At 60.4% G+C, this 60,948-nt stretch overlaps 1 protein-coding gene across 1 annotated transcript; it reads right to left on the reverse strand.

The window, feature by feature from the left end:
* Nucleotides 1-31,740: 31,740 nt before the first annotated feature.
* Nucleotides 31,741-60,713, reverse strand: WNT6 (Wnt family member 6). Its single transcript, XM_045031628.1, has 4 exons — nt 60,545-60,713; nt 39,596-39,816; nt 34,400-34,701; nt 31,741-32,492 (listed from the first exon to the last, which is right to left on the reverse strand). The coding sequence occupies exons 1-4, from the start codon at nt 60,619-60,621 to the stop codon at nt 32,031-32,033; spliced, it is 1,062 nt and encodes a 353-aa protein (XP_044887563.1). The 5' UTR covers nt 60,622-60,713; the 3' UTR covers nt 31,741-32,030.
* Between the last annotated feature and the right edge of the window lie 235 nt (nt 60,714-60,948).

The raw sequence follows: 60,948 nt of genomic DNA on the forward strand, positions 1-60,948 counted from the left end.
ATTGCAGTGGGGAGCTGGCTGGGACCACACGGCTCTGTTCCTGCCCAAGCGAGCTGGCCGGCCCCGAATGCCAGGGACGCGGCATTCAGGCCAAGTCGCTCTGGGCCTGGCAGGACCTTTCCCCGGCTCCTTTCCCCAGCAGCACTGGCCCGTGTCGTCCCCCGACAATGGCTCCATGCCTGGGGGGGGGGGTAGCCCCAGAGATCGCTGGGGGTCCCTCACTTGGCGGGGAGGGGCCGGGCAGATCCGCTCCCTGGGGATGGGTCGGTGAGGAGGGGCCCAAGGAACTGAATCCCCCCTCAGCTCCTGGCCCCGCCCGGTCAGGGTTTGCTGTGTAAATGGGGGCTGCCAGCAACCGGCTCCACCTAGGGCTCGGTTCCTGTGTCGGCGGGGAAGGGGCCCCTGGAGACGCTGCAGGAGGGGCCAGGGCGGAATTCACCTGTCACCAGTAGGACCTGGGCAGCTCTTCCGCCCCCAGCTGCTGCTGCTGCAGGCCCGTGTCCGCTCTGGGCACCTGCAGCTCTGCCCAGTTCTCCCGGAGCCAGGCCGCCCCCAGGCCCACCCGCTGAGGGGGATCAGCAGGATTCCCCAGCCTGGAGGGGCCACGGAGGAGTCGGTGCAGCCTAGAGGGGCCTTAGCTCCCTGCAGGCTTTTCGGCCAGCGCAGAGCAAGTCCCATGGCTCCTCCCTGTGCAGCCTTGGGCCCCTCTTCAGTGGGGTGCAGGACAGGGAGGAAGGGGGGCTCCAGACGCAATTGACCCCCCCCAGGCTCCTGCCTCACTCCTGGGTGGGGTAATTGCCCCCCCTGCGGCTGGGGGCCCCTGCCGGGGGATGTGTTTGGGGGGGTCGTGCCGCTTTCACCCTCCTCCGGCCCTGAATGGCACAATCACCTGCAAGTGCTGGAACCGAGCCGGGGGGCAGCTTTAGTCCAGCGCTGGGCGAGTGGGGCATCCTGGTTCCCGGACACACCGCAGGGCCTCCCCTGGCTGGCTGGGACCCGCTCCAGCCAAGCCCTGCAGCACCCGGGGAACTGCCAGGGGTCCCTGTGGGACCAGCCCCATTGCCCCGGAAAGCGGGGGAGCCCAGCAGCCACCCCGTAGCTTGCACACCCGCCCCCGCACATGTTCCTGCAGTCAGAGCCCAGCACAGGCCTGGGTGAGCCCTCAGCCGAGCCGTGTCCACTTACACCCAGGCTGGCTTTACCCTGCCTCGTGGGCCCCTCTGCACCTCCTTTCCCGGCCCGGGTTTGCTGCCTGCTGCAGGCTGAACCCCGCCGCACCCCGGCCCTGGGAGCGGGGCGTTCAGGGGTGAGCCGTGTTCCCCGGGAAACCTCTGACCAGCCCTTGAGAAAATTCTCTCCTGATCCAGGACTGGGGCCCTTGAGCGTTACCCCCACGTGCTAGTTCAATGGCTTTCCAAGCATGGGGCTCCGGCTTTCACCCCAGCGCCCCTACAAAGAGCTGGCCAGGGCTGGGGCTGGGGCTCCTGGCATGGGAATTGGCCCGGGCAGTTTGCTGCATTTGGTGCAGGTGCAGAGGCCGAAGGGCGTTGATGTGGGGCCTGGATCTCCTGCTGCCATTTTTCCCCGGGGGGACTTTTGCCCCATGTGAGGGGCACCCCAAAAACTGCCAGCAGGAAATAAAGAGCAACCGCGCTTTTCTGCAAATGTGATTTTCAAAACCCTTTGCACTCCAAGTTCTCCCAAGCGTCCAAAGATGTTCTGGCTCCGGGAGGATTTATGTAACAGACACGGGGCCCTGTTTACAAACAGATTCATTGAGCAAATGCATGTGTCGTACATGAGCAAGAGTGCATGTTGCACCCCCTTCTGGCGGCTGCTCCACTAGAGGATAACAGCTTACTACTGCTGCTGGCTACGGGAGTTACTCCTTCAGCTCAAGTGGGAGAGGTCTGCGCTGCAGCACTGAAGGCGCAGAGAACCCAGGCTGGGGAGGAGTCTCATCTGGCTGTTCAATCCCCACAGCTGGATTTGCACCCCTGGGGCATTGCTCGTGTGTGCGGTGAGTTCTGGAGGGTTCATTTACTGCTGGCTCCCTCACTGAATGGTGCATGTGCAAATTAGACCTGGGGTGTGAGTGTGCAATGGTGAATCGAGCCAGCTCCTGCCCGGACCCCTTTCGGAGCACACTGTGTCGCCTGGGCTGCCAGGTCAGGGAAGGGAGCGATTCCCAGCATGGGGGGTGCACGGGAAAGGACACAGACCCCTGCCCTGTGGGCGACGTGCTGACTTCAGGTGAGCGCAAGTGATGCCGGGGCCACTCCAAAGGCTCCGCGCCACAGCCCCCTGCTCCCAAGCTGTTCCCTGCCACGAAAGCCACTCCGAAAGCCATGGGTGTAAATTGCAGCAAGGGCGGTTTAGGTTGGACATTAGGAAACACGTCCTGTCGGGGTGGTTAAGCACTGGAATAAATTGCCCAGGGAGGTTGTGGAATCTCCATCACTGGGGATTGTTAAGAGCAGGTTGGACACACACCTGTCAGGGCTGGGCTAGATCACACTTAGTCCTGCCCTGAGTGCAGGGGACTGGACTGGAGACCTCGCAAGGTCCCTTCCAGTCCTGTGATTCTGTGATTACAACAGCATAACTGAGACACCACAAACCAGGGAGGGACACTGAACTCCCCGAGCACCAGGGCGATAACGGGTACCCAATAACCCATGGCTGATCATTGATGGGGGACAGCTGGCAATTAACTTGTGCCAACAGTTAACTGAGAACTACTTTTCTTTCCTTTAACCCCGTCACTCTCCCGCCCCGACCAAATCAAGCCACCCGAGGCTGCGGCTCACGCCGGGTTGTTTATTGAGAGCCGTCAGGTGGTCGGTGAATGAGGCTGGAGAGCAGGCAATGATTCCCGGCAGGGAGGGGTCTCCCATGCTGCAGAACAGCCTCTGCCCCAATGACAGGAACACGTTCTCAAACAGAGCTTGTGGGTACAGAGAACAGGCCCCCTCAGCCAGGTCCATTTTGGGAGGAAGTGAGCCAGACCCCCACGTCTGCCCTCACTCCCCGTCCCCAGCCAGCTCCCAAACTGACTCACTCCAGCCCCTCCTCTCTGGCCTTTGTCTCCTTCCCGGGCCAGGAGGTCACCTGATCTCTTTGTTCTCCAACACCTTCAGTTGGCATCTTTGCAGAGGGGCCCAGGCCATCAGTTGCCAGGAGACAGAGTGTCGGCCCTTCTCTGTGCAGAGAGTATCACAGGGGCCTTCTTGGGCTCTGCAACAATCATACACTCTGATCCCCCCACCTAGATACCTAAGAAATGCATAGGGGAAACTGAGGCACCCACACAGTATTGAGAGAGACCCTCGAGAACTTTCCCACTTCGTCACAGATGCCAAGGCCAGAAGGGACCATTGGGATCCTCTAGTCTGACCTCCTGCCAGAGGCGCTCATGCGAGATGCCTGCACCCAGCCCATATCTTGTGGTTGAGCTAGAGCAGATCTTTCCGAGGGGTGTCCAGTCGTGATTGAAAGACTCCAAAGGATGGGTTGCCAGGAAGGCAATGGGCGGACACTCCATCGCTTCGGACGTGTGCGACTGGACAAGGCAAGCATAGTGTGGAGAGTCTAGCTGGGTGCTGTGGGAGCCACAGGGTGATGAGAAGAAGCTCCCACACGATCTGGGGCCCCTTCCTAACCCCCATGGTCCCCCAGGGAGCAGCATTTCAGATTCTCAGCCTGCTCCGTCCCCTCTGGGGAGGCCAGTGGCTCCCGCGCCCCATAGACCCCTGCTCCCGTGGCTCCAAGGGAAAGAGCTGGCCGACTCATCCCTACTGGGTGGGGCTGCTCCCTCAGGGAGGGCGTGGGGTGGCCTGGCCTTTAACTGGGACATTAGTCACCGCAAAGGGATGTCCTGGCCAGCGGTGCTTGGCCATCTCACTGCGTCACAGCCCCCCGTGACTCAGGCAAACTCATCACCTCCTATGACTCGGCCCACGTTTGCTCCCCATCCCTTCCTGATCGGCCGGAGCCGGGGGCAACCCGCTCCCTTCACCCTCAGCCTGGCTCCCTCCAGGACATCGCCAGCCCGTGCTCATGGCGTCCTGAGGCTGCGGCGCTTTCAGAACCCCCCAAAGGCACCTTTAACCACGAGCACAGACCACAGCGCTCACCCCCCCCAGCCCCGCAACCCCTGCCATAGGCAATGGCTGTTGATCAGCTGTCTGGCAGATACAGCCCATAATGACACAGGGTCCCCCCGGAAAGTTCTGATTGGCTGGGATGATCACCCCATGCAACATTTCATTGGTAATTTAAAGGGAAACTGGCCAGTTTGAGTTCAGGTGTTACTGTTAGAGGCAGGTGAGCACAGGACTCCTGGGTTCTTTTCCGTGCTCTGCCGCTGACTCTACCTGCTGCCAAGGCCATTCTCCTCCTGGCATCCACAAACAACAAGAAGAGGGGGGAACTGATCTACAGCTTGAGCTAAAGGAGTAACTCCTCTAGCTGGCAGCAGTAGTAGACTCTTGTTCTCATAAGGTGACCAACCATTAAAGGGGGACAAAGACCTATGCTCCCCAATGTAGGTGACATGAACAGCCAGAAGGGGGAGGAATGTAGTTAGGGGCACACGCTGGGTTAATCAGGACAGCAGAATTATATCTGGGAGACTTCCACGCAGGAAGCTGTGTTGGACCAGGGAATCATACCCAAGGGGAGGCTGGGGGCCCATTGTTCTCTGACAGCGGGATGGATCCAGCCAGGAACTCATCCCGCAGCGAAAGGCCGGGAGCCACGTCCCTCAGGACATTTCAAACTAGGCCGCACGGAGCCCTAGACGATTATCGGTGGAGCGTAACCCTGCCCTGGTCCCTGGGGATGGACTGCAGGACCTGACAGGTCTGTGTCGTCGTCTCTAGCTTCTGTGCTGCCGATCCCCTGCTGACTCACCCACGCCGGACTTGTCAGCAGCCGGGAGTCTCCCTGAAGGCTGCTCGCCCAGCGTGGCTTGAGAGCTCCGGTGGCCACATGGCGAGCGAGCGTCTCCTCCAGTTCTCCCGCCCCGCCGCTCTCCATCGCACCCACATTCCTCGGGAGGCTTCTCACCGCTTCCCGGCGGCACGCCCTCCTCGGTTCCCCTGCGTGGGGGACTGGCTGCTAATGACGGCCATCGGCCGGCACTTCAAATGCTTCGGCTGGGTTTGGGCAAGCGCCTGGAGCCGCTGCCTCTCCCGGGGGCCCTGCGCCAAACTCAACTGATGCTTTGGAGCCAGCTGGGCCAGAGCGAAGGGCTCAGAGCCGAACAGCATCTGTCAGGAGAAGCATCGCTCCGGAGCAGCTTGGCCCTGCAGAGAGAGCAGGGAGGAGCGGACTCTGGTGGGTTCTCATTCCCCGGCACTGGCTCATCCCCTCGTCACCCACTGGGACCTTCTCCTAGCAGGACCAACGCTGGCCCAGAGTTTCAGAAGTGGCTAGAAAAGCCAAGGCACGCGCCCCAGCCCCCTCCTCCGCAGGGTCATTACAGATATTAGCCAGCAACTGGACCGGTCTCCTTGGGAGTGACACCAGACACTGGGGCCAACAGCTGGGGGGAGATGCTCTCTGCTAGAAGCCCCCATGCTCCGGGACCCATGGCTGGGTCACAGGCTGTGGGGTGGCCTGGGCTGGCTGGGTATAAGGGGGCTGGCCAGGAGAGAAGTTCCCTGCCTTGGCCTTTTTGAGACCCCTTCCTCATCCTGCTCCTTCATCGCTAGGACACATCGGGAGATGCCTCGGTCCCCCGGGCCACCCAGTGACACAACCCTACGTCTCTCTGACAGGGCTGCGGGCCTAGTGTCTGCGGGGAGCATGGACGGGACGTGTCTTGATGCCAGTAAGGCCTTTGGCACAGTCCCATGTGACAGTTTCATAAGCTGGGGAAATGGGGTGTAGATGGGGGTTCTCAATCTTTTCCTCTCCCCCGCCCATGCAATAAAAACTCCACGGCCCATCAGTGCCACAACAAAAGCCAGGGCCGGCGCTAGGGGGCTGCAAGCAGGGCGGTTGCCTGGGGCCCCACACCACAGGGGTCCCCACAGAGCTACATTGCTCAGGGCCCCGGGCTTCAGCCCCAGGCAGGGGGGCTTCGGCTTTCTGCCCTGAGCCCCAGCAAGTCTAATGCCGGCCCTGCTTGGCGGCCCCCCTGGAACCTGCTCGCAGCCCCCTGGCTGAGAGCCACTGGTCTAGATAAACTCACCAGATGGCGGGTGCACACCTGGCTGAAAGGCCAGCGGGGTGGTCAGCCCGCTCCAGCCCTGGAGGGGTTAAAGCAGCCCTGAAGTGGGAGGGCTGCAGCTGGGAACTGCTGGGCTGATGGGGAAGCAGCCACAGCTGTGGCCAGCTCAATCCGGGCCCAGCTGGCCCCTATAAGAGGGCAATGAGCCAGGTGCTAGGGCAGACACAGCCTCTCTCTAGCTTCTGATAGGGAAGGACCTGGGAGCTGAGCAGGGGCCGTGGGGCGGAGCAGGGCTGGGGAAGGGCAGAGGGAGCCGGGGAGCTCCAGCCTAGCAAAGCCCCAGGCTGCAGGCCGAGTTAAAGGCCCACAAAGGGGCAGCCCAGAGATAGGCAGAGGCAGCCGGTCCTAACCCCCTTGGCAGCGATGAGTCGGCCCCAGGGAGCGGGGGCGAGATGGTGACTGGCAGTAGCCACTGGTGCAAGGTGGGGCTAGAGGGTTGGGGGACCCCTGGGAGGGGAGGGGAGGGGAGACCCAGACAGGGGGGTTACTGCTGGGGGCAGAACCCTGCAGTAGGGAGCACTGTGGTCCGGGAGGGATATGGGCCAGTGGCAGGCGAGACACTAGCCAGCAGAGGGTGCTGCAGGCTGGAAGAGCTAATTCCCAGGACAGCCAGCAGGGGGCGTCGCGCCAGTGAGTCGTCGCCCCGCCCCATAGTCGTTATCCATGGTTCATCGTCAAACTGGGAGTGTGTATCCGGTGAGCTCCTGCAGGGGTCAGTCCTGGGTCTGCCACGAGTCAATATTTTCAGTCATGACGTGGATAGTGGAGTGGAGAGGCTGCTTATGAAATGTGCTGGCGACCCCAAACTGGGAGAGGTCACAAGCACTTTGGAGGCAGGATTAGAATCCAAAACCACCTTGACTAATTGGAGAACTGGCCTGAAATCGACAAGATGAAATTGAAGGTAAGTGTGCAGTACAGCCCACGGGGAGGGAAACTCGAATGCCCAGCTACCAAGGGGAACAGCTGCTGGTGGCGGCACTGCTGAAAGGGAGCTGGGGGGACTAGTGGATCGTGGGTTGAATACGAGTCGTCAGTGTGAGGCAGCTGCAAAAAGGCTAATCTCGTTCTGGGTGTATTAACAGGAGTGTTGCATGTAAGACACGGGAGGTCACTGGCCCGCTCTGCTTGGCACTGCTGAGGCCCGTGTCCAGTTCTGGGCGCGGCACTTCAGGGATGATGTGGACAAATCGGAGAGAGTCTGGAGGAGAGCGACAAACCTGATCAAAGGTTTAGAAAACGTGAGCTGTGAGGAAAGGCTAAAAAAGCAGTAATGGGCTTAACCTACACCAGGCCTGCGCAACTCGTACAGCAGCGAGGGCCATATTACTTCAAAGAAAACAGCTGAGGGCCGAACCCCGCTGAACCCCCCCAGCGCCACCTAGCCCCCCTGAAACACAGCCCCCCCCAGCGCCGCCCGGCCCGCGGAAACAAACCCTCCCCCCCAGTGCTGCTGAAACACACACACACCCCCAGCACTGCCCGCTCCACGGAACCAAACCTCCTTCCCCAGCGCTGCCCCCCCGGAAACAGCCGTATTGAACCTCGCTAATATGTTATAGGGGGCCCCTAAGGTAGTAAAATTAAGGTAAAAGAAAAATGTCTTTTTGCTAGAAGTAGAATAAGATCTTCCCCCCACTTGGTAATCAATTGCCCTGTTGAGTGAAGGAGGTGGGACTGAGGAAGGCAGCACCTCCAGACAGCTGCACCCCTTGGAGAGGGGATGGGCGCCAGGCCAGATCAGAACAGGTCAGCCACTGACTCCTCGCTCGCCTCCTCAGCCCCCCACCCACGCCGGCTCACCTGCCCCCCCCCACTGCTCGCCTCCTCAGCCCCCCCCCTCACCCGCTGCTTCTCTACTCCCCCGCCCCCCCCCCGGGGGCCGCACAGTGAGCCCACGGGGGCCGTATGTTGTGCAGGCCTGACCTACGCCAAGGGAGACTTACATTAGATATTTCTAATTCTCAGGGCCGTTCAGCTCTGGGCCTGGCTTCCCAGGGAGGTCGTGGGATCCCCGTCACTGGAGGTTTTTCAGCCCAGGCTGGACAAACCCCAGCCAGGGCTGGTCTGGCTCATGTGGTCTTGTCTCAGTTCAGGGGCTGTGACGACCTCTCCAGGTCCCTTCCAGCCCTACTGCCCAGTCCCTCCAGCCCCACCTGGACCCAGCTAAGCCCTGTGATGCTTCCAAGCACTGGCTAATCCCAGTAGGGGGCATCTATCCTCAGGGCATCAAGCCCATAGGCAGCCCCGGGGGGTCGTGGACTTGCTGGCTGGGGGTGGGTGCAGCCCCGCCGCAGCCATAGGGCTGGCCCTAGCAACGCTCGCATTCGTCGCCCCCAGGGTCAGTGACTGGTGTCACTTTTGCCCAGGAGCCAGCCCGGCAGTGGGCAGCTGCAGGGCACCCGTTAAGCAACGCAGGCCAAGCGGCCCTGAGGCACCTCTCCCTCCCCCCGATCCGAGACCCTAGTCCCCAGCTGAGCCCAGCCTGGGCCCCGTCAAGGACCCGCTCTCTCTGTGGGGATGGTGATGGGTAAGGCTGGATGCGTCCCCCATGTGGGCAAGCTCTGGGAGACGGGGCACAGCCTTCTTGGCAGCAGCAGCTCCGCTGCCACGACATGTAGCCCCACCTGCTGCTGGGCATAACGCAGAGCTAATGGGAGTGGGGCATTGTTATCCTCATTAAACAGAGGGGGGCGGGGAATTAGGCACCAGGACAGGAAGGGACTTGACTAAGGTCACACAGGGAATCAGTAGCAGAGTCAAAAATAGACCCCCCCCCAGCACCCTGACTCCCCAACCCCCCTGCTTTAAACACTAGACCTCACTCCCTTCACAAAGCTGGTATTGACCTGAATTTATGGGCTCGTTGTGACAAAGTGGGACTGTTCTTAATGTTTTCTTTGAATACTGTGTGGGTGCCTCAGTTTCCTCTATGCAGTTCTTAGGTCTCTAGGTGGCGGGAGAAGGGGGCATGATTGTTGCAGAGCCCTAGAGAGCAGATGTGATGCTGTCTGAACAGAAAATAACAGTGTTTAAAAGAGAACTGGATAAATTCATGGAGGTTAAATCCATAAATAATCCATAAATGGCTGTTAGCCAGGCTGGGTAAGGAATGGTATCCCTAGCCTCTGTGTGTCAGAGGGTGGAGATGTATGGCAGGAGAGAGATCACTTGATCATTGCCTGTTAGGTTCACTCCCTCTGGGGCACCTGGCATTGGCCACTGTCGGCAGACAGGATCCTGGGCTAGATGGACCTTTGGTCTGACCCGGTATGGCCGTTCTTATGTTAAATGGCCGACACTCTGTCTCCTGGCAACTAATGGCCTGGGCACCTCCTCTACAGAGGTGCCAGCTGAAGGTGTTGGAGACCAAAGGGATCAGGTGACCTCCTGGCCCGGGAAAGGGACAAAGGCAGAGGAGGGGCTGGAGAGTTTCAGTTTTGAGCTGGCTGGGGACATGGAGGGGAGCCCAGATGGGGCTCTGGCCTCCCTGGGGCCCCCTAAGATGGACCTAACTGAGGGGGTCCTGTTGTCTGTACCTGCAAGACCTGTCTTGGACTGTGTTCCTGTTGTCTAAATAAACCTTCTGTGTTACTGGCTGGCTGAGAGTCATGGTGCATCGCAGGAAGCCGGGGGTGCAGGGCCTTGTTTCCCCCAAACTCCATGACACTCATTTATTATGACTCGCCACGGATCTGATCAGAAGATATTTTAGGTTCTTGTCCCAATTCAGGCTACAGGGATGGAGAACACAGAGCTCGGTATCGTGAGAGGACTGTCAGGGTGCATGGCAAGAACTCTTATACTGAAGACAATACCAGCTTGTTAAGATCTTTATTAAAATAAATGAAAGAAGCATAAATGCTACAAAACAGAGTCACAACGAAGTAATTCAATTCTATAACCACTGGTGGTAACATCTCTATTAAGCTAGAACACTCACACCCTTCCCTGAAGACCTGGTAATAAGAGACCAAGGACCAGCCTCATCTCTGGCATGACTGAGGAACTGATGGTCCAGGCTTCCCAAGTTGGTAGGGATTAGAGCTGGGTGTTGAGGAGCTCGGCTGTATGGAGAAGATAGGAAAACGCAACCATCTTGCATGGGTTTTTTTGCCCTCTTATAGGGTCCCGGTACTACCCACTGCTGGAATCTAGGACCAACCTACCATGCCTGTGACGAAGTGGGGAGAGGGGTTCTTGGCTTTTGGGGGGGGGTCTTGTTTTTTTTTCCAATTGTTTGCATGCAGAGGGGGTGGGACTCAGTTTCCCTGGGTGTTACTGGTTTAACCAGTAATGGTTAAATGGTGATGGGAGAGGGAGTTTGTTGTTACAGAGGACCTGCGTCCCCCAGCCAATGGCCTGGAGGATGGAGACCTCGGCAATTGGTGACCAGGAGGCCCAGCTTGGGAGTCTCAGCTGGTTCTGGCCAGCGGGAGGACAATGGGCTGCGGAGAGAGGACCCCGGTGACCTGACCCGCCGGTTCCAGCCAGAGGGGCCAGAGGGGGGCTGAGAGGAGAGGTGGCCCAGGCGTCCCTGTGAAGGAGTAGGAAGCACAGACTGTCTGTGCGGGGGAGGGGAGAGCCAGAGGTTTAGGTGAAGATGCAGGAATTCAACTGTGAGCTGAGCTTGGCCTGGGGGAGGGGAGGTGACACCTCTGGCCAGGGGAGACAAAGGAAAGGAGCTGAGGAAAGAGGAGGGGCCGGAGGGAATGGGCAGACGAGTGCTGGCTGGAGAACAGAGGGGAGGCAGGGAGACCGAGCTCTGATCCCCAAGGGGGGCTGTGGGGCCCCCCAAGATGGACCTATCCGGGGGATCCGGTTATCTGTGCCTGCAAGACCTGTGTTGGACTGTGTTCCTGTCGTCTAAATAAACCTTCTGCTTTACTGGCTGGCTGAGAGTCCTGATGAATCTGCAGGGAGTCCGGGGGTGCAGGACCTGACTCCCCCACACTCCGTGACAACTGGTGGCAGCGGTGGGATCGGCGGCACCCCGTGGACGGCGCTTCCTGCAGTAAGTGACTGGGGAGCAGTAAAACGAAGGGGCGAGTCACCCCTGGGCGAGTGTGGCCAGAGAGCAGGACTTTGCAGTAACAGGGTCCCCCGGGGGATCACAGCGAGCGATCCCAGGGGCGGAGGAGTCTGCAGCTCGACCCTGGCAGAGAGGTGGTGAGCTCAAGGACTGGCACACTAGGGGTCCCCCTGGAACCCGTGGGGAGCGGCGAGCACCCCAGCCTGCGAGTGGCCAGCAGGAAGATGTATTCCCAGAAGCGCAAGTGTGAGCTGGTGGAGCTGTGCAAGCAGAGGGGGCTGCACTGTGGGAGGCTCACCAAGGCCCAGCTGATTGCCCGGCTGGAAGAGAGAGATCGCAGGAATGAACCGGTCCCTGTCTCTGAGGGAAGCAGCCGGGCAGATGCAGCGCAGGCACCAGTGTCTGTCCCCGCTGGGAGTGGTCAGCCGGCCGCTGAGGGCGTCCCGAGACCCCCCACCCCTAGGCCTAGGGGGAGGGGGAGGAGGAGCCCAGCTACGGAGGGCACCGTGACCCCCCCGGCCAGCAGGGGATCGTCCCGGCGACGCTCGGCCTCCGTGGAGCGCAGGCGGCTGGACTTGGAGAGAGAGATCAAACTGAAGGAGATGGAGATGGAGGACCGGCAGAAGCAACGGGAATACGATGAGAGGGAGAAGGAGAAGCAACGGGAATACGATGAGAGGGAGAAGGAGAAGCAACGGGAATACGATGACAGGGAGAAGCAGCGCAGTCATGAGCTGGCCATGGCCCAGCTGAACAACAGGGAGGCCCCGGCTGCGGTGAGTGAGGGGGGGCCCAAGCCTACAAAGAGCTTCGGTAAGAGCTTCCTGGCCCCGCGTAAGGAGGGGGAGGACATAGACACCTTCCTGACGGCCTTTGAGAATGCCTGCGAGCTGCACCAGGTGGACCCTGCAGACAGGATCCGGTGCCTCACCCCCTTACTGGACTCCACCGCCGTGGAGGTGTACAGCCGAATGAGAGGGGAGGAGGCGCGGGACTACAACCTGTTCAAAGAGGCCCTGCTCCGCGAGTTTGGGCTGACCCCGGAGATGTACCGGAAGAGGTTCCGGGGTCAACGTAAGACCCGGGAGGGCACATACCTGCAACTGGTCAACCGGGCGCAGGGGTACGCCCGCAAGTGGACGGCTGGGGCCCAAACTAGAGAGGACCTGCTTGACCTAGTTGTACTGGAGCACCTGTATGAGCAGTGCCCATCTGACCTGAAGCAGTGGCTGATGGACCGGAAGCCGGAGAACCCGCAGCATGCAGGCCGGCTGGCCGACCAATACATGGACAGTCGGGCGGGGGATGGCAGGGAGGCGTCTCGAAGGAGCAGGTCTGCCTCAACGCAGAGAGAGAGTCACCATGGGACCTCCCAGAAGGAGCCGAGGGAGGGCCCCCACCAAAGGGAAGCATCTGGCGTCAGGTCCAGCCGTCCCACTCGAGGGGACCCACGAGACATGGGCTGCTATCAATGTGGCCAACCGGGCCACGTACGGGGCCAGTGCCCCAAGCTCCGGGACAAACTGAGCAGACCAACCCCACACCGGGTCAACTTGGTAGAGACCCAGCCGGATGAGGGGCAGCGTTCGCACGAAAGGGGGGTGGGCCGCGTACCCCCTGCGAAGGAGGGAGGGGGGCCCCGGGTTGACCCCTCCGAGGGGCTGGATGCTCCCAGCCCTGAGTTTGGGGTTTACAGGGTGGGCACGGGACTACCCCTCCGGAGCGAGTGCCTTGTTCCCCTGGAGGTAGACGGGAAGGAGGTCACTGGGTACTGGGATACGGGCGCAGAGGTGACGCTGGCCCGGCCGCAGGTGGTGGGCCCAGATCGGATGGTGCCCAACACCTACCTGAACCTGAGGGGTGTGATCGGGACCCCATTCAAGGTGCCTGTAGCGAGGGTGCACCTAAAGTGGGGGGACAAGGAGGACCTCAAGGACGTGGGGGTGCACCCACATTTGCCCACGGAGGTGTTAATGGGGGGGGACCTCGAGGACTGGCCAAGTAACACCCAGGGTACCCTGTCCGTGAACCGTAGTCAGGGTCGACGCAGGGCTCTGCACCCTGACCCCGGGGAAAGTACTTTGGCCGAGACACCGGACCCTGACCCGGTAGGGAGGGAACGCCCAGGGACGGGGCTCAGAGAGGCTGTGGCCCCATACCCAGCCGGTGAGAGAGAGCAGACCCCCGCCCCTGCCCCAGCGGCTGAGTACCAGGCCGCGGTGCGGGAAGACCCCTCCTTGCGGAGGATAAGGGACCTGGCCAACCTCGGGGGGGGACAGACCATGGGACGAGGTGGCCGGAAAAGGTTCCTGTGGGAGAAGGGGCTCCTGTACCGAGAATGGGCTCCCCCAGGGAAGATGGAGTCAGGAGGGATCAGGAGGCAGCTGGTGGTACCCCAGGAGTATCGCCACCAGCTGCTGTGCCAGGCCCATGACATGTCCCCCTCAGGGCACCAGGGAGCCTGGCGTACCCAGCAGAGGCTGCTGCAGAACTATTACTGGCCTGGGGTCTTTGCCCACGTCCGGCAGCACTGCCGCTCCTATGACGTCTGCCAGAGGGGGAGGAAGGCCCGGGACAGGGGGGAGATGGCTGTAAGGCCCGGGCCCCACCCCGAGGAGCCTGTCCGGAGGGGGGCCAGGGTCAGGAGGGGGGCTCTGAACCGAGAGAGCCTGAATCACAGCCCCCCAGACTGGAACGTGGGGGGAAGGCCCCAGCCCCGTGTGCACCCCAGGGGTACTGGGGTGGGGAGAGGGCGCGGGCGGCATAAGGTTGTAGGTGGGTCCGAACTTCCCCGGGTCACTGGCTGGAGTGACCCCGCTCAGTTCAGTCTCGGAGGGGGGAGAGGTGTGAAGGAGTAGGAAGCACAGACTGTCTGTGCGGGGGAGGGGAGAGCCAGAGGTTTAGGTGAAGATGCAGGAATTCAACTGTGAGCTGAGCTTGGCCTGGGGGAGGGGAGGTGACACCTCTGGCCAGGGGAGACAAAGGAAAGGAGCTGAGGAAAGAGGAGGGGCCGGAGGGAATGGGCAGACGAGTGCTGGCTGGAGAACAGAGGGGAGGCAGGGAGACCGAGCTCTGATCCCCAAGGGGGGCTGTGGGGCCCCCCAAGATGGACCTATCCGGGGGATCCGGTTATCTGTGCCTGCAAGACCTGTGTTGGACTGTGTTCCTGTCGTCTAAATAAACCTTCTGCTTTACTGGCTGGCTGAGAGTCCTGATGAATCTGCAGGGAGTCCGGGGGTGCAGGACCTGACTCCCCCACACTCCGTGACAGTCCCTGTTTACCTAGATAGAAGACAATGGACAGAGGTGGGACTTTAAACCCTCCTAGTTTACGCTGGCTGAGAGTCGCTCCGGTCTAGAGAACGGGGGGCGAGGGGGCATTATTCCCTCTGGGAGTGGAGGCCCTGGGAGTCTAGAGCGAGGGGACTCCCTGAGGGGACCCACAGCAGAGACAGACGTGCTGAGGCTCAGAGAGGTGCGGCTCCAGGAGCTGGAGGGGCTTAATCCCTGAGAGAGAGTGGACCCCCGAGAAGGGCTGTCGCACTGAAGGGGGTTCCCCCCCCAGGGACTATATGGGCCAAGAGTGGGCACAACCTGTGAGTCTGTGACAATGCTCAATTCTTGTTTCCTCACCCACATAAATCTTTGGGTGCAGTTGTGTGAGGAAGTGGGGACGTTCTGGCTGTGTTATGTGAGTGCTGAGTGGGGAGAATTGACCTGGGAAGGTTGCAGGGGAGTTGGGATGGGCCGGCATTGGGGAAGGGAGGATACCTGAGCATGTAACCTGAGAACCCAGGAGGGGGGTTGGAGCCAGGTAACACCTCTGCCCCGGAAACTGGACAAAGGACTCAAAGGCTGGGGGAGGAGCCGGGGGGAGGCTGAGGGAGACAGGGAGTTTCAGTTTGGAGCTGGCAGGGAAATGGAGAGGAAACCCGACGGGGCCTGGGCTTCCCAATGGGGATGTGGCATCCCTGGGGCCCCCAGATGGACCTAACTAAGGGGGTCCTGTTGTCTGTACCGGCAAGACCTGTCTGGGACTGTGTCCCTGTCGTCTGAATAAACCTTCTGCTTTGCTGGCTGGCTGAGAGTCCTGGTGAATCGCAGGAAGCCGGGGGTGCAGGGCCTGATGTCCCCCACACTCCGTGACAACTTACTCAATAGGTTAACATATTATGACATAGACTCATACGTACTAATATTGATTCTCATTCCCAAAACGTTACCCTTGGCTTAACTCATGACTTCCATGTTCTGCGGTGCCCTGTGGTTACCGGTCTGCTCCAGACTCATGGTAAAGAGATTCAGTTCTTTGTTCGGTTCCCCATTCAGTTCCTCAAAGTTAAGGGGGTTGACCAGTAGGCCATTTATCTATGCCAAAGGTTACAAACCCTTATACTAACTTGCTCTAGCTAATCATACAGGATACAGCCTGTGGGTTACTTGCATTACAGCCAAGTATTCTGAATAACCATGAATAACTCTTACAAATACCATAAACTGGAATTCCACATAAACAAACCCCCAGAAAATACGATGATTCATTAATAATATGATATGATAACAAAATAATATGAGTCAAACCAAAAGAAAACATATTATGCAATATAGCAAGCTAGCAAACTCCCCTTATGGGCTACAAATCCCGCCTTTGATGGGGTGCTTGCATAAAAAAACCCTCCCCTAGAAGAGGGGGTGGATAGCGGATGTGTGGAAACAGGTTCCATTCCACCTCTCGGGGTGGAGGCAGGATATCCTGATCTACCTCCTGATGGAGCTCTACCATAGGCATCATGGAGACATATTCACCATCAGCATCTGTCAGCTGTATGGGCAATTGCTCTTTTTCCTTTAACGCGTTGATCTTCCACTGCATGTATCCTAGAGGGGTGAAAATAATCCCTGCTGCAATGCCGCGGACAAGAATCCATCCATTTAATCCAATTTCTTCCCAGGGAGCGTCTATTGCCTGATCTCCCCCATCTAATCATTGGACAATAGCTTGTCTCGCCTTAACCATGGCACTTGTCATTTGAATGAGGTGGGTTTCCGTTCAAAGTAACAATTGTTTTAGTCCCAGAGCGGGAATATGGACCGAAAACGCTGGAGTGTTTTGGATAGTCAAGTCCTAATAAAAGGGATCAGATAAAATCAGGTGGTGTTTTCAAAGGCAGGACTAGGGGAAATCACTTGGCTTCCCATTGAAGGAAACTGCTGTGGAGTAAAACAGAAATTCAGATCAGTGACCGGACACTCCAAGGAACCATATAGGAACCTTTCCTGGTTAGTCACCATGCAAAATTGGCCTTATTTCTCCAATCCCCGTACAGGATTCGGTGTGTGAGGGGTGTGGAATTGGTTGGCGAGGAGATGGAGGTTTTACATCCTCCCCGCCTCGAATCTTCATCCAAGAGCTTAATCCTTTTCCAGCCACTTGATGGCAGGGGTGATATCACCCCTGCCAACTGGTATTGAAAGGTGACCTCTTCCCGTCTAATTCGCTTAACAGATTGGATTGGATGGTGGATGAACTCAAGATTAGCACCTAAATTCACAATTTCTAAGAGATCGTCTGTGTTCTGTGGTTGAACAATTAACCTACTATGTTTCCACCAGGTACAATTATCAGGGAATTGAAGGGAGGCTGTACAGACCCCTGCGCTATACCTGCCAGGCATATGTGGGGGTACAGCACGTACTCTCAATGTTGTTTCATTAGTCCAGGTGGACAGTTTGGTCCGACGTTTTAACGTTACCAGTTTTCCCTGTCTCGGTGTATATCACCAACTCATAGTTACCTCAACCCTTCTGACCTTGGATCAAGTGTGGGAGAGGGGTTGGCTTTTGATTCTCCTTTCCACCCCCAACAATATTCACCAAACACTTACGGTATTTGCAAGCTACGAAAATGAGTCCACAGAACCATTTGCCAATGAGTTGGGATATAGTTCTAAAGTACGTTCACTGCCTAGATTGGTGGTGGTGATTCGCTCTGCTCCCTTTGGAGGCGCATTGCGTTTTAAAAGTTCAAACACCTGCGTGTTTAAGCGCAGCCGAGCATCATGGTCCTGTGCAGACTGGTGTATCCTTTGCAAAATTCGAGTCCCAAACTCTTGGTTTTTGGCTCAGTCCTACCCTCAGGGCAAAAAAGAGGGAATAGATCCGCAATCTCAATGGCCATTTCACGGTTGTGATTTGCTGGACTCCACCGGAGGGCGGTTCACCTAGCGCCTGGGAAGCGAGCTGCTCCTGGGCCCTTGAGGATTGATGCAGCTTTAACTGATTAGCAGGGTGGATTTTCTCTCTATTACACTTGCCTCCTGTGTCTCTAATCCTGTACACTGCCAAACTGCGTTTATCGATGATTCGGAAGGGTCCGATCCACCGATTACATAACCCCTGCTCTGGCGCTTTGTAAGACAACATCACTTGGTCACCAGCCTCCCAAGTATTCTCTCTTTGGGTTTTGTCAAAGTACGCCGTAGCCTTCTGCCGAGATTCCCCCAATTTAGCGGCTACCTGCAGCTGGACCGGATTTAAATGTTCTTGTGGATTTTGCAGGTAGGTGTCCATTTTGATTCCCTCCAATTGTGTGCCACTGGCATGCCAGGTCGAGTGTTTCTGCCTGTCCTAACCTCAGAGGGTGTTTTATCAGCAGGAGTTGCCCTTAATGCCATAAAGATCAGAGGCCTGAGGGAATCCTAACTACATCCATCATTATCTGTCAGTTTGCTCCACATCACCATCCCAGATGATTGGTCTGTATGGGATCTGTAGTCTCTGCTGGACTCCCATCAATGTAAGACAGTCTTTGAAGAACTGTCCTGTAAAATGTGATCCCTGGTCTGATTCCACTTTCACAGGGATCCCCCAATGAGAGAAGACTTGTTCTACCAGGACCTTGGCTGTGGCTTTTGAAGTACTGGCTTTCCAGGGAAAGGCCTCCATGACAACCACCAAGAGGTACTGGTTGCCTCTTTGGGTCCTTGGTAGAAGGCCTATGAAATCAATCTGCAAAGCCATGCATGGTCCTTCATACACCTGAGATTGCAATGGTGCCTTCCTTTTGCATGGACTTGGTGTTACCCGCACGAAATTCTCTATCATTCACACACTCTAGGGGCACCCACCTTTACCCTGTTCCTAGGGCTCAGACGTAACTCGTTGTCACGGACTCACAGATTGTGCCCACTCATGGCCCCGTGGGGGGGTGCCCCTTTCAGTGCGACAGCCCTTCTCGGGGGTCCACTCCCAGCGTCAGGCCCCTCCACCTCCTGGAGCTGCACCTCTCTGAGCCTTAGCATGTCTGTCTGTGCCGTGGGCCCCCTCAGGGGGTCCCCTCACTCTGGGGCCTCCACCCTCCCAAAGGGGATGATGCCCCCTGTTCTCTAGCCCGGAGTGACTCTCAGCCAGCGTAAAACAGAACAGCTTTGACCCAGCACAGGAAACTCTCAGGGCCTTGGGCCTGGCCTCCCTCAGCCCAGCACATCCCAGTCCCCCTGCAGCCAGGGGGGCTCCGCCTGCTCCCCCCCTCCAGCCCAGAGCCCCCCCTGCTTCCCAGCTGGGCCTCGATATCCCCGGCCCCAGACCCCCTCTGTCCATTGGCTTCTCTCCAGGGACACAGAGTCGTAAACTGGGTCACCTGGGCCTCCTCTCCCCTCTCCTGTCCCGGCTGGAACCGGCGGGTCAGGTCACCGGGGTCCTCTCCCCGCAGCCCATTGTTCTCCCACTGGCCAGAACCGGCTGCGACTCCTGAGCTGGGCCTCCGAGTCGCCAGGTCACCAGTCGCCGGGGTCTCCATTCTCCAGGCCATTGGGTGGGGTCCCAAGTTCCCTCTCCAGTCCTCTGTACCAACAAACTCCCTCTCCCCTCCCCTCGTTAAACCAGTAACATCCAGGGACACTGAGTCCCACCCACTGTGCATGCAACCATTGGAAAAACAAGAAAATCCCTCACTTTGTCACACCCTGTCAATTTAAATACCACCCCCCATGCCCCATTCCTAGGGCTCAGGGTGTAATTTTCTGCAGGACCTTTACCAGTGAAAGAGCCTTACACAGTAATATCCTGATCCTCTCTTTATTAACAATCACCAAGCAGAACACACACGCTAAACATACAAGCCGTGCTCAGCAATCCTGGTGGCCAGGCAAGATCCGTCTCGGCTGGATTCTGGTTGCTGCAGGATTCTTAGTGGCTCTGATCTTAGGCTGAGTCTTGGGGGTGAGTTCTTCTTCTTCCAGGTCTTTCCTCCTTCTTCTTCTGTTCCTTCGCTGCTGGTCGTTTTCTTGGGCCCCCATTTATATAGTGAAATTTGAGTCCTGCCTTGCTCGACCGTAACCAATCATTTTAGGAAAATTTTACTAACCAATCCTAACAATTCCCTAACCAATCCTACCCCACCCCCTTAGTTAATTGACACCCAGCAAAATTAATTATGTAACAGACAGAAACACTCAAAGAACCAGACAGATGAAACAATAGGGAAGTGGGGACCATAATGACAAAACGAGGAAGAAATGAGGATTTCACACCCACAGCTACCGCTAAGTGGTTTCTTGCCAGAGTTTTCTTCAACCAGCTTAAGATCTGTGTCTTTATCAGGTGATCTAGTGGGGGCCATTAGGATGGGGTGTCCTACTTAACAGCCTGATGAGACAGTGTTTGAGTGTCATGTAGATGGCATGTGAGGCTGTGACTTCCTGCTTCTCCGCTCATGGCTGCTGCTCGGCTGCTCTTCTAAGCCGGCTGCAGACGAAGGCCTGATCCTTACATGGGGTTGGCTTGGGCACAAGCCACACAAGCGTGACAGTGCTGCTGTACATCCAGTCTAAGGAGCAGCCACATCCCACAGTTAAGGGACGTTGGACCACCCCATAATGTCCCCCTGTTGGAGTGTCATGGCCCGTGGTTATCATTTCCCTTCTCCAGAGAGTTGGGACCTCACACTCAGGAGAAGGACCCTCCTGTGTACATGAGGATTCCACCCGCCACCTGTAGAGACGGCCTATAGCTCCCCTATAAACGGTTTAACACGGGTGGCCGTTCTCCTTCGGCTTTAGAAAGTTCTTGGGTTATTTCCACTCTGTCCTTGTCTCATGTTTGCATCTCCTTTACGTCAGGAATGTCAGTTCCCACCACTCTGGTAGCAGAAACGGGGCACTTAGGACCAAGGGTTAGGATGACATGCTCTAGTATCTTCTCCCTCCAGAACTGCCCCGATCGGACTCCCTCTCGGGCTAATCTATCAGCCTTTCCATTCTCAACAGCACTGGGGTCTGATTTCGAGTGGGCCTTGACCTTTATCACTGTAACTGGCCATCCTGGGAGAGTGATTTTTAAAACCAGGTCACGGATGTATCTCAACAGTGACGCACAGGTGATCAGCGACCCATCAGAGGACATAAACCCATTGGTTTCCCAACAGGGTAGGAACTCTGTGCACACCCATGCTGAGTCTGAAAACAGACCAGTGGTTTGGTACGAGGTCTTGATGGAGGCCTGGACACAGCACTCCAATACACAAGCCACTGCTGCTAATTCAGCATATTGGGCTGAATGTGGGGTGTATGAATATGCCTTCTCCCACGTGTGACAAAGTTCCTCCTCTACCTCGGTGGTTCCTGAGCTTATTGGTGGATTTGCTCACCTCAGAGATTCACCCTGTGGGTCGGGAAGCAGCCCAGAGACCTTCCCCTCTGGTAGAAGCTACAGTCCAGGTCAATTCCTCCTGTGTCTGATCAGGAGTTGGGAGGTTTGGGAGGAACCCGGGCCCGCCCCCTACTCCGGGTTCCAGCCCAGGGCCCTGTGGATTGCAGCTGTCTACAGTGCCTCCTGGAACAGCTGCATGACAGCTACCACTCCCTGGGCTACTTCCCCATGGCCTCCTCCAAACACCTTCTTTATCCTCACCACGGGACCTTCCTCCTGATGGCTGATAACGCTTGTACTCCTCAGTCCTCCAGCAGTGCCTGCTCACTCCCAGCTTCTTGCACACCTCTTGCTCCCAGTTCCTCGCACGCACTTCCTCTCCTCCTGGCCTGACTGGAGTGAGCCCTTTTACAGCATCAGAGGGGCCTTAATTAGAGTCAGGTGCTTAACTGCCTCACCTGACTCTTAGCAGGTTCATTGGAGTCAGGTGTTCTCCCTGGAGCAGCCCCTGCTCTGGTCACTCAGGGAACAGAAAACTGTTAATCCAGTGGCCAGTATATCTCCCTTGTACTACTCTGCTGTTCCCTGGCCTGGGTCTATCACGCCAGGTTTTCCTCCTTCCTTCAGGAGGAATGACATCGATTCTGAATCCTGTGCGTGGTTTCCCTTGATCATAATAACTCGACCCATCCACACAGAAGTGGTATCCTTTGAAGGAATCTTTCTCCTGGAACAAAGGTAGGAAAAACTTTCTCTCTACCACCCCCCTTGGACTCTGTTCGTCCGTGTCTGGACAAACATGGGGGTCCCCTTGTTACACTAGGGAGTTGGTAGCAGAGACGGTGTCCTGACAGGTGTCACTGCAATATCCTTCCCTTGTAGAAACAAAGCAAAATGTTGTACGGCCCAACTAGTGGCCAATAAGAACTCACGGTTGTGGTATTTGAGCTCCCCTGGAGACATTCAATGTGAGGCATAGGCCACGGGTCCGATCTTCCCATGCCTCTCTTGGGAGGCGACAGCCGCTAACGCGTTGACACTCACCGCCACCTCCAGGTGATCTCAGGATTTGGACTGATCAACACCGGAGCCTTGACAGTGGCCTGTTTCAGCTGGGCCACTGGGTCCGCGTGCTGCTCAGTCCATTCCCATTGAACACTCTTCTTGAGCAGTCGATACAAAGGACCTGCCGTGAAAGCAAAATGGGGAATGAAATCCCAGTGGAACCCAGTCAAACCCAAAAAGGATCTTCACGCAGCTGGGTCCTCCGGTAACAGCAACTTTGGGATTGCCTCCACCTTTGCTGTGATGGGGTTCGACCCAATTTTGTCAAGGTGAGACCCAAGAAAGAGACCCGGGGGCGCACGAACCGCGCCTTGACAGGATTACACTTTAAACCTGCTGCTTTCAGAATTTGCAGGAGCTCGTCCAGCTTCTCCAAATGCTCTTCCTTGGGGCAAGTTGCTAGACAAAGGTCACCTACGTCCTGGAACAAAACAGAGGGTTCAGAAAATCGTGCCAGTACCCGCCACATCTGGGCGTGGACCAATGCGGGACTGGTTTTGTAGCTCTGGGGCAATCGAGTCCAGGAGTTTTGGGCCCCCTGGAACCGAAATGCAAATCCGTATTGTGAATCCCAGGCCATGGGCAGGGTCCAAGCGCCGTTACTGATGTCTAGAACTGTGAACCATGCAGACTTCATGAGCTCTGGTGTCCTGGCCACCCTAGGGGCACAAGTAGGTGTGACCTGATGGAGGCGTCTGTAATCAATTGTGAGACACCAAGAGCCATCTGGCTTTTTAACAGGCCAAAGCGGGGAATTGGCTGGGGAAGTACATCAGTGTCACACTCCCTGTGCCAGGAAAGACTCAATAGTCTTGGCTGTGTGGGGTGAGGCTGATCGGGATAAGAGCCCTGGTTCTGGGCTGGCACATCTCCTCCTTCCACAACAACAATCACCACCATACACCCACAGTCAGCTTTCTGTTTGGCATGTTTGCGGCTTGGGACTTGTAACTCGGAACAATGTGGATGTTCTGCTAGCAATTTGTCCAGCTTGTATTCATCTGGTTCTGGCCCCTCCGGGGCGGAGACCATCCCGCAGTCAGGCATGATCAGCAGCAGGGAATCCATTTCCTGTCCTGCAGTAAACCACACCAAGTGCTTCGCCATATCAATAACACATCCCTGCCTGCACAAGAAATCAGATCCCAACAAGTTATTCTTTGGGTCTGACCATTTCAGTAATGCAAAAGTAGGGGTCTTGCAGGTGACTGATTTGTACTTTAATGGGTTTAGAAAGCATGGCCATAACTCCTGGATAGAGCCCAGGGGTGGTGGCTCCCAGCGCCCCCTGCTCTAACCACTGGACCCCACTGTCCTCCCAGAGCCAGGGGAGAGAACCCAGGAATCCTGGCGCCCAGTCCCCCTGCTCTAACCACTAGACCCCACTCCTTCCTAGAGCTGGGGATAGAACCAGGAGGCGGGGCTCCCAGCCCCCCACTGCTTTAACCACTAGACCCCACTCCCCTCCCAGAGCTGGGAGTAAAGCCCAGGAGACCTGACTCATGTTCTGACGTGGGTCGTATTCAGAACCTGGGGCAGAAGGGCCAGTTCTCAGGGAAATCTCTGGGTCGCACTCACTGGCGACCTGAACAGTGGGGTGAGACCCACACCTGGGGTTGGAAAGCTGGTGTGATGGACAAAGCGGTGCGAACAGCGGAAGTTCCAACGCAGTGTAACAGAGATGCCGAGGGGATAAAGGGGTCACAGAGTAGGAACTAACAGAGGGTCTGGGATAGAATGGGGGGCTGATTCCCCTTACCCCTGGTTTTCCTGCTGTACCCCCTTCTCCAGGTGTGTGAGTTACATTCACTTTGCACCCCCTGTTCAGTGCCAGATTGGTGCAAGGTACTCAACCACCCCTGCCCCTCCACCCCCGTTCAGGCCCCCGCTGATCTCAGGGTCTGATCTCAGGTACCCCAGGTAAATCCGGAGCAATCCCAGAGACTCCAAGGCAGCTGCTCTGGATTAATGCCTGGGGAGCCAAAATCAGCATCTGCCACCTTACGTCGCCTCTTTCCCCAGGGACGCTCAGCTAAGCCCCAGCATCTGTGTTTTGGGGCGCTCCTGTTTTGGGCTGTGGTGATCAGACCCCCGGGGGCTTTAGCCTGGCTCCCTGGCCCTCTGCGCTGGCCACCAGCCCCAGGGGCAGCTCCAGGCCCCAGCACGCCAAGCGCGTGCTTGGGGCGGCATGCCGTGGGGGGCGCTCTGCCGGTCACCGGGAGGGCGGCAGGCGGCTCCGGTGGACCTCCCGCAGGCACAGGACCAGCGGACCAGCGGACCCTCCACAGGCACGTCGGCGGATGCTCCACCAAAGCCGCGGGACCAGCGGACCCTCCGCAGGCACGTCAGTGGGAGGTCCACCGGAGCCGCGGGACCGGCGACCGGCAGAGCGCCCCCTGCTGCATGCCGCTGTGCTTGGGGTGGCGAAATGGCTAGAGCCGCCCCTGACCAGCCCACGCAGCCTCCCTAAGTCATTCGCAAGGGGAAAGGCTCAGCAGCCCTGCGGTCATAGCCGGCGAGGCCAGGCCAGGCACCTGGCATCAGTTCCCAGTTCCAGATCTGGCCCGGCGGGGAGGAGAACCGTGTCTGGAGCCAGCCCTGCTGGCTGGCTGAGGAAGTGTCTGGAGCTTCCCCGGGGAACCCCACCCCCTCTAGCACATGCTTCTCCGAGAAGGAAAAATAACCTGGCGTTTTAAAAAGGGACTAAGGTGGCTCCTCCCAGGCGTTACTCAGCCCAGCCCGAGGGCCAGCGTGGGGGCACAGGTCGAAGGATGGGGGACCAGGAGAGACCGAGAAAAGCAGCCGAGGAGCTGAATCCAGGGGACGAGGCAGACGGCAGGCCGGCCCTGGGCTGCAGATGGCACGCGGGTGCCAAGCAGGGCGCATTGCTGTGTTAATTCAGTGAAGGGCTGGGGGTGTCTCACCAGGCTGACCCTGCCCCCCTCCCAAGCCCTAGACTCCAACATCCAGCTGTTTGTGGGCTGCGCAGGGCAGGGACGGAGCCTCTTTCCGTGGGCCTGCAGCCAGGGGCGGCTCTAGCGATTTCGCCGCCCCAAGCACAGCGGCACGCCGCGGGGGGCGCTCTGCCGGTCGCTGGTCCCGCGGCTCCGGTGGACCTGCTGCAGGCATGCCTGCGGATGCTCCACCGAAGCCGCGGGATCAGCGGACCCTCCGCAGGCACGTCTGTGGGAGGTCCACCAGAGCCGCCTCCCGGCGACCGGCAGAGCACCCCCCGCGGCATGCCGCCCCAAGCACGTGCTTGGCGTGCTGGGGCCTGGAGCCGCCCCGGCCTGCAGCAGAAGTAACCCAGCTGCCTGGCTTTTGTACCGATAATCAATCACGTGACCTTGCCACCAGCCAATCACCGTGCCTGGTTCTCTGGGCTGGGACGCCTTCCTCTGGCTGAGGATGTCAGGAGGCCAGGCCAGGAGTCCTGATTGGCCGACATGAACCTCCGTTTCCATAGCGCCTTGCACCCCAAGCGCTACAAACTGCGGCTCGTGCCACCTCGCATGGAAATGCAGCCCCCTCTGGGGCGGGACACGGCAGCTGATTGACAGCCACACAGTTAGTGCATGGCCCGGTTACTACGCACCAGGGCTCTTCTCGTTCCGTCCTACAGGCTTGTGGGGCTGAGCTGGGAGTGACACAGCCTGGTCAGTGGGGAGCGCTCAGAAAACTCGGGATGCTGCGGCAGGTGGTCTCCTAGGCAGCCATGAACTGCCCTGAGGGGCTGCCCCGTGGCCCCAGCTGGGCCATTTGCAGAGGGGGGTTTAACCCTGGGGTCCTGGCTGAACCTTGCCCTTGAGGTTTCTGTTCCTGCCCCGAACGGTTAGAAGCGTTGCCGTGTGGCTGTCAAACAGCTGCTGCCCTCCCCCAGAGACGGCTGCATCTCAGCGCTGTGGGCATGTCGGCCGTCCGGCTCAAACACCCTCTGAGGTCCTTAGGAAAGACGCCGTAGACCCAGCACACGATTATTCCCATACAGGGCCTGAAAGCTTCGCCTGGGGGCTTCTCCGGCAAACTCCCAACCTCGAGGGAGCAGCCAGATTTTATTGGGGGGGGCTTGGGGGGGCTATTGCAATGACTCAGCCTCTCTGCTCTGACCCTGGCCATAGTGACTAAGTGGGGACTGGGGCCAGGCCGGTCCCGCAGTCTGACGCATTCCAAGGAGACACTTTCCCAGCTAGCAGGAGCTCTCCCCTGCGGCCGAGCTGGAAGACAACGAGGATCTGGGCCAGGCTTGGCTTCTGCGAGCTTAGCTGCGGTCCTGGTGTCCAGCTGCAGCGCTGCTGGGGGCTGGGCTGCCGGGAGACGTCTCCCTGTGCTCGGGAAATAGCTTTGCTGTTAATCGAAGCCATGCAGAGCGAGCTGCCTTGCCGCGGGAACCAGCCACCTCACCAGTGCCGGCAGCAGCTGAGGTTTATCCCAGGGACCTTTCACCCCTCAGGCCGCAGAGGGACCGGACGTGGATTCCAAGCAGAGAATCCCAGGGGTTGGAGATGGAAACCACCCCCATCTCTCCCCAGGCCAGACCGTCAGAAGAACTCAGCACATTGAAAACCTGCCCCCCAGGGTAGGATCAGCCCCCATTTCTAGCGCCTCGCCCAGTCTAATATCAGGTGTGCCGGGGGATGGGACGCAGGGCGCAGCCTCGTGCATTTCACTCTCCAGCCCTTGCCCTGAGGCTCGGCCTCCAGGTTCCCTTTGCCAATCTCCTGCCACGCGTTGCTCCTAGCTAGGCCTCTGCACAGCGTCCGGCTTGCTGGTAACGCCCCCCAGACATCTGCTCTCTGGGCCCGCTCCCCCCCCCCCCAGCGCCAGCGCTCAGCCAGCTCAGGCAGAGTTTGCTCTTTTAGGGCCTGATTCGGCAAGGTACTTGAGCACGTGCCTAATCCTTTGCTGAGTCAGGGTTAAACCTCCCCTCTCCAGCCCCCTGATCATTTCCGAGGCTCTTCTCTGACCCCCTCTCCAGTTTGTTCATTTCTTTGTTTGAGCCGGAAAGGCAGCGATTCCCCTTTAAGCGAATCGTCCATTGTCCCCTTTCCGAGGGGGCTCTGCCAGCCGTTTCAGTTCCTGTCTCCTCCGAGGGCAGATTAGGATCTCGATTTTTCAGACGCCTTTCCCGGCATCGGCCCCCGTTTTCATTTACTCCAAACTTTCTTAAAACGTCTCCTTTGTCGTCTTCTCAAATGTCCCATCTCTGGTCTCAGGCCAAAGGGGAATTTTTTCCCTGAAAGTTTGATTAAAATAATCTGTCCAGTGGTTTTGGAGGCTGGGCAATTGAAAGGCGAGTGAAGATCCTCACGTTATAGATTTAAAAAAAAAATCATAATAAGAGCAGCTCCTCTGTGGTCCCCGGGGCTGATGCTGGAGGTTTCATAATGTGAACTGAGCCACGGAGCGTTCCGCTAAAGAGCAACAACGACGCAAGCACACACACACGGACGCACGCACACACACACACTCAGATGCGGACGTGCACACACACACACACACATTGACGCACATTCACACACACACACATGCGGACACACACACACACACACACGGACGCGCGCACACACACACACACATTGACGCACATTCACACACACACACATGCGGACACACACACACACACATTGACGCACATTCACACACACACACATGCGGACACACACACGGACGCGCGCACACACACACACATGGATGCACGCACACACACACACGGACACACACTCACACGCACAGATGCGGACGCGCGCACACACTCACACACACACACGCACACACACACACACACGCACACACGGACACGCGCGCACACTCACACATGGATGCACGCACACACACACACGGACACACACTCACACACACAGATGCGGACACGCGCACACACACATGGACGCACACTCACGCACAGATGCGGACGCGCGCGCACACTCACACACACACACGCACGCACACACACACTCACCCGCACACCCTGACCGGGGGGAGCTAGTTCCCTGCCTGCAGGAGGCATGTACAAATTAACCGCCGGAAATGAGCTTCATTGGGAAGTGAGGGTTTCGAAGCGTTGCTCACCTGCCCACGTAGCATCCGCTGTGTCAGGTTCGGGGGGCCAGACTCTGATCTCAGTTACGCTGGTGTAAAGCCGACGTAAGGCCAGCGTTGGGCTAGCGTGAGATCACCACAGAGCGTCCGCAGGGGCCGCATGCCCGACGCTCTGGGCCAAAGCACTGGCCCCTACCCCACGAGTGAAAGGAGGAGCTCTGATAGCCAGCAGCTCCAGGGAAGCTCCAGCCCGGAGGCGACTCAGCTGGTGGCACGAGCGAGCCCCCGGCCCCGGGGGTCTGCTCTGGGCACCCCTGCCTCTGCCCGGCAGCACCATGGCACCGTGCAGGCGGCTGGAGCGGGCCGCGGGTTCGGGGAGGGGCTGCGGGTCGAGGGGCCAGCCCTGGACAGGGGGCTCGGGCAGGGGCTGCAGCCGGGGGACACACCACGCTGGGGTGAATTCACCCCATGTTGGGGGAGAAGGAGGGAAAGTCCCTAGGGTGCCCCCCTCCCCCGCCTGCTGGCCGATTACATCGGCCCAGGGCTCCCTCTGCTGGCCAGAAAGGGACGTGCATGGGCAGCTGGCTGAGCAGCCCCCGCCCCCGCCCCCCCAGAACAGCTGGGATCGGGGGGGGTTACTATGGAGACCCTCCAGGATGCTGCAGTGAGGACAAAGGAACGTGCAGCCACCCCGGGGACTCTCTGGCAGGTCGAGGGGACCCCGGCTCTGCTCTGGTGCCACGCTGGGCTCCAGCTCCCCCCACCCCACCCCGAAGCTGGGCTCTGTCGGCCTCCCCAAAGCAGCCACTCTCTGGTGCTAGCCGGCCAGAGAGCGGACGGGCCACGGAGACTGAGCCCCCAGGTGTAGCTGCTGCACCCCCAGAGGTGGCTGCATTTTAGCAGGGTCGTGGCACAAGCCAAATACAGGGCAGGGCCCAGCCCCCTCACTCCCTCCATCAGCCCCCGCTGGTGCCCCTCAGTCCTGACCTGCAGGCCTTTTGCTAGCCCAGCCCTGAGCTCCTCTTGAACACAGACGGGCCCGTTGGCTGAAGGACTCGTGGGTTAGTGAGTCAGTCAAACAGCCACTAGCAACAGGAGCCGGAGACCCGCCCGGGCTCTGCAGTCAGCCTGCTCCCCTGCCCCGAGGGGACAGGGCAGCGCACACAGGCACTCTCAGTAATACACACACGCACGATTGCACACACACACACACAAGTGTGCACATGCAGGAATACACAGGCGTGCACACACACACACATACAGAGGCACTCACACACAAGTGTGCACACATGCAGAAATACACGTGTGTGCACATGAATACAGAGGCACTCGCACATAAACATGCACACACATGCAGGGATACCCACGTGTGCACACACATAGAGAGGCACTCACACACACACATGTGTGCACACATGCAGGAATACACATGTGTGTGTACACACACACAGAGGCACTCACACACAGGCACACACAGGCAGGAATACACATGTGTGCACACACATATACAGAAGCACTTACACACACGTGCACACACATGCAGGAATACACACGTGTGCGCACACACACACACACACACAAATACCAGGTGTTCACTCCAGGTGTCCGTGGCTCTTCCTTTTCCACCGCGTTCCAAGCAGCGGCTCTGGGCAGACACAGAGGCAGGCGCTGTCCGTTCCTCCCTGACGAGCTGTAGGGCCAGCGCTGGCACAGCTCATGGCTCCCACGCCAGCCCTCTCGGGGCAGTGTTAACCATTCACCTGGGCGCTCCCCTCGCTGGCAGGGGGCGGGTGTGACACGAAGAGCCTAGCAGAGCCGTGCGTTGCCAGTGGGGGGCAGCTCCGGTGCCCCTGCAGTGCCCCCCTAAGAGACTACACCCTGACTAGCCGCCCCTGCTGGAAGGAAGCCCCTTTCTGCAGGGGTTTAATTAGCCTGCGGAACTCACTGCTACAGGATACACTGTTGAAGCAAAGAATTCAGCGAAGGGTCGGGTGTTTCTATGGCCAAGAGCAGCCTCTGTGGTGGAACCCTGGCCCTCCCCGTCCCTCCTCCTCAAGAGCACCCCCCAGGGCAGAAAACTTTTCCATGGGGCCCCCTGGAGCAGCCAAGCCAACCGCTTCTCCAGCAAAACAGCCAGCCAATCAGCTGAGCAAAACCAGCTGCCAATCAGACCATGGGGAGGCACCCCCAGAAGCTGGCAGCCAGGGTGAGCACCTGCCTGAAACCCGGCCCTGCTCCTCTTGGTTCAGGGCACCCATGGGGATCAGCCAGCCCCCGGGTGAGCTCTGCAGGGCTGGGGGCTGGGGGTTCTCCCTTCCCTTGAAGCAGGCGTGTCCCCACCACCGGCTGCAACAGGCCATTGACCGGCCCTGCTGCCATCCAGGAGGGGCTGGCCAGGCTCCTCGCCCTGGCATCTCCCCCGCCTCAGCCACCTGGCCCATCTCTGCCCCACGGCCCAGTCCCTGCTGCCCCCCGAGCCCAGATCACTCCCCGTCAGGTGGAGCAGGAGCGTGACCCTCCCACGCGCGAGCCTGGAGCACATGGGACAGTACCGGCCACTGCCAGCTGGGTCCCGACGCCTGAGCAGAGCCGGGCGAACGGCTGAGTGGGGCAGGTGGGGGCAGGGCCAGCAAAAATCGTGACAAACCAGCATTGGTTCACGTCAAACCAAATCTGAAATTGGCCAGAATTTGGGGAAGGGTCAGAAAATCCCCTGCGAGGGGGGAGGGTCCCGGAGCCTGGACATCTGTGCTGCAGCTTTACTGCCCCGCGGCCGAGCCCTGCCAGCCCGAGTCAGCTGGCACCGTCCAGCCACGGGCATCTCATTGTAACGTAGCTGTGCCCTGAGCGCCCTAGCGGCGGGGCTGGCGGTTATAAAGGGGGCAGGGGGGAGGGGCGTGCCACTTCCGCTGGCCCCTTTCAGACAGTCTCGGGCGGCCAGAAAATGCACTTTCCCCTCGAACGATCGATGGGTCTGAGAAATCTCGCCCGGGTCCAGGCCTGGCTCCTCTCCTGGCTCTGCCGCGAACTCTCCGGGCTGCCTTCGAGCAGGCTGCCTTGCCTGGATGCCCACCTCAGTGCAGCGGAGATCGGGGGAGCTCCTTGGCTGGAGGGGACGCTAGCGGGACCGGCGATCACCCCCCCCCCCCCCCGGAAATTAGCCAGGCCCCGGAGTGAGCAGCTTGGCACCTGGGAGCTGTGGCGTGGGCTCGTTAAAGGGGAAGGACCTGAATTGTTTGCTGCGAGCGACAGATGCACCTCGAGCGGCGCGCCGGGTCCATGCCGCCTCAGAGCAGAGAGCGCCCCCTACTGATGTTCAGCGCTACTCCCTGCAGCATGGCACCCCCGCTTGGCCCCTGTGGCTTGGGGCTCAGCACGGCCGCAGGGGGGACAGAGCCCCTGGGACTAATCAGCTCGAGTGAGACGCAGGGGGGCAGCCGTGCCTAGGAGCCTGGGCAGACGTGGGCTGGACAGAGCGTATGTGGAGTTCATGAACCGGCTGGGCCCCGAACGAATCTCCCCTGTGGGGTGTGGCGATGTCTGGGTGCCCCCGGACAAGGTCCCCACGTGGGCACGGCCGTGGCTGGCTGCCCCCCGGCCAGCATCCCCTTCTGGGGTGTGGCAAAAGCCCTGCTCCAGGAAAGGGGGCAGGACTGTGTTTAAATAGCTTTATTAATGTCACCCCCATGCCCACAGAGCCCCTGGCCCAGTGGCCGCAGGGGCCTGAGGAGGCAGCGGGGCGGGGGCAGCCCGGGTGCCATCCTGGCCTGATTCAGGTTCACTAGTGAGGGAGTCCGGCCTCATCCCCACTGAGTCTGTGAGCGTCGCCCCACGGCCCAGCCTGGCCCCCAGGCCTCGGTGCCCCTGGCCGGCAGGGCGGGGCACAGCAAAGCCCCTCCCCGGGGGCTGGACGGAGACCCTCCCCCAGCGCCCGCGTCCGGGAGAGAGGGAGCTGCCGGGCAGCCCGGGGCCGGGGTGGGGCCGGGGCCGGCGGGCTCCCTGGCCGGCTCAGAGGCAGAGGCTGAGCTCCTGGTGCACGCGGCACTTGCGGCACTGCACCACGCAGCACCAGTGGAAGCGGCACAGGCAGTTCTCCTCCAGCACCACGGTCTCGGCCCGGTGCCCGCGCCCGCAGCACAGCAGGTCGCAGCCGCTCACGTCCGGGGCTGTGCTGTTGCACACCCGGCCCCGTGTGCCCGGCGAGCCCGTCTTGCGGTTGGCCGTGCAGAAGTCGGGCGAGTCGGCCGAGTAGACGAGATCCTGACGGTCGGGGGGCTTGATGCTGCGGCCCACGGGGAGCAGCGTCTTCCCGTCGTTGGCCCCCATCACCTTGAAGGCCCCGTTGAACCGCTCCAGCAGGCGGTCGCCCACCTCGCGGAAGTGGGGCATCTTCTTCCAGCAGGTGTGCAGGGTGCAGGAGCCCGACAGGCCGTGGCACTTGCACTCCGTCCGCATGTAGCTTCGCACCGCCTGGGGGAGACAGGGCCGCTCAGCGGGGCCTGGCCGCAGCCCCCCGCCCCACACTGGGGTCCCCTGCCCAGAGCCTCTCCTCAAACCCCACCGGATCCCAGCCCCCCGGAAGGAGACAGGGGTACACCGGGTGCTGTCAGTGGGGGGGTTCAGGAGTGTCTGCGGGGGGCAGCCCCCCGTACGGGGATTCGACCTCACCAGCCACTGCCCAGCAGAGACTGGACCAGTGCCCACCAGAGCTGGCCCGGGGCGCGGCTGGCCATAGGAAGCAGGCCAGGGAGAGCTCGGGAGGGGGCCATGCCCGGGCAGGAGCCTGGGGCTTGGTGAGCTGGGCTCTGCAGCAAGGGCCGGAGCAGATCTGGGGAGGTCAGAGCTGGGGCGGGTGGCAGGTTTTCCAGGGCGGGGCAGGCACCCTGCCGGGGGTGGGGTGATGGGGGAGGGATTTGTCAGGGAAGTGGGGGAAGTGGGTGTGTGCTGGTGGGTGTCAAGCAAAGGCGCACCTAGGTGTGGTGTGTGACGAGCTGGGAAGGTTCTGAATGTTTGCTCTGAACACGGTGCGGGTGCCTCAGTGTCCCCTCGGCAGTTCTTAATATCCAGGTGGTGGGTCAGGGGGTGGGATTGCTGCAGAGCAAGGGGCCAGTGCACCTAAATGCCTGGGACTCTGTCTCCTAGCAACTGATGGCCTGGGCCCCTCCCCAGCAAAGGTGCCAGCTGAAGGTGTTGGAGAACAGAGAGATCAGGTGACCTCCTGGCCCGGGAAAGGAGCTGAGCAGAGAGGAGGGGCTGGAGGGGGGTTCAGTTTGGAGCTGGCTGGGGATGGGGAGTGAGGGCAGACGTGGGGGTCTGGCTCACTGCCCCCCAGAATGGACCCAGCTGAGGGGTCCCGTTCTCTGTACCTACAAGCTCTGTTTTAGACCCTGTTCCTGTCGTCTAATAAACCTCTGTGTTACTGGCTGGCTGAGAGTCACGTCTGACTGCGCAGTGGGGGGGCAGGACCCTGTGGCCCCCCAGGACCCCCGCCTGGGCGGACTCGCTGGGGGAAGCGCACGGAGGGGCAGAGGAGGCTGAATGCTCCAAGGAGAGACCCAGGAGGTGAAGCCATGGGAGCTTCTTGCCCTGCAGACAGGCTGCTCCGAGGGAGAGGAGGCTCCCCAGAGTCCTGCCTGGCTTTGTGGGGAGCAGTTCCAGGGCATCGCCCGGGGACTCCATGACATGGTTCATGGTGCAGGCTTGGCAGGCAGCATGCGGCTGTGCCTGGGGGGCAGCACTGGAGGACAGGGTGGGGAGGATGGGGGAGGGGGGCTGGGATGGCCCAGCGGTGGCAGGGCGGGGGGGAGTGTGGCTGGCAGGTACCCTGCCCATCGGGTGGGGAGGATGGGGGAGGGGGGCTGGGATGGCCCAGCGGTGGCAGGGCGGGGGGGAGTGTGGCTGGCAGGTGCCCTGCCCATCGGGTGGGGAGGACGGGGGAGGGGGGCCGGCCCAGCGGTGGCAGGGCGGGGGGGAGTGTGGCTGGCAGGTGCCCTGCCCATCGGGTGGGGAGGACGGGGGAGGGGGGCCGGCCCAGCGGTGGCAGGGCAGGGGGGGAGTGTGGTTGGCAGTTGCCCTGCCCATCGGGTGGGGAGGATGGTGGAGGGGGGCCAGGCCGGCCCAGCGGTGGCAGGGCGGGGGGGAGTGTGGTTGGCAGGTGCCCTGCCCATCGGGTGGGGAGGATGGTGGAGGGGGGCCAGGCCGGCCCAGCGGTGGCAGGGCGGGGGGGGAGTGTGGCTGGCAGGTGCCCTGCCCATCGGGTACGGAGGACGGGGGAGGGGGGCCGGCCCAGCGGTGACAGGGCGGGGGGGAGTGTGGCTGGCAGGTGCCCTGCCCATCGGGTGGGGAGGACGGGGGAGGGGGGCCTGGCCGGGCATTACCAGGCGCCCGGCCTCGTTGTTGTGCAGGTCGATGAGGGTGCGGATGTCGCTCTTGCCCTTCTTCCGCTTGGCGTCCATGAACTGCCGGGACTTCTCGTAGCCGAAGTCCACGTCGTCCCCGCAGCCGCCCCACTCCCAGGCGGAGCCCTCGGTGCCCGGGCCGGCCGTGGGCAGCGGGGGCGCCCGGCTCCGCGTCACCTCGCAGCTGCACTGCAGCAGCTCGCCCATGCTGCAGGCCTGGGTGACGGCGTGGCTCACGCCGGCCGCGGTGATGGCGTAGACGAAGGCCGTCTCCCGGATATCTGCGGGGGAGGAAGCAGCATCAGCCGATGGCCCCCAGGGCCATGGGGGCAACCTGCTGGCCAGCAACGCTAGGGGGTGCTGTGCTGCAGGGGGCACTGGCTGGGGGGGGACCCCTGGGGGGGGATTTTCCCAGGGGCTGGGGCGTGACCACACCTCCCGGCTCGGGCAATGCCACTCTAACCCTCCCACCCCTGCCCTGGCATCTCCCCTTCCTGCCCCAGGCTCCGCGGGCTGTTCATCGGGTACCCTGTCCCACCCCAGAGGTGGCTGTTTGTCTCCTGTCACCGGGGGCGGGTCCCTGTGCCTGGTTTGCAGAAGGCTCTGCTGGGAGAAAGGGGCTTGGAGAATGTAACACCCCCGCCATGTTCTGCACGGGGGCTCACTGGTCACACTCGGACCTCGGGGGGGGGGTCTGTGGGGCAGGCGGGGACAGGGGCTTGGGGCTGGGGGGCGGGTTGCGCTTAACGCTCTGAGACAGGCTGGCAGCAGGGAGGACACTGCAGCTTGTCCAGCCTGGCCAGGTTCCCTTCACTCTCCCAGCACCGCCCCCCCCAGTCCCTCCGAGGAGGGTTCACCCCATCCCCCACCCCAGGGGCACCTCCTGGAACCAACGAGGGGGGGCAGAGATCGGAGTCGCCAGAGGCCGTCCCCTTGCGCAGCACCTCAACCGCAGGAATCAACGCATCTCTTGCTCTCCTGCCCCAGCTCCCTGAGCCCCCAAAAGCATGGGTCCCCACCTGGAGCTAAAGGCGACTCCCCATTAGTTACGAGCAGTAAAGGGCCTTTGACCCACAGCTGAGCTGGTCTGACTGCAGCCAGTAGAGGGCAGAGGCAAGTAGCTCACCACGGTAACCTGTCTCCCTGTCAGCGCCATGTCAATGGCGGCTCTGAGCCCTCAGAGGGCGCCAGGAGATCCCCCCCTGCCCCAGAGCTGCTAAGTCTGAGAGTCCAAGTGGGGGCTGGCTGGGAGGTGACGGAGCTGGGGAGGCCCCACTGGGGCCCATCTCCCCATCCTGGGGCACGTGACAGGCTGCCCTGCCCGGTGCCTCCCCGTGGGGTGACGCTGGGGCACTCACACCCCTCCACACACTCTCCCAGCACCAGCCTCCGCCCTGCAGGATTCTTTCTTATGAGCGTGTTCTCCCCGTCTCTGCTCCGGGACACGAATTCCAAGCATCCTTCCCCTGCCCGGACCTGCTCCGGCAGCCCCAGCGAACGATTCGAGCAGCGTCACCCCGTCGGCCGCGGCTCCGGCGCTGCAGCTCTTACCGCAGGGTCTGGGGCCCATCCAGCGCTCGGCAGGGCCCCCAGCCCTCCCCCCGCCCTGGGGCTCCCTTGCAGCCCACGTTGGAACCCAATGCCTGGCCCCGGCGGGGCTGTGGAGCCTGGCAGCAGGGGGCACTGCAGGGGGGTCTGGGTCCCTGCTCAGGATAACTGCCCCCGGCAGGTTGGGCGCTGCCCAGATGCCCAGGGAGAGACCAGCCCGGCGCTAAAGATGACGTGCTCAGAGACAAGAGAGCAGGCAAGGAGGGTCACTGCTGTGGCAGGCGCAGGCCGGCGGCGTGGGGTGGTGGGAGCCAGGGGAGAGGATGTGGCGACGGAGTTGACCTGCCTAGCGGATGCATTTGCAGTGGGCCTGTCACTGTGGCATCTGGGCACAGAGCACCCAGCAGCAGTCGCCCAAGAAGATCAGACCCCCCAGACTCTGCTGTTCTCAAAGCAGGGGATCCCCCCTCACTGGTTTCCAGATACCAAGCTGTTCCGTCTCTGCTGTGCCGTCTCATATGGCCAAAGGGCCGGTCCTGCGCCTGCTAACATAGAACCTAGCTCCGGCGTGGGGCGGGCCCCTCAGTGCAGCGACTCTGCACAGGACCCAGGCGTCCTGCTGAGCTCCCCGCGGCGCGCTCTGCATCCAGAAGGGCGAGCGTGAGCTTCAGCCGTGCACGTAGGGAAGGCATCTCGGAGCCGGTGTCACCTCGATGTGCGACATCAGCCAGCCCAGGACCCACCTTGAGGGGCGCCGCATGGGAAAGGGCTCGGGAAAGGGCACCCCGGAGGCCCGAGACCGAGAGCTGCGCCGGCTCCACCTGGCGAGGTGTCCAGGAGAAGGCGGAGCGGCGACTGATCGGCGTTCAGAAGGACCTGCCCGATCTCTGGCAGCTGCTGGTGCTTTGATCTAGCAGATGACGGGCTAAGGAGACCCAGCAGCTGATGCTAGAGCGACTCAGAGTAGATGTTTAACGGGGACAGGAGTTTCCCATTGGACCCCCTGGCCCCCGCCTGGGCTGGGTTCTCCAGGGCTTGACGGCGTTCCATCAACACTGGCTGTCTCTCTAACGCTCGGCACTAGCTCCACCGGCCGCCCGGGGCTGGATGCAGGAGTCGTGGGGGAGCTCAGCCAATCCAGGAGTCCCGAGCCGGCATTTCTCATCCTTCTGAGCTGGGACGTTCCCCGTCCTCCGGGGTAGTTCCTTGGCATCACCACAGTCCCCAGAGCTGCAGATCCATGGTCCTACCAATGGGAGAACCCCATTCCAGGTGTGTGGGACTCGGCTCCCACCTCTCCCCTTGGGAGACCATGGCAGGGCAGGAGAGCAGGCTGGGTTCCTCCTTCTGTTCCCTGTCCTAAGGCAGATCCACGGTCCCCGCAGGGCTGGCGTGGGGGTCACAGCACAAGCCGCTGCCCCTCACTGCTTCCTAAAAGAGCCCACGGGAGGGGAGGGCTGCTGGCTCGGGGCTGTGGCCAGGTGAGGCCGTGTGGTGCAGACAGCGGCTGTCCGAGCCAAGCGTTCATCACGTCAAGTCAGAACCAGAGCCGGCCTGGCCTTACGAAGTGGGGTCACTGGCCCGTTTAGCGCCTTGACGCCCGTGGGCCGGGTCTTTCCTGTACCCTGGGACAGCGCACGCCTCCCTCGGAGAACGTACTGGCCGCAGGGCGGGTGGGAATGGGCATCGCCTGAGCCCCCTGGGTGCTGGCCCCCAGGGCAGGGAGCCGCTCCAAACACATGCAGGATGCCCCAGCCCCTTTGCAGCAGCCAGAGCTCAAAGGGAAGGCGGGCGTCTCATTGGGCGCACCAGGCAGTGGGGACGGGCTGGCTGTTGGCTAGGTGGGGTGGCCCAGACGTGCTGCTGCAGCCCATGAAGGTGACAGCTCCCAGCATGCAATGCTCCATGTTGATCCAGGCAGACCAGCTGCACTGTGTTCTGGGACATGGCATCTCCATTGCGGCCCAGGGTGTCACTGTGGTGCCCCCAAGACCCTCGGGGCATTCTCAGAGACAGCAGGGAACACCGCCCTGCCTGGGCCAGCACCCAGTCGAGTTAACAAGAGTCTGTCCATAAAACCCAAGTGACCCAAACTACTGCAGCTAAAGGAGAATCCCCATTAGCTTGTAGCACTACAGGGCTTATGACACACAATGGAAGCACTGAGTCCCACCAGTAGAGGGCAGTGGCTGGACATGCACCTGCACATCTGCTAGTTCCTGGCAGTATGGCCAGTGTGGGCAACTGCTGAGCTGCAGCCAGGGGGCACTAAATCCCCTTGTGACCCCCCCAGCTGGGCACAGGTTGGGGGTTCTGGTGTCACCTAGGATGGCCTGGGGGGAGTCCCACATGTGCTTGGACAAGCCTGACACACACCCAGAAGGACAACCAGGCCCTACTGGGCCAGGTCAGCACAGCATGGCAGGGGGCGAGCACCCCCCAGGTCCTGCCATCCGGTGCCTTCTGGGGAGCACCGCCCGTGCTGCGCCCTACATGACACCTGGACTATGGGGGCGAAGGGCTGGGGGGGCAGACTTGGCTACAGCTGGGCCAGGCACCAGCCAATGGCAGGAGTGAAACTACGTCCCTGACCCCCACTGCCCATCCCAGTGCCCCCTCCCCAGGGCAGATCCCCCCGGCCCCCTGCCAGCCCCCTCTGCCCCCGTGCCCCTCTCCCGTAGGCTGCGTGCCAGCTATTTGCAAGCCTCCCCCGCCCCCGGTGCCCTCGGCGCAGGCGCATGCAGGGAGTGGCGTGGGGGGGGGACGTCTCCTCGGGGCGCAGTAAATCACTGCCAGACGCGGAGGCATTCTTGAGCTTTATTAAGCCCACGGTGGCTGGGAGCACAGGTAATTGGTTCATTACAACACGGGAAGACATGTCCCGGCAGTAAACCTTCGGCCCTGCTGCGCCCCCGGGGGCCTGCGCTGCGGCCTGGCTCTCACCCAGGGGAGCGGGCGCAGGGAGGTCGGTTAATCCCCCTCGGCCGGCCGTGCTGCGGGGATGGGCTTCGGCAGCTTCTTCCCGGCTCTGGCAGGGCTTTGAGCAGAAGGCAGGGGCCTCGCTGTCCTCCTGGGGGGCAGCAGCCTTAGCACCCGCCCACTGGAGGGGGTAGAAACACGGCAGCAACTCACCTCACCCACCAAGGACAGGCAACCACCTCTGGGGTGGATTCCGGCAGCTGATTAGCTGTGCAGAGACACTCTGCCTGGCTGAGCAGGGGCTGCCCTGACCCCGGGAGAGGAGGTGACGGGAGCAGCCTAGGAGGCCAGGCTAGGGTCCGTATTGCTCCAAACCAGCCAGCCTCCCCCGCTTCGGGGAGCCCTCCTCAGGTGAGGAGCCGGGATCGGCCCCGGCCTGAGGGCAGGACCCTGGTGGGCTTCCCCGACACCGCTGTGCAGGCTGATCCGTGCCCCACGCACACAACCCCCTCTGATAGCCTCCGGACAGGTGGGGCCCCACTTCCCTCTCCGCCGTGAGGCTCAGCCCTCCCCCGATTCCCCAGCCCCCCATCTCTAGGCGCCGGGCAGCCCCTCCCCCAATAGCACGGGGCAGAGGGAGTTTCCAGCTGTATTCAGGGTTCCGGGGGGAGCCTGGCCCCAGGGATCGCTTGGCCCCGCCGGCCTTACCCTGCTGCAGGATCTTGCCGAAGTACTTGCTGTGGCTGGTGCAGTTCCAGCGGCGGAAGCGGAACTGGTACTGGCACTCCCGCACGCCCAGCTTGGCGCCCTTGGCCACCTCCTGGACGATGTCGGGCTCCGTCTGGCACAGCTCCGCCTGCTTCCCCGCCAGGCGCTTGCTCTTCCGGCAGATGCTGTTGGGGTCCATGAGCAGGGGGCTGCCCACTGCCCTGGAGAAAGGAGAGAGTGGAGGAAGCCAGCGCTGCAGCAGCTGGGGCACCGGGGACCCCGACCGCGGGTGGGGCACCGGGGACTGGCTCCCAGCTGGCTGGCGCAGGCCCTGTGCCTGATGCCCTTGTGTGGGGCACCCCCTCCCCCCCAGCCTGCCCTCCCCTCCGAGGCCCTGCCCAGGGGGCCCGCTCTTGGCTCGTACCATGTCACCCGCCAGCCCCGCCGCCCGTCTGCATCGTCTCTGTGCCCCTTGCCATGGGGCTGTCTGTGCTGGGCGCCCCCTCCCCGAGCCACCCCCTGAGCCCTCTTCTCCCACAGCACACGGCCAGGGCCTCATGGGACAGCGAGGACAGCCACCTCCTCCCCCAGCGACGGCGGGCGCTACTGGTGCCATTTGGGTACCCGCAGGCAGCCACGAGCCCAGCGGGACCCTGAGCCCCCTCGACTGAGGCAGGGGGGGTGATGGCAAGGGAGGGCACGTCAGCCAGCTCCCGTCTCTCCCTTGGGGCAGCTGCTCCCCTCCAGGCGCTGGGCTCACTGGGGAGAAGGGGAGGCGGAGCTGAGGGTCTCTCCAGGGAGCCTGGCACCCAGGTGCCCAGGTGCCCAGGATGGGATGGAGCCTCCGGGGCAATTCTCGATGCACTGGGGGAGCTGCCGGACAGGGGCTGGGAGCCCAGCCCTGCCAGGTCCCTCGGCGGCCCCTCCCAGCCTGCTGTGCCAAAGGCAGGAGTGGCCCATCCCCTGGCCCCCGAGTCCAGCTCAGCTCCGGAACGGGCCCCGAGAGACGCAGGGGGCGAAGGAGGGCCCTGCCTCTGAGCAGCTCACTCCAGTGCCAGAACTCGGGGCGGGAGGCAGCTCCAGAGAGTGCAGGGCGGGAGGCAGTAGGGGGCGCTCTCCTCTCTGGCTCAGGCTGACGCCAGGGCCCCAGCATAGCGCTAGGGGGCACCGGGCTGAGAGCAGAGCCCTGGGGTAAGCGAGATAAAATCACTCGCTGATTTGTAATCTGCCCCTGTCCTGCAGGGTCAGCTGGCCGCTGAATCCCTCTGCCACTCCTGCCCTATGCTCCTGTGTAGTGTCTCTGCACAGCTGACCAGCTGCCGGACTCCACCCCAGAGGTGGTTGCCTTTCTTTGGTGGGTGAGGTGAGTGGAGGCAGATGCTGAGGTGTTTCTCCCTGTTAGCGGGTCGAGTAGATGCGGGGAGGAGTGACAGATGCACTAGAAATATCAGCGACTATTGCATGGCCATTGTAACCCCGGGAGCTCTTAGTTAGGGAAGTGGATTGGACTGAAGAACTTGTGGATCTAAAGATGGAGGAGGCCTGGAATTACTTCAAGTCAAAGTTGCAGAAACTATCAGAAGCCTGCAGCCCAAGAAAGGGGCGAAAAATCATAGGCAGGAGTTGTAGGCCAAGCTGGATGAGCAAGCGTCTCAGAGAGGTGACTAAGGCTGTGGCTACACTTAGCACTTCAAAGCGCTGCCGTGGCAGCGCTGCCGCAGCAGCGCTTTGAAGCGCTAAGTGTAGTCAATGCGCCAGCGCTGGGAGAGAGCTCTCCCAGCGCTGTCCGTACTCCACCTCCCTGTGGGGAATAACGGACAGCGCTGGGAGCCGCGCTCCCAGCGCTCTGGCTTTGACCACACTGGCGCTTTGCAGCGCCACAATTTGCAGCGCTGGAGAGGGTGTGTTTTCACACCCTGCTGCAGAGCTGCAAATTTGTAAGTGTAGCCAAGCCCTATGAAAAAGCAGAAAGCCTACAGGGAGTGGGAGATGGGAGGGATTAGCAAGGAAAGCTGCCTTATTGAGGTCAGAACATGTAGGGATAAAGTGAGAAAGGCTAAAAGCCATGTAGAGTTGGACCTTGCAAAGGAATTAAAACCAATAGTAAAAGGTTCTATAGCCAGATAAATAAGAAGAAAACAAAGAAAGAAGAAGTGGGACCATTAAACACTGAGGATGGAGTGGAGGTTAAGGATAATCTAGGCATGGCCCAATATCTAAACAAATACTTTGCCTCAGTCTTTAATGAGGAGCTTAGGGATAATGGTAGGATGACAAATGGGAATGAGGATATGGAGGTGGATATTACCACTTCCGAGGTAGAAGCCAAACTCGAACAGCTTAATGGGACGAAATCAGGGGAATCAGATAATCTTCATCCGAGAATATTAAAGGAACTGGCACATGAAATTGCAAGCCCATTAGCAAGAATTTTTAATGAATCAGTAAACTCAGGGGCTGTACCGTACGACTGGAGAATTGCTCACATAGTTCCTATCTTTAAGAAAGGGAAAAAAAGTGATCCGAGATTATTTAGACAAAGGAAACGCAGTGGATCTAATTTACCTCGATTTCAATAAGGCATTTGATACGGTTCCACATGGGGAATTATTAGTTAAATTGGAAAAGATGGGGATCAATATGAAAATTAAAAGGTGGATAAGGAACTGGTTAAAGGGGAGATGACAACGGGTCGTACTGACAGGTGAATTGTCAGGCTGGAGGGAGGTTACTAGTGGAGTTCCTCAGGGATCGGTTTTGGGACCAATCTTATTTAATCTTTTTATTACTGACCTTGGCACACAAAGTGGGAATGTGCTAATAAAGTTTGCGGATGACACAAAGCTGGGAGGTATTGCCAGCACAGAGAAGGACCGGGATATCATACAGGAAGATCTGGATGACCTTGTAAACTGGAGTAATAGTAATAGGATGAAATTTAATAGTGAAAAGGGCAAGGTCGTGCATTTAGGGATTAATAACAAGAATTTTGGTTATAAGCTGGGGACACATCAGTTGGAAGTAACAGAGGAGGAGCAGGACCTCGGAGTATTGGTTGATCACAGGATGACTATAAGCCGCCAATATGATATGGCCGTGAAAAAAGCTAATGGGATCTTGGGATGCATCAGGCGAGGCATTTCCAGTAAAGATAAGGAGGTGTTAGTACCGTTATACAAGGCACTGGTGAGACCTCATCTGGAATCCTGTGTGCAGTTCTGGTCTCCCATGTTCAAGAAGGATGAATTCAAACTGGAACAGGTACAGAGAAGGGCTACTAGGATGATCCGAGGAATGGAAAACCTGCCTTATGAAAGGAGACTCAAAGAGCTTGGCTTGTTTAGCCTAACCAAAAGAAGGTTGAGGGGGGATATGATTGCTCTTTATAAATATATCAGAGGGATAAATAAATACCAGGGAGGCAGAGGAATTATTTAAGCTCAGTACCAATGTGGACACAAGAACAAACTGGCCATCAGGAAGTTTAGACTTGAAATTAGACGAAGGTTTCTAACCATCAGAGGAGTGAAGTTCTGGAACAGCCTTCCAAGGGGAGCAGTGGGGGCAAAAGACATATCTGGCTTAAGACTAAGCTTGATAACTTTATGGAGGGGATGGTATGATGGGATAGCCGAATTTTGGCAATTGATCTTTGATTATCAGCAGGTAAATATGCCCAGTGGTCTGTGATGGGGTGTTAGGTGGGGTGGGATCTGAGCTACTACAGAGAATTCTTTCCTGGGTGCTGGCTGGTGAGTCTTGCCCACATGCTCAGGGTTTAGCTGATGGCCACATTTGGGGTCAGGAAGGAATTTTCCCCCGGGGCAGATTGGCAGAGGCCCTGAAGGTTTTTCGCCTTCCTCTGCAGCGTGGGGCAGGGGTCACTTGCTGGAGGATTCTCTGCACCTTGAGGTCTTTAAACCACGATTTGAGGACTTCAATGGCTCAGACACAGGTTTGATACAGGAGTGGGTGGGTGAGATTCTGTGGCCTGCGTTGTGCAGGAGGTCAGACTAGATGATCATAATGGTCCCTTCTGACCTTACAGTCTGAGTCTATGATTCAATCCTCCCAGGTCACACCGCGTTACACCAGGAATGACTCTGCCTCGGCTTTCCCCACGATCCCAAGAGGAAAGCAGCTGGCGAGGGCCTGATCCTGTTCTCACTGTGACACTCCGGAGTCACTGCAGCGCAGTTCTCCTTGTTCTGGCTCCAGACAGCACCTGGCACGACTGTGACTGGATCACGGATCAAGACTCATTCCTAGCAGTGCCCTGGATTTACACCAGCATTGCTGAGACCCGCAGCTGGCCCCGCCTCTCTTGGCAGAGCTGTGCCGGCCCGCGTGCTCAGACACGCTGCCTGCCAGGCCCTTTGCCAGGGCAAAGCAGCAAGCAGGGCATGCGACATGGCAGCCTGGCTCAGCGGCTACTGTACCAGTCTGAGTATCAGCAAAAGTCCCCGCTCTGCCTGTGGCAAGTCCTGGCCCCACTCTGTGCCTCAGTTTCCCCTCCCACTCTCTGCCTGCCTGCTTTATTTAGCTCATGAGCTCTTCGGGGCAGGGGCTGTGTCTCACCGGGTGTGCACAGGCACCAAGGTGCTAATACAACGTGCCAGGGGCGGGCACTTCTACCTCCCGGCCCTTGATTCCACGGCGTCTCAGCCCCGGCCCAGGGTGGCAGTGCCCAGGGCGGGCTGCAGCGTGCTGCACATTCCTGGAAGGTCTCCTCCCCGGGGGAGGGAGGCGCTTTTGCAGCCGGGGCTGTTCTCTGTTTACCTTGTGGGAGAAGAGCTGAATGACCTTGCCTGACGATAAAGCCCCGGGAAGCCCTCTGGCTGCTCTCCAAGTTCCTCCCCACTCCCAGGCTAGCCTCCCGATGCCCCAGCATCGCCTCCAGCGACAAGGTCAAGGGATGCTGCAGCCCGGGGGTGTGTGAGCGGGAGGGATCCGGCTCCTGGTACCATGGCTGCCCGAGGCGGGGGACTCAGGGACCATTTATTATTGATTCGCCTCCTCTGAGGGTCAGGACAGGAGGCTCTTCGGGGTGGGGGTGGGTGGAATAAGCCAGGTGTGGCAGCTTGGAATCATGGTGCCCGTTCACACCAAGCAGCAGCCCGGGGTCCGACATGGAGACGGGCACGGGGGGACCCCCGACTGCCTGCCCCAGCCCTCTGCTCTCCGCTCCTTCCCAGGCCCTGAGCGCGGCCCCGCAAACCCGTCCAGGCCTCCCTGCTCTGTGTCCAGAGTGCAGAGCAGGAGACTCTGCCAACGGTATAACCGGGTCGGGAAGGATTCGATTTTTAGGGGTGAATGTCGGTAAACGTCAAGTTCACACAACCCGCCGGTAGCACTTGAAATTCACCAGAACAAGGCTTCACCATCTACTGCCATTAACTAATTCTGGTCTGGCTCCCCTCCTTACCCCCCGCCCCCGCCCCTCCCGGCGGTGTCTGACCCTCCGTAACGTCCTGCAGCTGTGCCAGTTTGAATCAATTAAAAATAAATATCGATATCACCCATTGAAACTACAGAAATACAAACCAAGCTCTGCCCAGCCTGTATCTATCCCAGGAGGGGCCGGGGGTCAGTGGGGAGGGGAGGGGAGGGGTGACCCTCATTCATACCCCCACCCCATGGCTGCTCTGTGTTCCTGCTCTCACTATCCTTTCAGCGCAGGCACTAGAAACTCCTGCTCTTAGCTGGAGAGGTCCCAGGTTCGATCCTCACTCATGACCCACCCAGGCGGGAGGCCGCAAGGTGGAGAAGACAAGGACGCCCGGCTATAGACGACCCAGGATTCCACCTCCCATCTCTCTGCCCCCCAGGTCTCTGTGCCCACCTGTGGCCAAGCCAATGCCCCATAAGCATCACACTGTGGCCCAGTGGGCTCTGGCTTCACAGCCCCCACAGTTTCCCCCTTTTCTTCCCTAGGCAAGCTGGACTTGGAGTCCTGAGCCGGCTCAGCCCCCGCCCCGCCGGCAGGGACCGGTGCACGGAACGATCCCTCAGCCTGGGAGAGAGAAAAGGCCGTGGGGGTCCCCAGAGCCAGGGCAGGGCTGGCCCTCCCCGGGGCTATGGCCAGGCCTGGGCTGACGGCTCCTGCCCCATCCCTGGGGAAGACAGTGGCACAGGTTCGGTCTCTCGCCTTCTCAGGCTGCATTTGTCCTTGCATCTGCTCCCCCACCCCCACCCCTCTACTGTCAGTTCGACCCCTCCAGCCGGGTCTACAGGTAGGGGCGGCTCTAGGGATTTTGCTGCCCCAAGCACGGCAGCAGCCTGCGGGAGGTCCCCGGCCCCGCGGATTCGGCAGCAGCCTGCGGGAGGTCCCCGGCCCCGCGGATTCGGCGGCAGCCTGCGGGAGGTCCCCGGCCCCGCGGATTCGGCGGCAGCCTGCGGGAGGTCCCCGGCCCCGCGGATTCGGCGGCAGCCTGCGGGAGGTCCCCGGCCCCGCGGATTCGGCGGCAGCCTGCGGGAGGTCCACCAAAGCCGCGGGACCGGCGGACCCTCTGCAGGCAGCCACCAAAGGCAACCTGCCTGCTGCCCTCGCGGCGACCGGCAGAGCGCCCCCCGTGGCTTGCCACCCCAGGCACGCGCTTGGCGTGCTGGGGCCTGGAGCCGCCCCTGTCTACAGGGCCCCTTTAAGGGAGCCCAGAGGCCAGGGCCCAGAACAAGGGCATTGTGGGGGATGTAGTCCGCAGGGACTGATGGGCGGCAGGGTCCAGGGGAGCAGGTGACTGCAGAGCTACCTAATGCAACCTCCTTGGTCTGCCCAGGCAAGAGCAGGCACAAGCCGAGACTGGGAGTACGGCCTGGCCCAGGGCCAGCTGGGGTGGGTCAGGGAGCCCTGGGGCACCCCTGGGGCAGGGGGCAGGTTTAGACCTGCCCTGGTGGGTAGCACCGGCTGGGGGGCGGCTGTGGCCATGACATGGTGGGTGAGGGCTGGCGCAGAGGGGGGCCCCGGGGATGGGGATGGGGCCGGGAGGGGATGTCTGCGGGATGCCCGCCTCAGTGGGGTGAATGCTGTGGGGGGGGACACTCGAAGAGTGTCTCCTTGCCCTGGAAGGGGAGCAGCTGCCCTCTGGCTGGAGGACTGAGGCACAAACTTGCAGACCAGGGGCCCAGCAGGGAAACTGAGGCATGGCCCCACCCAGCGCCAGAGAGGTAAGAACCTGCTGAGTCCCCCGGGGTGGGGTCTGGCCAATGTCTATACATCTCTAGCTCCTTTAACTGCCAAAGGCAGGGCTGCTCTTCCCTCGCTAGGGATCCAAAGACCCCCAATGTGCTCCACAAACCAACCGTCACTCCTGCGCTCAGTAAAATGCAGCCACCTCTGGGGTGGAGTGTGGCCGCTGCCTCTCACCAGTGCTGTACAGGCCTGTGGGAGGGCGACGTGGTTCACCCTGACTCCTCCACGGGGTGCCCGGGCAGGACGAGGGCTAGAGGTTAGTTCTTGGGTTATAGAACCCGGGCAGCTGCCGTTGAGGACTAGTGTCTTGTATGAGCGTCTCTCCTGCATTAGCGACTCCCCGTGCGCAGGGCCCATGACCCACGGTGGCGCCGTTCTGATTCCATCCAGCAGAGCGCAGCAGCGTGCGGACAGACCCGCTTGCGGTACCCTGCCTTCTCCAAGGATCACAACGCGCTCCCAGCCTCTCTCACAGTGACCCCAGCTCCCCAACACGGGGCAAGGGTATCACAGCCCAGGGCTTCCAGACGGGGAAACTGAGGCACACAGAGGGCGAGTGAGGCCCTCAGGTCTGCCCTATCGTGTACCACCCTCGGCCTGTGGCTTCTGAGCCCGGACCAGGACCCCGTCCCCTGACTCTGCACTAGACCCACAACCTGCTCCTTCCCGTTCCTCTCCGGGCCGCGGGCCCAGAGCTGCACCGCTCCAGAGAGTGCCGGGGGGCGCGGGGGTCAGCTACTCTGGGGATTGGCAGGGTCTCTCTGAGGCGTGGCTGGCGGAGCCGGGGGGCCGGACTTTCATTAAGCGACGACTCTTTGTACTCAGCGAAAAATGAGGAACAAGCCCGAGGGCCGTTGGATCAAATGCCGAACTGCAGCTCACCCCGGCCTGCTGGGCCGGAGGGGCCGGGAAACACACGGCCCAGCAAGCGCTGGGGGCTTCGGGCCTCTGGCCTGCCTACCCCCCGGCCCTTAGTGCAGAGCCCAGGACTGCCCCCCTTCTGCTCAGCTGCCCCACTGCCTGCCTTCCCCCCCTCCTCAGGCCGTGCCCTCCCTCCCGCTGCCCAGACGGCCCCGGCATAAGCCGTGCTGCAGTGTTCATTTCCGCTGGGCTCCTGCCTCTCGCAAGGGGATCTCGCTGGGCTCCAGCGAGTTGTTTTCCTTTGGGGGGGGGGGGGCGCTTGCAGGAGGGTGAGAAAAATGCTGCCAAACTGCTACTGCTTTGGCGAGGGCTCCTCCGCCGCAGCCTGGTCTGCCTGAGCTTGTTCCCCTCCGAACCCGGGGGGATCTGCAATTACCGTGTCCCGCCCCCGCCTCTCAGCCACTCCTCCCCCTGCCCCGGTGAGGGAACCCGCTCAGGAATGAGCGGGGCTGGGATGATGCCCCGGGAGCAGGGGAACGGCCCCGCCAGGCCCTGCCGAGCCCCCCTGCTGCAGCTCCTGTTCTTGGCTTGGGCCCTGCCCGCCTGCTTCACTCACCAGAAGCGCCAGCGTTAGCTCCTGTCGCTGTGCACAAGCTGCCGAGCGACCTCTCTGTCCTGGGCGCTTACCGAGCACTGATCACCCCCGGAGCCCCTCCGCTCGCTGCGGAGATGCAGCTACCTCTGGGGCAGAAGGCGGCAGCTGCGTCACAGCTCACAGCAACGCAAACACAGGCTGGGACGTGAAAGTGGATCTCGTGCCCTGCAGGGGGCATTGAGGGGAACAAAATCCGGCAACTCGGCTGGTTTTTGCCTGGGGTTTTGGCTCTGCCAGGAAGCAGCTGGGGATGTTGGTGTTGCGCCGCACATGGTCATCGGCCCGTTTTTCCCTTTGAAGGACTGACCCCACTCCCTGCCGTTCCTGGGCCCCGTCACTGGTTCAGCACAGAGCCTGAGATTCCCAGGCCAGAGGGACCCTGGTGATCATCTAGACTGACCGGCTGTACCACACCGGCCACAGAACTGCCCCAAAGTCATTCCTGGAGCAGATCCCTTGGACACGCGTCCCATCAGGGTTATAAAGGTCAGAGAATCCCCCAGGCCCCCTGGGAACTTGTGCCAATGACCCAAGGCGCTGAAAGCATCGTCATGCCTGGCACAGAGGGGGAAACTGAGGCACAGCTGGCTGCTAACCCGAGCCGCCTCCTGGTTCCTATCCCGCTGCTGAGGCAGCCCAGCGAGGGGCCCGCTGAAGCCAATGGGAAGAGTTCGGGCACTCGGGGAGTTCTGAGGGGTCAACGCTCCAGGCTGAGCTGCAAAACACAGACTGATCCTCCCTGCTCCTAAGCCCCGGCTGTGCTCAGCACATGGGGATCTCGGCCATCAAGGGACGAGGGGCTGCCGGAGGTTAGGGGGCTAGTCCTGCGGCTCGGGAACCAGCCCCACGGCTCGGGAACTAGCCCCGCGGCTCGGGAACTAGCCCCGCGGCTCGGGAACTAGCCCCATGACTCGGGAACTAGCCCTGCGGCTCGGGAACTAGCCCCGCGGCTCGGGAACTAGCCCCACGGCTCGGTAACTAGCCCCGCGGCTTGGGAAGTGGCCCCACGGCTCGGTAACTAGCCCCGCGGCTCGGGAAGTGGCCCTGCGGCTCGGGAACTAGCCCCGCGGCTCGGGAACTAGCCCCGCGGCTTGGGAAGTGGCCCCGCGGCTCAGGAACTAGCCCCGCGGCTCGGGTGCAGGCTTCCCACCGCAACTTTGGTCACAATTGGCGCCAGAGGGTCCCAGCCTCATCCCCAGCAGAAATCGCCCACCACCCGGCAGCTGGGCACTATTTCCCCATATCTGCTCAGGGACTCCCGAGTGTTGGACGCTATTGCTACAGCAGGTCAGGAAGTTGGTACATTGTCAGGTGGGGGGGGGGCTGGGCTAGCAGGGTCTGCGGGTCGGGAGTGAGGGGCACTGGCAGAGCTGTGGGGGGAGCCCAGGGCTGGGCTAGCAGGGGCTGCGGGTCAGGGGCACCGGCAGAGCTGTGTGGGGAGCGGTACGTCTCTCGTGAATGCTAAATTCCCCCTAATCCAGCCAGATCTCTTGGGGGGGTCACTCCTGACAAGCACACACACAGATATTTATTCATTGCCCAGCTGCGCCGTAGGCAGCCTGGGAAGACACGGTCCCTGCCCCAGCCAGCTCACGAACGAGCAGAGAGAGTAGGGGAGGGGCCTGCAATCTGCTTAGCCCGGCTCACCCTACTGCACAACACAACCGCCAGGAGAAGAACGGTGCCGAGGCTGCAAAGCCCACAGCCAGGGCAGGCCAGAGCGCAGGCTGCTGGTGCGTCTGCGGGACGAGACAGGCCGTGAGCTGGGAACTCGAGATGACCGGCCCCAGGAGCCTGCCCCAGCCAATGCCCCGGCCGGCTCAGCCCCATCATGCCCAGTTTCTCCCTAGCCCGGGCTGCCTGGCCCAATCAACCCTATACCCCAGCCCAAGTCCCTGCTGCGTTTGAGTGGGGCTGCCTCCTTCTCCAGCACAGACTCATAGACTAGCAGGGTTGGAGGGGACCTCAGGAGGGATCTAGTCCAACCCCCTGCTCAAAGCAGGATCAACCCCCAGGCAGATTTTTGCCCCAGATCCCTAAATGGCCCCTCAGGGACTGAACTCACACCCCTGGGTTTAGCAGGCCAATGCTCGACCCACTGAGCTATCCCTCCCCCATACCCCGCTGCAGCCTGTCTCTGCCCCTCGCCGCTCTGCACGGCCGGCACCGTCTCTGAGCCCCAGCACCGCAGCGGCCGAGAGGAGCAATTGCAGGGAAAGTCTTGCTCAGCCCTGCAGCCCGGGCTGGAGCGTGCTCAGGCGCACTGTGGGGCCGGTGCCTGGGCTCTCTGGTCTGGTGTAGGAGCCACGGGGCTGGAGCATGCTCAGTGCAGACGGACTCTTCGGAGAATTTAGCTGTCAAATGCTAACAAGTCTCTACCGAGCATGTGCAAACAGGTTTCTTTTCAAAGTCTGGACCAAAGGTTGGTGGATTTTCGCCACGATGGCAAAAGGCAGATCTCTGACACCAAGGCACATTCTCTGCCCCCACCCGCACCAAATTGCAAGCCCCCGCTCCAAAGCATGGAGGCGTTAGCGCATCTCAACCCAACAGCTCCAAGAATTGTCTGTGAAATGGGGCAATCTTAGTCTAACCCTCTGATCTCGTGCTTGGCACCGGCTGAGTCATTTCTTGCTAAAACGTTCCCCAAAATTTCAGCCGGAAGCAGACGCCCAGCGTGGAGAACTCCCAGCCAGACTCGGTAACATCTGGCAGAGTGATAAGCAACTGAGGCAGGGTCTGAAAATGCAAGTGGCAGGCAACCGGCGCTGTCGGTGCTGCTGCCAGGTCTGCGGACAATCGACCCGTGGCAAGAGCAGCTGGCTAACGGCTGGTGGACACGTGGCAGACGTGAGTCTAGGCGAGGGGAGAGGTGCCACGTTCAGGCAGGCGTCTGGCGAGAGGGGCCACCGGGGACAAGGCCTGGGGGGGTGGTGGAGAAGCGGATGAATATCTGAGCGAGGCTGGGGGCATGGGGCAGCCAGGGAAGGGTTTGAAGGGGAAGGCCGTTAGCTGCAGTGCTGGGGGAGGGAGGCGATCCGGGCCCCTACCAGGTGCAGTTCCTAGGGAGCCAAGGGGGGACCCAAAGATGTCTGGGGCCGGACTGCACAGGCTCATCTTGTGGAGAAGCAGCAGCGAGGCCTGGCCAGGCCGGGATGTGCCACAGACAAGTCCCTGGAGTTCCAGGCCAGAGTGATGGGGACGCTGGTGGAGCTGGGCCCACCCGGGACAATCGGGTCCCCTCCCATCACATAGGGGGCTCTGATGGCCTCCGCTTTGCCCTCCTCCCTTGAAGGTGGCTCCTCTGCTCCTGCCGCCCCAGCTCCCTGGAGAACCCTCCACCCCGGCAGCGCCGAGACTGCAGCCAGCGCCCGGCGTCACAGACCCCTGCTGGGTCTCCTCGCCCCCTCTGGTCATAGCGCCGGCCGAGGGGAGAGGGGGGCGTGGCCGACGTGTCTAATTGCATTGAGATGGGGGAGGAGCCTGGGGAGCCCAAACTGGCATCACAGCAGGCTGGGTTGGCTTGACCGTCCCCTGGGCTGCGTCCGGCGGTTCAGAAGCCCCGTCGGCCTGCAAGGAGCCCTCTGGAATTGCTGTGGCTCGCTCCCATGTGCTCCTCAACGTAGGGACCGCTCTGTCAGCTGCATTTCTCTACACGCAAGGCAGTTGTGGGGAAGCAGCTAACTGGAATATGGCTCACTGCAGGTCACGTGCGTGCACTTACACAACTGGCTGCAAAGTCACGTGGCCAGTGACTCATCCCACGGCAAATCATCACTTGGACTAAAATCCAGCGGCTCCTGCCAATAGCGCCTTCCGTCTGAGACGCCTGAAGCTCTTCACAAATAGTCATCACTTAAGCCCTGTGGCTTGAGCATTATTGCCCCCATTCTATGGAGGGGGAAACTGAGGCACGGGGCAATTTTAGTGATTTGAATAAAATCACGCAGCACGTCATGGGCTCCTAATCCTATGGATTAAGCACTCTGGGAAGAATACCTTCACCCTAAGCAAGGACTAGAACTCAGAGTCCTGGATCACAGGCTCACCCGCTCAAACCCACTAGAACATGCATCTTCTAGATGCTAGAAAAGGCAGATCAGGGGCTGCTATTCACTCTCTCTCCTGAGAGAACAAGGGAACATGCAATAAACGCGAGAGGCACCAAATTCAAAGTAGATAAAAGGGTTGATATTTTCACGCTGGTGCTTACCTAGTGGCAGTGAGTTCCACAGGTTATCAGGGAAGCCAAGGGCTTAGTGGGATTGAAGAGCAGATCCAAACGCGGATGAGATAAAACCGATGACCAGTGGGACAGTCCCTCCAGCGTCAGTCGTGAGTCTCCCATTTTATGGGCTTAGGAGGAACCTGCCCCCCGCCCCCACCCAGGCAGTTTGTTCCAGAAAGGGGCAGGTGAGGGCCTGTTGCTCTGAAGAGGCTGGGGCAGGGCACGGGGCTGGATGGACCCTTCTCTGATCCCGTCTGTTTTCCTGCTCTCCGCCGACTCCCGCTCAGAAAACGCCACCGAGAGAGCATGGTGCACGTGGACCCTGGCTGCTCGTGCAAAGCAGGAGGACACGTGCAAGCGAGTAACAGGACAGAGAGCTGCCTGCCTCGTGCCCGGCTGGCCGACGGGGATACCGAAGCCCGTGGTGACAGTGACAGTCCATCCTCCCGAGGCTCGTCCCCAAACCATGTGCCAATGATCACAATCTTCCTCTCCTCCTAGATGAACGGGGTTGCGGGGCTCCACTTTCCCCAAGAGTTGGGGTCCTTAGCTGGCCCCAGATTGGCCAGGTTCCCGTCTGCCCCTGTCCTTTCAGATGGATACAGGAGGGTGCAGAGCCGCTCCGTACCGGGCTCTGCGGGGCCTCCGGCTGGCGCCCGATCCTCCCCACTCGGCACTCCGTCACCCCACAGCTCCTGCCAAGCGGGGCTTGGAGCGGCTGCCTCCGGAGGAGAGGTGAAAGGAGCTGAGCCCAGGGAGCTCGGCTGCACGATGGCCGGGGGGCTGGTCCCTTTCTCAGCAATTCCATTGGGTATTTATTCAGCACCCGCCCGTGCGCTGGGCACGCTACAGCCCACGTGCCAGGCCAGCAGCCCCGCCCTGACGAGCGTGTGTGGGAACAGGAGACGATGCCAGGCGGAGGGTAAGAGACTAATAAGGAGCAGAGGGTGAGGAAGCGGAGGCCGGGAGTCGCCCGGTGACTCAGGTTGGGCAACACACATCTCGCGCCTCCGATGGGCCGTGTCCAGAGGAGAGGGCGAAGGTGATGGTCGTGCTCCGTGTGCGGAAGCTTGGCATAAGCCGGGAGCAGCGTTAGTCCAGGGGGCACAGGGCATGGGGTTTGTCATGGGCTGGACCCAAGAAAAGGGACAACACACCCGCCTGCCCCCTGGGCATCACGCTGCGTCCGTTCCCGTTCGAATCCCCCTCCTTCCGGCGCTGATCCGCCCTCGCCCGCTCTGCCGCCCGGCATGCTAACCTGCGAGCTCAGCAGCCCGCAGCAGGATGGACGCTCGGGGCCGGGTGCCTCTAGGGTCCAGGTGCTGCCAGCAGGACTGTGTGTGGAGAACGGCTGGACACCAGGACCCGGCGACAACCCTCCCAACCCTTAGCTAGTGCGGCCAAGGTGGAATTCACCAACTGGGGCTGCCGGCCTGGGATCGCCTCCTCCGCTGTGCCCTGCCTCGGGAAAGGGTGTGTAGCGAGGTCTCCCAGCTGGCCTGGCTCCATCGAGGGGTTGTATTAAGTTGCCCCTCACCGTGGTATCGGGTCTGTGGGTTTGACGATGGCGGCGTTCTTAACTGGACCTGCTGGCGTGAGTGCGAGTCTGTATCTACCAGCCCCCCGCCCCCCACGACACTAGCACACCCCCAGTGGGTGCAGGAGGTCAGGCGAGCGGCTCCGCACGGACCCTTCTGGCCGTGACCTCCCGTGCCGGGTGAGAGGTGCCCGGCCATGCCACTCACAGGGAGGCCCGTGTACAATGGCGCCGACGCTTGCAGGAGAGAGGACGGCTCGGCTCACAGCTTAGGCAGCGGACTGGCACGCCAGGCCTCAGTCTGCCCGTGGCCCTGCAGATGTCATGGACTCTGCTCCTTGGTTCCCGACCTGTGAAATGGGGAGAATCCTTCCTTTCTCCCCACGCCCTTCGCCTGTCTCGCCTGGCCGCTCTCTGGGCCCGGGTCCGTGCAGCACCCAGCACAACGGCAGCTTGGCCTGGGCTGGGGGCTCCAGGCTCTACTGGAATACAGAGAATCAATACGGCGCCTTAGCTGCCTGGAGTCCAGCTGTGCAGGGCTTCGCAGTGCCTCCAGAAGGGGCCGACAGTCACTTTGCTAGACTGCTGGGCCATCTTGCTTGGGATTTGCAGGGCTAGACGCAAGCCCACTGCGTCCCACTGCGAAGCCAGGAACGTCCCTCTGCCAGTGGTCTGAAGCCCCCTTTCCAGCCCAGCCGGATCACCAGGTAGTGAGGGCGAGATCCGCCGCTGCACAGAGCCCGGGTGTGTTGAAAGTCGTCCCAGTGGAGACGGATTAGTGAGCAAAGTGTTGGTGAGTCCCAGGGGCATGACCCACTGGGAAAGGATGTAGCAAAGCCTGTCACATGGCCCTGTTGGGTCTCGTAGCTGTGTCATGGCCACAGGTAGACGGCACACACCGCGCTCTGCTAAGACATCACTTAGCATGGAAGCTAAGAAATGCTGACCTTGCTGAGTATAACCTTAACTCTGCCCTCTTTTGGAGCAGCAAAAGCGCTGTCTGCCTAGTTCTCAACACACGCTTGTACATCACAACCCGAGTGAACCACAACACTCCAAAGCTTTTCCCCAGACCAATTTCAGCTCCAGCCAACCTGCTGCGAGCCCCGGCTGTTATTCCAGGGCTGTGCAGCACCCAGCACAGTGAAGGCCCGAACACAATACTCCTAAGAGCAGAGCTGTTTAAAAGCAGATCACCAGGATTTTCGGATCCAATGGGAAGTGTGTTTCTTTCTCAGAATCAACATTTCCCCAGGACTTCACCCCCAGGCTAAGAGCAGGCCTGGGAAATCTGAGCCTGAGGTTGAAAGTGCTGTAAAGTTATGAGTGACTCTAAACTGGGTGCAGATGGTGTTGCGTTGCTCTGGATCCAGATCAGAATTCACTCCAGTGGACCTGGTCCTGATTTATCCTCATGTAAACGAGAGCCGAATTTGGACCAAGCACACTTGGGGCAGCTTTAACTAGGGGGTTGCAGCTCTTCTGTGTACACCTGTGTTTGTCTGTCTGCAGGGCTCGGAAGCGGAGAATCTGCGTGTGAGAGAGAGAAGAAATATGGGAGCTGGGGCAATGTGTGCAGGGGAAACAAATGGATCGATCCTTATCTGAGACAGGTGACTGTGGTAGCGTGTAGAAGGCGTGTACATGAACACAGGTATTTGACATGTACATTATGGGCCAAAGAAAGGGGCTTGGATAAAATAAGAACTGATCCAAGTCCTGCCCTAAGCCCAAATTGAACCTTTTCTGAGCTACTGAAAAACCAAGTTCGCGTGTCTTGTGACTTTCCCCATGGTCCCCGCCCCGCCCCGCCCTTCCTAGTGATCTCCAGAACCCAGTGCAGCCTCGCACGCGTGCGATGGTCCAGGTGACCCAGCGATGGAGTGGGGATGTTCCAGGGGGGTCACCGATCTGCAGCGCCCGCGCTGATTGAAGTCGCGCCTTTGGGTTTACACCTGGGGGGATGGCGCAGAATCCAGTCCAGTGTGTGGTGCAGCCAGTAAAGGAGCAGGCCAAAGAGAACCGGGGGGGCGGGGGGGGGGGAGCGAGAGATGAAGGGGCTGGTTGGCAGGAGGAGAGGATTCAGCCAGGGTGAGCAAGGACAGGGGGACAGAGGGGTTGAAATGTTACCGATCGTGAAAGGTTCCCTGCTGGGCTCACTGTCCAGCATTGGTACCTGAGATCATTCGGCGCAGCCCGAGTCCGGCCCCGGCGCTCCCTTTCTCCCGCACCTGGGAGCACCTATAATTAACCCCATCATGACTGACCTCTCTGTGACCTGCAGAGTTCAGGGAGCTGCCGCTCTGGCGGGCCCAGAAGAAATCGCCATTGAAGGGGGGGGGAAGTGAGCCGGGGAACAAGGGGAACCTTTTCCCCACGCCGCCTGCCCCCTCGCCGGGGGGCCTGTTCTAGTTAGTCGGAGTTACCCAGAGTGCTTTGCTTCATTTTGTCAGGAGAAACCTGCCCCGACCGCTCGCCTCCTGCACGGCCCTGGGACGGCGCTGTGGCCATGAGACCCGGCACGGGATGGGACCGAAGGTAAAACACCCCTTTCAAAGACGGTGGGGACCAGTCTCTGCTGTCGCTCCGGTGCAGTTCCAGGCCTGCTCGCTGGCCCCGGTAAAATCCCGCTGCAAGTCAGGGCTGCTGGGGGCTCTGAGAGCCGCCGAACCAAACCGCAAACCCTGTCTGTGATGGAAACCGCTTCACGCCGGGGGGGCGCTGCACCTCGGGATTGTGACAGCAGGAGGCAGCGAGATAGACAGCTCCTGTCTGCCGACTGGCTCAGCCCATGTTGATTTCACTGGGTGGCCTCTCCCACTGTCTTGAAAGCAAACTGTGTCTTGGGAGGGGGGACCCTTTTTTTTAAAACATGCTCCCATTTCCCCTGTGTTTCATCAGCCAGGGGAGAGTGGGGCAGGCCGCCTGGCAGTGGGAGAAAAGCCCTGGGGCCTTCATTTTCTGGCCTGGCTAAACCATTGTCCACGGTCACAGTAGCCAGCCAAGATCAATGCCCCTGTGCTAGGGGCTGGACAGACAGTCACCGCCCTGAAGGGATTCTAGTGTAAATACCCCGGGCAGAGAAATGATGGAAGGAGAAACAGAGACACCGAGTGGGGCGGGGGCTCGCGCAGGTCTGGGGCAGAAATAGGCCACAGGCTAGTCCAGTGCTCCACCCACTGGACCACGCTGCCTTCCCACAAAGCACTATCAATCCGTCCAGAGGATAAAACTCAGCCCCAAGAACACCACCGTGGCCACGCACCCGGCACATGCGCTGCCAAAGCCTGAACCTGCCCTCCGGGGCACTAATCACCTGACTGCCACAGGCTTCAAGCTGGAGTCCGGAGTGGGGGGTGCGGGAGGATCACTCCTGTGTATAGACCTGGCCCTTTGAAACTCAACAGCCATTCGAGGAGAAGAACCCAGGTGTTCCTCTGAGTGTCCAGGCTGAGATCCACAGCAGGAACCGCGACCGTCTCCTGGTCGGCGGGGGGAGTAAGGACGTTTTAGCTGGGACGCCGCAGCAGCGTCTGGATCTCTGGGCCCCGGGGGCTGAGAGGGTGATCGTGGTGGGACAAGTCGCACGAAAAGCTCCCCTCAGCCTGAGCTTCATCTAAGCATGGTCAGAGTGTCGATGGGGGGGCAGGTTCTTCCCTGGAGGGCCAGACTGACGTACGCTCACTGAGGATTGTTTTATTCTAGCATCCGGTCTCACACACAACTGCTGTTCGTTGCACATGGATTTCCCCTTGCAGTGCTGAGTGAGTACCCGGGATGGGCCGTGGATCAGTGTCGATTCGATTTGGGGCTCTACGCTGAGGGGTTTTGTTGTTTGCCGTTGGATTATTTTTAAATCTTTTTAAAATTATTTTAAATTTTTAAATTAAAATCTTTTTTCTTTTTTAAAGCCACGAAAAAACAACATTGGCTGACCGTTCACCCTGATCTACAATCTCCCCTAATCTCCCCGCGCCGGCACTGCCAACACACACACCGTGACCCCTTGCAATGATACGAGCCATCTTTTAGATGAGACACAAAATCCACAGCCTGCTACCGTCCAAGCCCCTGTAACATGGGCGCTAAGTCTGATGTCCTGGCCAAATTCCAGCTGGAGTCATCATCGTCTGGGTAAATGCCCATTGATTTAAATGGGGCCACCGGTTCACCCTCTGTCTACTTTATCCCTCATGCTGTTTCGATGGCATTCAGGATTTCTTATCACTGGCCATCCGAAATACTCTGCCTGACGATACTGTTCCACGCTGCTGCGCGCCTCCCCAGAGCTGGCTGCACCAGCGTGCTTTGTGTTTGCCATCGCTAGCTCAAGGGGCTCTGCTGAAGTCTAGCATTGCTAGGCCTAGGATGATAAGGGTAAGCCGAGATCAAGCGATAGAGCAATGCGTTAAGCAACAGACTGCGAAATAGCCAGGAGGAAAAAAGGTAAATCTGTCAGTCACCATGAGAGGCTGCCTCCAGGAAAATGAATGTTTGCCGTTGCATACCTGGGATCTGTGTGCACCCTGCCCTTACAAATACTCACCAATACCTGTATGCCCCGTACACCATCCCCTGCAGCAAAATTCCAATGTGTCCCTTGAGCGCCTCCTTCCCCGGTAGACAAATACAGTAGGTCCTACTGAAATGCTACAGAGTAAAGGGCCAGATCCTTCCGTGCTGCTCTGCTGCTTTAAACCAGGATCTGTTTCTCCCAAACTTTCCTGCCACCGTCTGGGCTGCAACCTGCCCTCTCCTGGCGAAGGGGACCCAGCGGTGGGCTGGGAGGGCAAGGGGAGGGAGGGGGGAGGCGAGCTTTATGTTCGGGGTCAGGAGAGTGTGACAATGTGGAGATGAATCGCCTCCGAGCATGAATTATGGCCCGGGCTGCACGGCGGGGGCTGGAATCCAAGCACTTAAAAGCGGATAAAGACGGGCTCGGCAAAATTCTTCCTAGATTGAAATAGTTCATGTTCCGACAGATCCCCGGGCTTTCCAAGGCTGGGTCCCGGCTGCAGCTCCTGTCACGAATCCCCCACCCCCGCCAGGATCCCGCCTCGCAGGCTGCGCCTTTGATGCAGGCACCATTACAAATGGGGGGGTGTCCCTGCTGCTCCGGCCCAAGGGCGGGCTCCGGGGGGGGGGGTCGCCTCATGCTAGTCCCCGGCTTTTAATTAAAGTGGACTTATTGGAGGGAAGACAGGAGCAGGCAGGGAAGGGAGGGGACTCCGTGACGGCCCCAGGCTTGCAAAGGCACCGATCCAGGGGGGCAAACCCTGAAATCCTTGCACAGCTGTTACTCACACCCTGCTTGGCCCATTGCCTCCAGCTGCCTGTGGACTCACCCCAGCTCCACCGGTATAAACCCTGAGGAGCTCCCCCGCCGGCTGAGTGAACCCTGAGCAACCCCCCCAACGCCCGCATAACTCCCCTAATGCCCGAGTAACTCCCCCACCGGCTGAGTGAACCCTGAGCAACCCCCCTCAACGCCCGCGTAACTCCCCTAATGCCCGAGTAACCGCCGCAACACCCGAGTAACTCCCGCAACACCCGAGTAACTGCCCCAACACCAGAGTAACTCCCTCAACGCCCGAGTAACTCCCCCACCAGCTGAGTGAACCCTGAGCAACCCCCCTCAACACCCGCGTAACTCCCCTAATGCCCGAGTAACCGCCGCAACACCCGAGTAACTGCCCCAACACCCGAGTAACTGCCCCAACACCAGAGTAACTCCCTCAACGCCCGAGTAACTCCCCCACCAGCTGAGTGAACCCTGAGCAATCCCCCCAACACCCGCGTAACTCCCCTAATGCCCGAGTAACCGCCGCAACACCCGAGTAACTCCCGCAACACCCGAGTAACTGCCCCAACACCAGAGTAACTACCTCAACGCCTGAGTAACTCCCCCACCAGCTGAGTGAACCCTGAGCAATCCCCCCAACACCCGAGTAACTCCCCTAATGCCCAAGTAACTCCCGCAACACCAGAGTAACTCCCGCAACGCCCGAGTAACTCCCCCACCAGCTGAGTGAACCCCGAGTAACTCCGCCAACACCCGAGTACCTGCCCGGACACTCATGAAAAAACGCTGGATAAACGCTGGCAAACTCCGCCCATAGTCTGTAGCGCCCCACGCCTAGTAATGCCCCAGCTGCTGTGCCAGCGGGGGCTATGGGGCGAGAGGCAATCCCCCCCCCCGGCTTTTCACAGGTTTATGTGCTCCTCTCCCCCCCTTCCGATTTTGCAGGATACGATTTAATCCGCTGTAAAGCTGGATGTGCTGCCCCGACTTTCCCCCTCCAGTCCCGAAGCACGTCCCTGACCCGATGCCCCCGTGTGCAACCTCCGCCGATCCGGGTCCCGGCGCGCGGGTCCGACTCCGGATTGACACCGGCGCGGTCTCCCCCCGCGCCCCGGAGGTGAGCGCTCCTTGGCCGCGGGGCCGGGGCGGGGGGCACCCCCGGGGCCCGGCTACTCACCACCAGAGCCCGATGATGTTGGCGGGGCAGAGCAGGATGAAGAACAGCCCCAGCTGGGTGCGGGACGGGGGCAGCATCCTGGGCCGGCGGGGCGCAGGTAGAGCGCAGCGAGCTGCCACCCGCGGTCCCCGCTGCCTGCTCCGGGGCTGGGGCGGGCGGGCGGCGCGGAGCCAGGGGCTGGGGCAGGCTCGCGGGCGGCTCCGGAGGGGGAGGGACCGGGCTGCGAAAGCATCTGCCTCCGCCAAGGAAACCGGAGCCCGAGGGGACGGGGCGGGGGGGGGGCGGGATGGCGAGCGCCAATTCCGGGAGCGCAGCGATTGGGATCGGCCGCCGGCAGCCAGAGCCCCGGGGCACCGAGCCGCGCCGGGCGGAGGGGGCAGCCCGGCCCCGGGAGCGCCCAGCCC

Source organism: Mauremys mutica, chromosome 10, assembly GCF_020497125.1.
Source record: "Mauremys mutica isolate MM-2020 ecotype Southern chromosome 10, ASM2049712v1, whole genome shotgun sequence".
Taxonomy (NCBI): Eukaryota; Metazoa; Chordata; order Testudines; family Geoemydidae; genus Mauremys; species Mauremys mutica.

Bases quoted from the DNA above. Each gene is read 5' to 3' on its own strand.
- WNT6 (XM_045031628.1), bottom strand. From the start codon at position 60,621: ATGCTGCCCCCGTCCCGCACCCAGCTGGGGCTGTTCTTCATCCTGCTC. The intron at 39,817-60,544 runs GTGAGTAGCCGG...TCCTTTCTCCAG, and splicing joins AACATCATCGGGCTCTGGTG to GGCAGTGGGCAGCCCCCTGC. The intron at 34,702-39,595 runs GTAAGGCCGGCG...CCTCCCCCGCAG, and splicing joins CGGCAAGATCCTGCAGCAGG to ATATCCGGGAGACGGCCTTC.